Source organism: Delphinapterus leucas, chromosome 10 (assembly GCF_059928025.1).
Source record: "Delphinapterus leucas isolate spDelLeu-1000000601 "Yukka" chromosome 10, BTC_Dleu_Yukka2, whole genome shotgun sequence".
NCBI lineage: Eukaryota > Metazoa > Chordata > Mammalia > Artiodactyla > Monodontidae > Delphinapterus > Delphinapterus leucas.
In genome coordinates this window covers 15,379,588-15,451,676 of record NC_143138.1, presented here as the reverse complement: position 1 = coordinate 15,451,676, position 72,089 = coordinate 15,379,588, and the positions used below count along the sequence as shown (strand labels likewise).

Here is a 72,089-nt window from a genome sequence, read left to right as displayed (position 1 = left end):
TCTAGCTAAGAGAACTGCTGCAGGTACAAGGCAAAGCTCATGTCATTCCACCCCCCAAATAAACCAAAATGTTTCTCAACCCACCATTTCAGGAGGAAATAGGGTGCCTCAGAACTAGGCTGTGCAGGACCAGATATGCAATTGGTAGGGCCAAAAGAAAATGCCGGCCCCATGCTCAAAAATTCTGAAGAATTTCAAGACAGTGATAGCAAAGCATTAAACTAAGTGTAGGCTCTTCTAAGGGCAGAACCCTGAACAACCCCACAGGCTACACACCCAGGAAGCCAGCCCTGGTGCAGAGGGACGTTTGCTCAATGTTTTGTGAGGGCTTCTGAATGTTTGGTGCACTTTACTGTTCTAGTGGCCCGATTGGGCCATCAGACAAATTGAGGATTTCTTCTGGCTGGGGGAATATACTATCATCCATTCCTTTTCCCACCTGGAGCTACAGTAGGGTCACTTCTCCCATCTCCATGGTCAGAGGGCAGCCATTCTCAATATGAGACTGCCATGGTAAAGAGGTCGAAGGGGAAAGATGTTTTATGATCAAATCTGAAAAGGCTATGGGGGTGGAGGGGAGCTCAAAAAAGCATGAGAGAGACAGAGACAGAGACAGAGAGATTGCCATAGAAGAGCAGACAGAAATCAACTTCCTGATAGAACATTTATCCTTAGACATAGTTTCTCATGATTTTTCTGAGCACTACATTGTTGCCATCTCCTTGCTCTCCAAAGAACTCCTGTGATTTTGAAGGAAAAGATGGCAATCATTTCTTTTGTTTTATTTTCAGTGAGCATATTCTCACCTATTCCTTCATATTTAGTTTGGTACAAGGAAGCAGGAGAGATGACCAAGAGACATGAGGACAGAGTGGTGACATGCTAACAGGGAGGATTGGGGGAAGAAACCATTATACAAATGGCTTGAGGGAATGATGTAATCACAGCGGAGAGCAGCTGGTGGACAGGCAGGAGGGGGACAGGATGAAGGTGGTATTAATGAGCTGTACCCAGCCCAGCAGGTCTAACTTCCTGCAAGACCTTCTGATTTCTCTGTGACCCTGTCCCTTTGTGAGGACGTCAACCTGGCTATTGTCCTAGAAGGACAGACGTGTTCAGCTGGACAGGCATATGGAATGTATTCAGGCATATGTCTTCCTTTCAGTATCCTTATAGCCAGAATTGTATGTGAGTACTTTAGGGGAATAAATAGATCAGCCCCGAGGGACACTGGTCCAGGTGATAAATTCAGTTAAGATAAGAAAAGAAAACCAAACAGAGCAATAGCATATCTTATTCATTTGCTGCTTTTGTTGTAGAAAATGGTTTTTGCTGTCGCCACAGAAGAAAACCAGCCGAAGTGGTTAAAGTACTATTCTAGCCGCACTGGAACAGCCCTTGCTGGTCATCGGAAAACTAAGCCAGAAGGTTGCACCTTCCCCTAGACAGGCAGAAGAGGTTCCTGCAGGCGATAGGCCCTATTTATGAGTGTAGTGTGCCTTAAAATTCAAAAGAGGGCAGCAGATAACTGACACTGCCTGTAGGACCAGGAAAGTGTGTAACCTGAGGAATGTCAGCAGGAAAATCTGCTGGTTTATCAAAACTCACGTCCTACAAGGGTTAGCTGAGCCAGAAATTTGTGTTTCTGGAACTGTGTGCTTAAAGTCGAAGCAAATATTTGATTCATGGGATCTAATGAGCTTTGGTGATGTTGAGGGCAAGTGTGGGCCTATTGCCCACCACGGCAGTCTCATACCACGTTATTTAGTGGTTTAAAAGCTGTGATGCCGATGTCAGCAAAGTCAATGCCGAAGTACAGGAGAAATGGCCATGAGGGTGAGGTGGAGAGACTGCCTGTATGCTTTTGCTGCCTTGTAAGTACTTTTGCTGATATTCTGAAATGAGTAGGACAGAGTGTACACAGTCTCTCCCTACCTGGTAAATTCCACAGGGACTGAGATTCCCAGAGTATGGAAGAAAGTGATTCTCTTATTCTCTTTGAGATTTTCCAGTGCTTCCAGAAGAAAGTGTATGATGGGAAGGACAGGCCCCAGCTCCCGGGAGATTGGGGTTTCAGGGAGGCTGGGGGCAGGTGGGGTGGAGAAGGAGAAAACATTGCAGAAGGGGAAGAGGCCGGAAGCACTTGGGTTAAAAGCAAAGCACAGTCCTCAACCCAATCCTGCAGAGTTAAAGTGTTAGGATTTCATCCCTAGGATCATTTCTTTGTGATCCTGTTTCCTAAAAAGAGTGATAATCAGGTGTTGATTCCAAACACAGCCTCGCAGAGAAATTCTTCTGTGTCATTTGGCAGGGACAAACAGTGAACAGAAAGGAATCTTCTTTTTAAAATCAACCGTGAAATGATATTGCAAGGCTCATAATAGCCTTTTAAAAACATTTGACCTGGCTTTAAGTAATTATTTTCATTCTTGATCTTTTTTTTTACAAAAAGCATTTTAAAATCATGTCATCTACCAAGAAAGCATCAAATACGTAAAGAATCTAGAAGATGTTGCCTTTTAAAAGTTGAACCTTCTTTATTTTGAGCACATTTTTGATTTCTAGAAAGAATGAAAGGTTTTTTACTCCATCAGCAAGTTAGATTACACTGTGAAGAATGTCCATTGAGACTTGGGAAAATGCACATTATTTTTTTTTTTCCATAACCTAAAATTAACAGCTGCTATACTGTCTAGGTACACAACTGATGCTAGACAAAGGGTTTCTGAAACACATGCCCTAAAATTGTGGACTGATTTAATATTAAACAATTACTATGGAGCTGAGGAAATCAGCCCCTTTACAGATGTTGGCAAACAGAGGATTCTCTTCATATGTATTATAATAAAAACCAGACTTGGCAAGTGCTAACTGGTCTACAGTGATTGTGTATTTCTTTGTATTCTTTAAAATATTGAGGCAGGAGACCATTTTTTACTAGTGTTTCACATGTCATGGAATTAGAGCTGCAAATTGATAAACAAATTGATAGGGTCTCTAGTGCCCCATAGGGTCATTAAGGACTTCTGGGGCTTTTGTAGGTATCCTTGGAGTCTACTTGTAGAATAATATAATCCAGAGTAATCATGAGATCTTTCACCTCAAAATAACTCTAGGCAAAATGATACATTTCTCTTTTCCAGAGAAGTCATCTCTAGAATTTAAAAAAATAGTTTTGTTCTCCTGAACATAGCTCTCTCAGGAATGACTCCAGTCAATCCTCAAATTATAAATGCAAAAGAAACCCAACAACAACAACTGATGGGAACATACTGTATAGCACAGGGAACTCTACTTAATGCACTGTGCTGTCCTAAATGGGAGGGAAATCCAAAAGGGAGGGGATATATGTATATGTATAGCTGATTCATTTTGCTGTTCAGTAGAAGCTAACGCAACATTGTAAAGCAACTATACTCCAGTAAAAATTAATTAATAAAAAATGCAAAAAGAAAAAAAGAAAAAGAAAATGGCTGTATTTACAAAATTTTCATAGGAAGAAAATGATCCACAAGAAAAAAGAAATACACGTATCACAACAAATAAGAACCTGATAATATAAATAACCATAAATCTATTGAACTTAATAAAGTTAAGGAGACTGCAGTTTGGAAGTCCTGAATTTTGCTGGCAGCTCTGACCTTCCACTAGGTCATCTTACAAAAGGCACATTTTTACATTTCAGAGCCTCAGTTTCCTTTTTGGTAAAGTAAGGACATTTGAATTTACTTAAACATTCTTATCTTATGATTCACTGAAGTATTGCAACTGACCCTGATTTCTTTCCCTGTTGAATTAATCTTGGCTTTAGTTTATAACAAAGCATAGCTACCAGAAATTATGTTAAGCATACATTATAAAGATAGACTTTTCTAAGCTATGAACAAATAGACAAAGTTTAATGCTGCTTTTAACTTTTGTTTCTCTCTTAAATACCACCTGGAATCCCGTGTACCACTCCAGTGTTATGTCTTTGGTTTTCAAAGGTGATTCTCTACCAGGAGAATATTATTAGGGTGCCAGATTATTGAGCCCTGAGCATGGGAGTTTATGTGTGGAGTTCCAGCCTCTGCCCCCATCCTCAGCATCTCTCTCAGTCCTGTAGCACTTAGCTATCTATCAGAAAATAGATCAAAAAGCAAACAAGCCTTCCGCCTGACCATGTTAACAGCAAAATCAACAGCTATAAGGCCACCATTTTAATTTCCTGTAAACCATCATCTATCTTTTTTACTATCTGCAGTGCCTTCTCACCACTGCAGTTCCTTCTTGCTTTTCAGACTCCCACTTTTTCTCAAATCCTTCTTCATCCATCCACATTTATGACATTTATGTCTTCTATATGCAGAGTACCCCTGGGTTATTCTGGAGAAAGCGAAATGACAAAGAAAGCAGTTTCTGCACTTAAAAGTTTTAAAATCTTGGTCTCCCTGAAAGGTTTGTGCGTTGTTGAAATCTTTGTCCTCCCTACTGAGGACCCAAGTGCGCACACCTCCCTTGCTCCTGCATGCTTGATAACCCCATTTTCATACTGGAAGAGGGCAAGTACATTTTTAAGCCTTAGAATATGAATAGAGGCAAGAATGATTAGAAGAAAGGAACTAACATATACTGAAGAGTTCATATGGCTGACACTATGTTAGGGGCTTTGCACACATGATCCTCATAAAAACTCTTACTGCTAACTATTGTAACCCCATTATAAAAGAAAGCTTTAATAAGGCTCAGAGAGGTTAAGTACCTTGCCTAAGGCCACACAGTAAGTGGCAGAGTTCAGAATCTATTTCCACAGACTTGCTAGTGTTTCCTTTTATAAAGTTCTTATTCACAATTTTGAAAAAAGGGAAGCCAGTGTCTCTATGCTTTTAAATTCATAAAAATCGTATATAATTTTAGCAAGAAGAAATCTATTGCATGAAATGAAGGTACAATTGTATCGTATCCCAATTTTACACGCATATGGTATTTTAACATTTGCTAGCCATGAATTAGGACAGTTCTAAGGCAAACACAACAGATTGGGGCAAGTCCAATTAGGCTGTTTTTCTGCATCATGTTAAAGGCAGTCCCTTAGGATGATATAATATACTAGGAGAAACGAAATATTTTTTTCTAAATTTGTTTATCCAGAAGAATCTCTTTACCATTAAAGTAATACTGCTCATTGTTGCCTGTGCAGGCACACCTTCTCCAAACATTTTTTGGGTCATCACATAGATATAATGACAGAATGTAATGATTTGGAATGATGTATAAGAGGGGGGTAGAAACTTTCTTTTATGTCTTTCCTTAGAAATTTTAAGAGTTAATGGAATGGGTAAAGCAAAGTAGGTTATTATGAGTGCCTTGAGTCATGGACAGACTGGAATGAGAACCAAGGTGAAGGAGGACTCAGCATCTTGCCTGTAGTCTTGTCCCAGCAGCCGCAATCCACAGTCGCACTTTTGAAGCCCTCTCTCCTATGCATCCCCTGCTAGTAAGAACTTCCCTTCTCCCACTAGATAGTATTCCCATGACCTTTTGTTGATATTGTTTTGCCCCGTCCTCTTTACTTGATCTTTTCCAGAGCTCCTGGAAAATTGGAAAGTGGTGAAAAAGAAGGAGAAACACACCATGCGTGTCATGACAACAATAGCCGAAACCTACATAACATTTTACAGCTTACAAAATACTATTTCTCAAAATGGGGTTCCTGGGGGACTTGTCTTAGATTCCCAGGGAAAAGCTAAAATGCAGATTCCTTGTTCCCCCCCTATACCTGATGAATCAGAATCTCAGTGGAGGGGAGGGAGGGATGGGTGGAACTCAGGAATCTAAAACTTAAAACTCTCTTCCGATGATTTTTTAATATATACCAAAATTATAACCATTGTCTTATAAAATATTTTCATATATGTTACTGTTTTGTATTGTTCAAGAGCCCTCTGTGCTAGGTAATTATTAATATATACCCATTTTACAGATGAGGTGATTGGAACGTGCAAAAGTTACTTGCCTGAGGAGACACAGCTAATTAGCTGTAGAGCTCTGAGTAGCACCCAAGTCTTTTGCCTTGGCCACATAGTCTGTGACCCCGCCCCACACCATGAGGCCTCTGTTGAATGGATTTAACAGAGGATATAACAGTGGAGGATAATACAGGGTTCAAATTCTTTCATGCTTTTGGTTTTGGACTTAAAAATTCATCACCAAACCCGAAGTCACATAGATTGCCTCCTATGTTTTCTTCCAGAAATTTTACAGTTTTCCATGTTACATTTAGGTCTATGATCCATTTTGAGTTAATCTTTGTGAAAAGTGTAAGCTCTGAGTCCAAGTTCATTTTTTGGTACATGGACGTCCAATTGTCTCAGTGTCATCTGTGGAAAAGACTATCCCTTCTTCACAGAATTGCCTTTGCTCCTTTGTCAAAGAGCTTTGATCCTTGTTGTAAAAGTACTTTACTTCTATTCTCCTTTTTAAAAGGCAGCCAGGGCCTTCCCTGGTGGCGCAGTGGTTGAGAGTCCGCCTGCCGATGCAGGGGACATGGGTTTGTGCCCCGGTCCGGGAGGATCCCACATGCCGCGGAGCGGCTGGGCCCGTGAGCCATGGCCGCTGAGCCTGCGCGTCCGGAGCCTGTGCCCCGCAACGGGAGAGGCCACAACAGTGAGAGGCCCGCGTATCGCAAAAAAAGGCAGCCAGGTCAGTCTTAAATGTAATGACTATTTGTTTAGGATTAGGACCCCATCCTTTTAGGAAGGAACATGAGGTAATTTGTAGATGAGAATATGACCTAAACCCCCTAAGAGTGAATTGGAACAGAATCCATCCATACTGAGGTTTGTGGCCCTGGATTAGAGATAGAAAAACCAGGTTCTAGACCTGACTCCACCATTCACATTTTGGGCTTGTCTCCTTCACTGGAAAACTGGGGGGATATTACAAGACATATGCTTACTTATCGTATGACTAGTAAGGTAATCACTAATAAGGTTACTGATCATAGGATTCCGCTTCTAGGGCCCCACATCATAATAAGGGTAGTGAAACTTCCGTCTGGAAAAGGGTTTCCCATTCTGGCAGCAAGCTTGTTCTTTCAGAACTGACTCATGAGGATTCACTGCATTTCTTGCGGCTGATCTATGATACCCACGTCACTTCACCAGTCCCAGAGAGCAGAGGCCTAAGACACATGCAGAGACCTGATCATGCAATCTTCCTGAATACCCCCTGCCTGCGGCTTACATCCCAGACCCATCACATCCTGAGCCTGTGTAGCCATCCCTCCTAGCCCCATGTTTTCATTTCTGACACTGAGGTGTCTTTGTTTACTTATCCCAGCTGGGATCAGGAATGTTTCTTTCTTTCTTGGAGATACTGGATCCGTTCAGCCTCTCTTCTCTCCTTCTCAATCTCTCCTTCCAACTCCCTCTGCCCAAGGCTGACCACACTCCCTCACTCTCAAGAACACACAGCTTATCTATTTTCCATGTTTAAGGCAGCCAAAGGCTTTAAAAGATAATGAAAATCTCTCAACTGCACTGTTGAGTTGCAAAGAATTTGCTAGATTTGCTGGCACAGAGGGTTACAGGAATGTTCTTCTAGTACTTTGTGGTCTGGAATCCCTGGAGGGTCAGGAAGCTACAGGAAACACAGACATGTGAAAATAATTATACTATAGCAAGGGGTGTGTTGGCTCTTTGGGGAATGAGGGGGAGAGGCATCATATACTTCTTGCAGAAGAGGGGACAGTTGGGTCTCACAGGATGGTGAGGAGGTCAACAACAGCCTAGACTGGGAGTGGGGGTGAAGGGATCCAGGCAGGGGTAGCACCAGGTACAGAGGAAGGGAAGCATAAAAAAGCGTGCCATTTTGGATGTGGATAGATCAGCCCTACCCGCAGATGGGCAAGTTGACTTAGCTGGTTTGGCTGGCTGGGCAGGTGCCCCTTCCCCCACCACCACCATGTTCCACGTGTGTCCTTCCTGAGCCTGCTCTTTTCTTAACACTCAGGAAATCAATCATACTCTGTCAAGACTAGAGAGATAAGCATGCTTTGCCGTCTAGCACCAGCAGGACGAGACCTTCAGTGCAGCTGAAGCATAGACTGTGCTTAAGGGCAGCCAGAAGTAAGGGAGAGAAAGGACTGGTGGGAAATGAAAGTTGAAGGATCCTTCCACCCAGGTCATGGGGGCAGGAAGAGGACCTTGCCTAGCCCTGGGTTCTTCTTCTATCTTACGGTGCAGCTCCAAGGAGGAAGCCACGCACCCTGTGTGCTGTGGGGATCTGAAGGAAGCACGTGGATTGCTACGCTCATCCAGCAATGGCAGTGACTTTTAGGAACCGAATTGGCTGGCACCCTGATCTTGGATTTCCCAGCCTCCAGAACTGGGAGAAATCAGTGTTTGTCGTTTAAGCCACCCAGTCTATGGTACTTTGCTATGGCAGCCCCAATTTACTAAGACAATAAGGAATTTGGAAAGAGTGACATGTTTGCAGAAACCATAAAATGCTGTTTCAAATCTACCGCACTTGAGAGGCAGAGAGGACAAGAAGGCAGTTGGATATATTGGGCTGAAGCTCAGCTGTGAGTCAGTGTAGATGAAGGGGCAAATGAGTCACTGAGCGCTCTGGGAAGATAGATACACTGTTAAGGGGATATTCTTAATGCAGAGCAACAAATATTTTACCATGCCCTGGTTAAGCACTGTAGGGCATGCAAAGATGAATTCTGCATAGCCTTCTATCTTAAGGAGGCTACTTTGTTTTAATTATGGCCATGGACTTAGGTCCAATATGTACAAAAAGTATTTCTAAGAAGTATTGCTGAAGTAAGGTGTAAAATTAATGTCTACAAGTTTAGGTCTGTTTCCCTGGCTTTCTCTCAGGTTTGACATATAAGTACGTACCCCTTTTGTTTTCATTCTTTTTTTTTCTTCGGATTACTTATGAGATTAAACCAAATTCTAGGATATGATAAACATGAGAATTGATTTACTTGCTCTTTATTTTCTATCTTACTTTATGCTTAAACATAACATGGCTAACTCATAGCTGTCCAAAAAATGAAGGGTGCATCTTTACGAAAATCTCCAATCTTAGGAATTAAAGTGGAGAGAGAATGGAGGAAGGTTAACACAGTTGACTTACTTTTTAGAGCAAAACACCTTTTAAAAAGATATTTTCCTGTATGTTGGTTAACTATTTTTAGGTAAACACACACACACAGAGACACACACGCAGCTACAGCCTCTCAATTGACTGCTAAAGCTTATGAAATGTGCAGTAAATATTTAAGAAAATGCTTAAAATATTTAAGAAAATATTTAAACATTTAAGTAAATATTTAAGAAATATTCTAAAATATATGAATTTGCATGAAGGACAACTGCAGGACTGCCGTACGCTCCTTTAGAAATTAAACTTTGGAATAAAAGATAAAATTTTAGAATTTGAATTTAATAGGCATGCTAAAAGTGCTGATATGCACTTTATAGCATCACAAATTGAGAAACGGTAATTTAAAGCAAGTAATGGTATCTTGTTTCACCAGAAATTTGTATATTTTGCCAATACTTTTATAATATCTTAGAAAATCTCTTTCTAAAGTATGAGATTTCTTATTGAAAAAAATTCAGATACGGTGGATTCATATAGAAAATTTGTCTTCGGTCTCTTTATTTAAACATTTTAAGTTTAATTCCTCTTTAATTACATTTTAGCCTGTGGCATACACGTAACACATTTTGTTCTTCCCCCAGAAACTGATGTGTTTACTCTTTTATGGACTCAAAGGGGCTTTTCAAATTAACTTCAATTTTTATGGCCCCTTTTTCATACCCCATGTGTGAATTTACTGTGCAGACTTATGAATGATGGAACCACCTTCGGCAGCTGACTATCGAAATGCTTTGCTTGGGTGAGTATAGAAAACCTTTGGCAATGTGGTTCAGACCCGAGTTTAGCACTTAAGCGAAACTTTTTAGAACTGGCCAGGATATAAATCAATATGAAGGAGGCACCTGAACGCAAAAACACATTTTTAAAAATTCATTAAAAATTTGAAATTATTTTCAATTAAGTTTCTACGACTGAAGTTCATCTCTCTCGAACAAATTAGTTCCCTTTTTAAGAGTTTTCTTTATCTTTTCAAGTACCTATTGTGTCAGTGCTCAAGGTAGAACTCTAAGTAAAATTACAGTTTTAAAACCTTTTGGGCAATGATTCCAATTAATATAATTAATATTTTAGCAAAATGTCATGGGCTGTAATTGAAAGAAATCATCTGGGTCTGAAGAGTACCTACTGAGGGCAGCCCTATTAAGATTAATTCTGAGGTGGGTAAATTAATTTCCTGGACTTGCAAAGCAGCAAAGGGAAGCTTTTCCCTCTTCAGAAACCTGGAGGGGTTGGTCTTTGGCCCTGTTGAGGCCCAAGGACTATCTGGGCTGATTAACATACATATAATTAAAGTGCATCAGCTAGAAAGGCAGAGCCAGTTCTATTTGGCTCCGAACTACCGTGAAATAATTTTTCTGTCTACATTATTTACCGTGTGTGTGTGTGTGTGTGTGTGTGTGTGTGTGTGTGGCGGAGGGGAGTCTAGTTTCCCTGAATATCATTCCGCTGCCTTCTTGGGATTCGTGCTTCCTCTCTTAGCAGACACCAAAGAGTAGACAAGATTTCCCTAGCATTCAAATTAGATTTTCTTTCCGTTCATATCACCATTTTCAAGACATTTTTCATCACCTGGTAAGAAACACTGTAAATAATTGAGGTGATCCATCAAGAGACCCATTCTTGATAATGAAAAATTGCATAACTCAGTAGAAGTCAATTAAAAACCACGAACTTCAGAACCCTTTGCTCAGTGAAGATTTATTATTATAGAGGCATTTAATACAATCGATTATGGGGTCAAAATTTTTTAAAGTTCTAAAAAGTCAGTTAAATCTTGACAATAAACTTAAGATTTACACAATATCAAAGTATATTAGTTCTTCAAAATGAAAAGTTTTTTCTTTTCCCTCCTTTAACACAAAATGTCTGAGATGTTCAGGATTTTAAAACCACACGAGAAACAACAATCCACGGTGAGATTTTTTTTTTTCCTTTGCAGGTTTTAAATGATTCTTACTCTTTGGTTGTGCCTATACAATGAAAAGTAGACAACAAATTAAATGAGGTAAGTCAGGATATTTTTCTCTGTTAAACCAAATATCTGAATAATTAGAACTACCTACAAAATGACTCAAAATGTTTTTGTTACCTGGTTACTTGGTTAGGACACAGCCAAAATTTAATAGAATGAACTATCTTATACAACTGCATATAATTAAGAAAAAATAAACAGTGACTTTGTTTCTTTAGAGACATCCAATGCTGTGTGAGTGGCCAAGGGGAAAATGCCAAGTCTCTCAAATGTAACATGCATAATACTTTTCTTGCCTTTTAGTGGTTTTCCATGGCCCACATATGAAATTAATTAAGGAGCAACACCTATCTTCAAAAATCAAAAATGTTTATTTTGAGGTACCTAGTCTCCCAGCATAAGTTTAAAGTGTGCTTAGATTTAGGTGGGATATGGTACTCAGGCCTGACAGATGCCTAACTCCAGCCAACAGAGCACATGTGACTTGCTTCCTACTGAAATTAAACTGCCAAATAAAAAGGAGGGATTGTCCCCTTTCTTAATAACAACGAATGCAATCGTTAGAATTCTTCAGGTTTGGAATTCGAGCACAGCTCTTGTGTTTTCCTCTTGATGTGTGACAAGAATGAGTAATATCAAAAATAAAAATAAACCTCATTTAAACAAGCAGTCCTCTGACTTTATAAGCCTCAACATCAAATACATCAAATTCTAAAACTACCTAAGACCCGTGAAATGTCAAAGCTGAGGGGATGACACGCTGGAGACAGGGGACAGACTTTTTAAATCTTTCAATTTTTTTGAAACTATTAGCATTAACTTTGTTCATTTCTGTTGAGATATTGCCACTTCAACTGACTACGAGAAGCCACATTTCATATTCATATAAATATTTGACTTTGACCTCATAAAAAGTCCCTTGGGTCTATAATACTTTTATTCTTGTATAACCTAAAACAAATCCTTTCCTTTTAAAAATCAAACAGACCACGTTACACACACAGTTGACTATTTACAAAGCACCCAATTAAATCCTACTTAATTCTCTCTCACTCTAAAAATTCCATCTAACTGATGGGTAGAGTACTGATCACATTAAATGCATAATGCTCACAAGCCCTGAAAGTCCTATCTAACCTAGAAAACACTACCTTCCTTAAAGAGAAAAGAAAGTCTTAAAAATAAGTGTAAGGTTTTGAAGAAATGAGACCAGAAATCACAGTACAAGACAGATAAATCTACTTTAATATTCACATGTAAAAGTTACACATCACAAGAGACTGGACAGTAGTTTAGCAGTTAACTAACATAGCTATAGTGAAAATCATTTTTATAAAAAAATAATCTAGATGCGGTCATCAGAATTTTTGGTCTACTTAAAGTTAATGTTTGAAGATCGACTTTTACCCCTGCTTGAAGGATTTGCCATTATGCCTTTCAGATTTTTTTCTCCCACTGTTGCCTATTAATATTCTTTGGAGGAAGGAAAGCAGAAAGTGTTCATTTCCAAGAGTTTGTCCTTTGGTAGCAAGCAGAGAACATTTTTCATTTCTATGATTTAAATAGTCTGTACAGACATGAAACTTAGTGACATTAAGCTTTAGTGTAAAATGAAGAATGATAAGTATTTTTTCACTTTGATTAAAACAGTAGATTTCCTAAACTCGTAAGGATCCAAGCATTTCCCCATCCTGTAAGCAAAATCATTCAGAATCCATTTTGACCTCAGTTAAAAAACACACACTTACTCTTTATATATTACACTATCAAACCCTGTACTTAAAAACTGATAAAGCATATTATCAACATGTATGCTTCAAATACAAAGATTTCAATCTAGGTTAAAGAAAACACATTTGAATGGACTCAGAACAAGTTTATTTTGTGATTAAACATCTCATGCAGTCATGCAGGACCACTAGCTATAACTGTTACTTCCGAGTCTACAGGACACTGGGCAAAACAAAAACAAATTAAAAGCCAGGCCAAACAGAAAAGACATTCAAGATACCAAGAGCTCTTCAACTGAGCTGGAAAATAATTTTCCAAAAGAAATATTCCCATAGATTAAAAAAAACACACACATAATATTTACAAAAAAATATTTAATTAAAAATATCTTATAATTACAGTAATCTATTAAAGCATATACTTTCTCACACTTATAGAACATCTCTATATATACACGGTATGAAATGTCACTCAGTTATCTATACAATATGTAACATTCCTGCAGGGAATAGAAAGTTCCCTGCCCCCTTATAATCATCTATTTTAAACAATAGATGTAAAAAAAAATATCTACAATGCTCTCGTATATTAGTAAAGCTTCAAAACAAAAATTGAGCTCCTTGGTCACAAAGTAGGTTTCTAAAAGTCGGATTTGCTCTTGATCTTTTATCAGTCCTGTCACACTTAAGCTTAAAAGTTTAACTGCACCTCCAAAAAACACAGAAATGTACAATTCACAGCGGTTATAAATGAGACGAAAGAGAATACGTATGTAGAATGTTTATGAACGTGCAAAAAAAAAAAAAGGATGAAAGTTTTATTTTTCTTCCCTCTCTCTCTTGGAATGACGAGTGAAACGTTTCTAGGATTTGCTGATGTTTTTTTTCCTTTCCTCCGGTGGCTTTTTCTCTAACTTCTGCTCTTCCCCCTCCCTTTCTTGTGCTCCTGGCTCGGGCTCAGGCGGCCGCACACCTGTGGAAGAGGAATGAATAGAGGGGGTGTGTGAACCTTCCCGCTGCAGACTAACTGGCGCCACCGACCAAACTCAAGACATGCTTGATCAACAACCCAAAACAAACCACCGGGTCAGACTACACTCGCAGTCCGCCGCCCGGCCAGGCGCCGAGCAGGCAGCTGCGGGCCCCCGGGAAGCCCGAAGAGGGGATCCGAACTCCCGGGCCCTCCCTGCGTCCTCCTTCGCGGGTGTCAGAGTGCGCGGGGGGGGGGGGGGGGGCGGGGCGGGCATCGGGCACCACGCCCACGAGGGTACCCTCCCTCGGCGGGGAGAGGGCAGTAAGAGCCCGCCGGTCGCTGGGGGCGGCACGGGGGGTGGCGGGAGCGTGAGCTGATCCGTCTCCATTTAGAGTGAACCCCCAGCTGCTGAAGCTAAGCTTCACTTACTAACTGGGTGGCAGGGAGAGAGGGGGGGGTGTCCACCTCCTTGGGAATTTGCCCTCAGAAATGCTGGAGGCAAAGAACGCCGCTGTGGAAGGCGCCGGGGACGGGCGTCTCTGGCGACCGGCCACACGAGAAGGGAAACGCGCGCTCACCTGGACAGCTAAGCTCAGCGGCACAAAATGCTGTCGCCCTGCTTGTTCACCGCGCCGGCCTGGAACAGCAACGAACACCAAGGGAAAGGTGAGCAGGCGCGAACAACGCACTCGCCACGGTCTTCCTCGATTCGTTCCCGGAACCCAGGCTGGCCCGCCGACGCCCCCATCCCAGCCTACAGCCCTGGGGACAACCCCCTTCCCCGAGCACAGGCTGGACCTGACAGCCCACGGTGCGCACAGCACTAGTCCCGCCCCGCGCATTCACCCGGCCTGTGCTCGCTGCACCCAGCCCGCCGCCGGCGGCCCCCGGCGCCGGAGGAGCAGGAGGGTGCAATTGTCATTCTCGCCCCTGCCCCGAGGAAACGGGAGCGCCCGCGTCCCACCACCCCGCCACCGCCCTCCTGGACTCCCACGGGGTCCGCCCCGGGCCGGCAGCCGGCCTCTCACCGGGTCGGTGTTGAGCGCCGTGAGCGGGGTCCGCGGCGGCGCGGCCGGACAGGTCCCGGCCGGGTGGTGCGGCGGCGCCGGCGGCGGCGGCTGCCTCAGCAGAGCCGGGTGCGTCTCCAGCGCCAGCTGCAGGTCCAGGATGTAGTCGATAACGTGCTGCAGGATCTCCACTTTGCTCACTTTCTTGTTGGGCGGGATGGTGGGCACCAGCCTCCGCAGGCGGCTGTAGCAGTCGTTCATATCGCACTGCAGGCAGAGCGCCGGCTCGTCGGCCGCCGCCTCGGCCGCCTTGCAGCGCGCTGCCGCCGCCGCGGCCGCCGCCGCCGCGGAGCCGCCCAGGCTGTGGCCGTGCTCGGCCAGGCAGCGCAGCGCCAGCTCCCCGCCGCCGCAGCCCGACGGCGCCTTACGGCCCGAGGGGCGCACCGGGCTCACCGCCTTCATCGCGCGCGCCCTGCGCGAGCGGACCCGGTGGAGCGAGCGAGGGAGGCAGGCAAGCTCCAGGCCCCCGCCCGCGACCGGCTCCGCTCCCCTTGCCTTTGCGCCCCGCGCGCTCGGTCCGCGCTCGGGGCACCGCGAAGCTCCCGGCGATCCCGCGCCCAACAATTGACAGGAGGGTCGCTCCGGGTTTTGCGAGGGGATCTCTGCTCAATGGGCGACACTCGGCCGAGACCAAAAGGCAATAAAAATCAAAAGCACCGGGAGGAAAGCAGCCCACCGAGTTCCCTAGTCACTCCCTTCGGACCGCCAACCCGACCGCCGCCGCTCCGCTCCCCCTAGCCCAAGGTTTCCCCGCTCCAGGATCCGACTCACAACCGTACCTCCGCTACGCTCTCGCACGGCCCGCCGCGCAGCTGTATTTATAAGCCGCGCGCCCCGGGGGCGGGGCCAACGCGTTGGCCGTGTCGCCAGGCGAGGGAGCAGAGCTGGGCTGGGCTCGCGGGCGGGTGAGCGGAGGGAGGCGACGAAGGCTGGGGCTCCGGGAGATGCTGGGGGGCGGGAGCTGGGCAACCCGAGAGGAGGGGTGGGCGGGGTTCTGGAGTGGCCAGCCAATCAGGCGGACGGTGCCACCTCAGGGAATGGCGCTCGGGCCAATGGGAAGGGCACTCCATTCCGTCAACGCCGTGGGTGGGGGCTCTGAGAAAAGAGAGCTGGGTGGGAGTCGGGCCAAGCTGGTGAGTGCCTTAGGGAGGGGAAAAGAGAGGGAGAAGTTCCTGCGAAGAACTGCGGGAATGTGCGGCTGGAATTTACTCTACCCCCGGCTTAGGCGGCTGAGGGAGCGCTGGGCCCTGCTCGAGGCTCTCCTGTCACTCCGAACAGCGCGGCACCCAGGGACCCTCCGCCACCCGTCACTCCATCCCTGGGATTCCAGCGCCTTAAGAAGGACGCTGTTCAAGAAGGCACGTTCGTTCTCCTCTCTATTTCCCCCCTCCATTTCTTTATTCGCCTTTTCACAATTGCCGAAACCATAATGATGGAATGGAATGCGGAGGCTTTCCGTTCCTGTTTCTAAAACGTTAAAGCTTAGGGGGAAAGAAAAAGAAAAAAGAAAAAGAAGGCCAAATGCAGATTTTTGGCGAAGGGACGTGTAAGTGAAACCAAAACGTTGTAGGGTTTTTCTTTTACCCATCTAGATGCAAAAGTGGGCTCAAGAAATGCAATTGCCTTCAGCATTAAATTAGGGCACGTAAATATTAAAAATGCATGGGCACGGAGTATTTAAAATTTCACCATGACATATAATATTAATCTGTTTTATGTAAAATTCATACCTGTAACTTAATGTAGGCCATTAATGCACTGCTTCACGTACCCCGCTTTAAATAAGATACTGAGAATGTCCAGAATCTCCTCCTTTTGCAACGAAGCATTAAAATTCACACTTCCAGTCCCTGGAGTCCTGCTTGGGCCCCACCCTGCAGAAAAGTCTGCTAATTAAAGACGCTTCTGTGTTAGATTTCTAATGGGAAAGCTGTCCTTCAATGGCTCAAAACAAAATTGCACAATGAACTTTGATAGGGCCTTGTGTGTACTCTGCAAGAAAAACTTGAGCCCTTCAGATAAGAAATGAGCATAAAAACTCTGTCAGTGGGGACATGAATTTTGTGTGCCTTTACCCTGCAAACCTCCCACCTTTAGACAAGCTAGGAGATGAATTAACTCAAGAATTTTCTTACTTTATGTACATGATATGGATTGATGCTTTCATTTTTATAGATAATTGAAAGAAAGAGATATGGACCTCATTTCTTCTTGTCTACCCTCTGTAAGGAAACCCTCCCTTCCTTCCCAGAACAGAAATACCTGAATCAGGCAGGAATTTTGTTTAACCACGTGGGTACTTTATGACTATTGCATTGCTATTTCCCCAGAGCACATTCCTTTTTCCTGATGAAGTGAGGAGTGACCTTTTAATGCTGGTTTCACAGGTAGATGCAACAACCCTCCTCTCCCCTAATTCTTATGCATTAAGGCCTCCGATAATTGTTGGGAAGCGAGTGACAGTCTCATTTACTCATGAGCATACCTAGATGGTCTACATACACATTTATCAAGAAACGCAGAATTAGAAAACCCAAAAGAAGGCTCTCTTCTAAATACAGGCATAGTTTTATATAGGCTTAAATTGATATAAATACACACAGAGTGAATATTGTCAATTTTGATAGAAAGCTGGGCAAGGGAGCCCTGCTGGGTGTAAGCTATTCCCCTGGAGCCAATCACATCAGCATAGGTGATAATAATAAAAGGGTATATGTACAGATGTTTTGTTCCATTGATTTTTTTTCCCCTCCTTCCTAGAGTTTAAAAACTGCTCCAAAATTTAAAACCTAAGATTATTTTCTGCTTGGCAAAATGTAAGTATGCTAATATGCCTAGGGCACACTCACACTTCAGAACTTTACATGTCCTAGGTTGCTTAAAATTTAAGTTTGAAATAGGTGACACAAAGGGACAGTCTTATCCATCTTTTTGGACTTGGTGAAACCTCAGAGAGCCATGCCCTGGGTGTGGCCAGTGCCAGATACCAAAGTTTCAAGTTTTTGGGGGGTTGCTCTGTGTGTGACTGGCTTAAAGTCAGAAAGACTGAGTGACTTTGGGACTCTGGGGGGTAAGTTAAAGGAATGTACTCTGGCCACATGATCAAGAACACCCAGGAAAAATGTGATCTCCAAATCCTGCCAGCAGAGGAGGTAGAATCAGTTATTGTATCCCTCTTTGTGAAGGTGGGAAGGCAGGAAGATATTAAAAAAAAAAAAAATCAAAGTTCTACATAAAACACGATACAGTGGAAAGAAGGTATACATCCTGTGCTTTTTGGCCCAGGAAACGAGAGTCCTAGGAGCTACACAGCGTTATGTTTTTGATTTTTAGACACAGTCACTTACATGACGTCCAAGCTAAAGTCACGAAAGACTCCAGGCACTGATAGTTCAAAACAAGAGGTTACTCAGCACTTGCCAGCTTTTGGAAAAACCTTACAAGCGACATTATTTCTGCCGTGTAGAAAAAGAAATTCAGTTTCCCACGACTCTTCCTTTTACTTCAAACTGCTTCCCTCGCGCTTGTAAAAGTAAGGCAGACCAGCCAAAAGCCCTTTGCCATGAAAGTGCTAGACTCCCAAAATATACCTCAATGGGAAACGGGGGTGAAATATTCATAGGAGAATTGCTAGGGAGTCCTGGTGACCAGAGTCATGTGTACACCCCTCCTCCAGACAAAGGGGTCTGCAGTCCTTTCTGGGGTTGCTTTCTAGATGCTAATCAGACCCTCGCTGAACTGCAACACCCAGGCTCTTAGAATTCACAATCGCCCTGTGTTTACATGAAGCAAGGGTATCCAAGCATATTGTGCTATTCAGCCCAAATGCCTTTTTAGGACTTGATACTTCTTTCTCCATGGCCTGCAGTGAAACAGTGGGTGGGCTCAGGCACACAGATAAACATGAGCGTTCCCATGCCTTGGTCCCTCTCTGGATGTAAGTGGTCACTGCACAAGGCACATGCATTCTTTCCGGGCATAAGAAACCCCTAGGTACTCTGCTGCAGAAAAGCCCCTTGCTCCAAAAGAGTAAATTGGGCAATGAGGCAATTCAAACTCAAGGCTGCTTTATCTGGTACTAAGCATTACAGACTTACTTGTGCTACCCTTGGACTGCTGATACCAGTCCCGGAAACGCTGATGACCTCTTGGTTTGCCCGGTCTTGGAAAAGGCTTATAGGAAGAGAACTTTATATACTGAACATAGCTGGGCAGTTGTGGCCATCAAAAATGCCTACTACAGGAGTTTTGAAAGGTAGTCTGTTGAAATAAGATGTAGGTGATTTTTTTAAAAGCTCTCCTTGGGCTTCCCTGGTGGTGCAGTGGTTGAGAATCTGCCTGCCAATGCAGGGGACACGGGTTCGAGCCCTGGTCTGGGAAGATCCCACATGCCGCAGAGCACCTAGGCCTGTGAGCCACAACTACTGAGCCTGTGCGTCTGGAGCCTGTGCTCCGCAACAAGAGAGGTAAGCGACAATGAAAGGCCCGCGCACCGCGATGAAGAGTGGCCCCCGCTTGCCACAACTAGAGAAAGCCCTCGCATAGAAACGAAAACCCAACACAGCCAAAAAAAACAAAAAACAAAAAAAACCACCTCTCCTTAGACAGATTAAGGACAGAAAATGAGAAGACAGAGGTGTCATTTCTTTTTACCTTAAGAGACATCAAGAACATGGGCTCAAAATCAGCCTGGGCTCCAGTTTTGGCTCCTTGATTTACTAGTTTTGTATCATTAAGCTGGATTCTTAAATTCTTGTACCTTTATATATGAAATGAAGATAAAACTATGTACTTCATAAGGTATTTATAATATATATGCAAACTTATATAAAGTTTTTAGAGCAGTGTCTGGCATATAATGTGTGCAAAAAATGTTAACATTTATTATTATTTTTGGTAAATAGTTCTTCCCAGTTTGTGGCTTGTCTTTTCATTCACTCAATCTTTTGAGAGCAGAAGTTTTTAATTTTGATGATGTTCAGTTAATCAATTTTTTCTTTTAAGGATCATGCTTTTGGTATTGATCTATCTAAGAAATCTTTGCATAACCCAAGGTAACAAAGGTTTTCTCCTATGTTTTCTTCTAGAAGTTTTATAATTTTTAGGTAGGGTTGGTTTCACAGTCCTGCAACTTATTCACTCACACAGGGTCCTGCTCATAGAAGGGCCCCATGCTTGGTTTAATGCTCTGCTATTAGCATTTTGAAATTCTCAGTAATTTCTGAACAAGGGGACCTGCATTTTCATTTTGCATTGGGCCCACGTGATATGTAGCCAGTGTTGGTTTTATGTTTAGGTCTATGATCTATTTTGAGGTTACTTTGGTATGTGGTTCAAGATATGGACTGAAGTTAATATTTTTGCATATGCATATCCAATTGTTCCATTGGACTGCCTTTGCACCTTTGTCAAAAGTTGGTTGTATATATGTATGGGTCTATTTCTGGCCTCTGAATTCTGTTCTGTTGGTCTATTTGTCTATTTTTACACTCTGACCACACTGTCTTGATTACACAGCTTTATAATGTCTTGAAATCAGGTAGTGCTGATTGGCGGGTCTTCCAGCTTTGTTCTTTCTCCAAGTTGTTCGGCTAACCTGGAGATGCTGCATTTCCGTATGAATGTTAGAATCAGTTTGTGAATTTCTTCAAAAAGGGACTTGTACCCAAAATATATAAAGAACGTCTACCCAGAATATATAAAGAACTCTTAAAACTCAATAATAAGAAAACAACCCAGTTAAAAAGTGGACACAAGACTCGATCGGACAATTCAGTTAAGTAAGATATGCAAATGACGAATGAGCACATGAAAAGATGCTCAGCGTCACTGATCATTTGGGTCGCGCTTCAAAACTACAATGAGATACCACTTACACACTTGTCAGAACTGCTAAAATTAAAAAGCCTGACCATAATAAATACGGGTGAAGATGTGGAACAACTGGAGCTCTCTACACTGCTGGTGGGAATGTAAACGGAGAAAAATCACTTTGGAAAACAGTTTAGCAGTTTATTAAAAAGTTAAACGTACACATATCATATGACCCATCCATTCCACTGCTAGGCATTTATCCAAGAGAGATAAAATCATATATCCAGGGGCCACGAAGGGACATGAGAATGATGGATGTGTTTATTATCTTGATTGTGGTAATGGTTTCACCGATATATAATACGTTGAAACTTATCAAGTTGTACATCATATCTATATCTATACCTATTGTATGCCAATTATATCTCCATAGAACTATTTAAAAGTATTAATTTTAAAAATTAACGTTAGGATCTCAGAAGAGTCCCTTCCATGAATCCACCAGGGTTTGTTTTCTATCTTCCATAACTGGGCATTTTATAGTCTCACTCTTTCTCTTTCTTTTAAACTCTGTATCAAATTGCTCTCAAGCAGGCATTTTAGGATTAACTGAATTCTGGTGAGATGCCCTCCAAAGCAGGCATGAGACATATACTGCTTCAATGTATCAGCTGTCATGGTTATGCATTAACATATTCAATCACTTGCCAGAAGTGGATTCTGCTAAAACCACATCCACTCCTCCCTGTTTTGTATTGTTCTGATGTGACAGGGATTTGAGGTTCTGAGGAGGAGTCAGCCTGATTATTTGAAATACTTTTCCCTTTTGCAAAAACTAAAGCTATGTTCTGGACTCTCATCTCCATGCTTCACCCCGGTTGTGACCTCTTCTGTCTCAATTACCCCAAATTAGCAGCTGCCGTGGGACAAATGCACACTGAGTGGAGAAGATAAGCAGCCTCATCATTCTGTTTTCAGGATGGCCTAGGATTTTTTCCTCTTCACCATTTCCTTCCCAAGAAAATAAACAATCTAACAGGATTAAATGCATTCATTTCCAGAGCAGGGAGCAAAAATTCCCAATAGGCACCATATTTTTGCCTTTAAAATCCTATGGCTCAATCTGTAGCCTTAGCTTCTCCATCTGGCAAGGGATGGAGTGAGGATTAGCTGCTTTGAAAGCCCCAGAGGAAAAGCAGTAAGTAAACAATAGGGGGCAGTATACTTGCGCATAATAGATACTCCATGTCCATTAATGTCTGTGCCATTATTGAAAGGGGCTTGTAATAGGTAAAATGGTTATGAAGATGCCAAAGAGACCAAGTTCCTGCTTTAGCTTATCGTTATGCTTTAGCCTTTTGAGAAATTCAAAACAAAATTTATTTATTCGTTTGTTTGCTTATTTATTTATTACTTAAAAATTCGTGCCAATAAATTTTTTTTTTTTTTTTTTTTTGCGGTACGCGGGCCTCTCACTGTTGTGGCCTCTCCCGTTGCAAAGCACAGGCTCTGGACGTGCATGCTCAGCGGCCATGGCTCACGGGCCCAGCCACTCCGCGGCATGTGGGACCTTCCTGGACCGGGGCATGAACCCGCATCTCCTGCATCGGCAGGCGGACTCTCAACAACTGCACCACCAGGGAAGCCCTAAATATTGATATATATATTCCTCTGCTGCATTCTTTCTTGGAGCAGGTAATAATGTGAGGCTTTGCCAAGAAATGTTCTGCTCATAGCACAAATCATTGCTAGACTTAAGTGATGGAGGGGTTTCGTTATATTTCCCTTTCTTTTAAAGTGAACACAGAATAATCTCAGAATATAGAAAGAGCACAATTAAATGTGTTTTAACTACTTAGAGGAAAGATACCAAATAAACAGTAATTTGCTTCACATCTTGGAACTGAATGTTGAATAGGAATCCATCACAGTAAATCTGCCTTTGCTGAGAAAAAACCTTCCCATTTTCTTGATATCTAGGTCAAGGTTCCTAAGAACAGATACAATGTTCAAGAAACAGTTGAATTGGGGCTTCCATAGTGGCGCAGTGGTTAAGAATCCGCCTGTCAATGCAAGGGACACGGGTTCGAGCCCTGGTCTGGGAAGATCGCACATGCCGCGGAGTAACTAAGTCCGTGTGCCACAACTACTGTCTCTGAGCTCTAGAGCCTGCAAGCCACAACTACTGAGCCCATGTACCACAACTACTGAAGCCCGTGCGCCTAGAGCCCGTGCTCTGCATCAGGAGAAGCCACTTCAATGAGAAGCCTGTGCACTGCAACAAAGAGTAGCCCCTGCTTGCTGCAACTAGAAAAAGCCTGCGTGCAGCAATGAAGACCCAACGCAGCAAAAAATAAATATAAATAAATAAATTTATAAAAAGAAACAGTTGCATTATTTTTACCCTGAAGAGGAATTTTGGAGACATTTTTGTAGAACTCACGCAGTTGTCATTGGTTATTGGATGGCTCACAGTGTCAGCGAACTGTGTACCTGCGGTGGAAAATGAGTGTGTGGAAAGTAGATGAACAGCATGAAAACTCACTTGTATGTAGAATAATTAAACGAGTACATTTTTCTCCTAGTGCAACAAAGCACCAAAGGAATTAAAGACGCAGAATTAAAGGAAAGAGACTGAGTTAACTTTGAACTTTATCAACGTTGGTAGTTGTATATAAAAATAGTTCACTTTGAACAAACCATCCCTTTGGGAGGGATTACAGGTAGAACTATTTTCTCTGGAATAAAATTAAATGATATTATAATCTTAAATGAAATATTTTTTCTTTTTTAAAAAATTTTTAAATTTAATTTTATTTATTTTTTTATATAGCAGGTTCTTATTAGTCATCAATTTTATACACATCAGTGTATACATGTCAATCCCAATCGCCCAATTCATCACACCACCACCACCACCGCCCCGCTGCTTTGCCCCCTTGGTGTCCATACGTTTGTTCTCTACATCTGTGTCTCAATTTCTGCCCTACAAACCGGTTCATCTGTACCATTTTTCTAGGTTCCACATATATGCGTTAATATACGATATTTGTTTTTCTCTTTCTGACTTACTTCACTCGGTATGACAGACTCTAGATCCATCCACATCTCTACAAATGACCCAATTTCGTTCCTTTTTATGGCTGAGTAATATTCCATTGTATATATGTACCACATCTTCTTCATCCATTCGTCTGTCGATGGGCATTTAGGTTGCTTCCATGTCCTGGCTATTGTAAATAGTGCTGCAATGAACATTGGGGTGCATGTGTCTTTTTGAATTACGGTTTTCTCTGGGTATATGCCCAGTAGTGGGATTGCTGGGTCATATGGTAATTCTATTTTTAGTTTTCTAAGGAACCTCCATACTGTTCTCCATAGTGGCTGTATCAATTTACATTCCCACCAAAAGTGCAAGAGGGTTCCCTTTTCTCCACACCCTCTCTAGCATTTGTTGTTTGTAGATTTTCTGATGATGCCCATTCTAACTGGTGTGAGGTGATACCTCATTGTAGTTTTGATTTGCATTTCTCAAATAATTAGTGATGTTGAGCATCTTTTCATGTGCTTCTTGGCCATCTGTATGTCTTCTTTGGAGAAATGTCTATTTAGGTCTTCTGCCCATTTCTGGATTGGGTTGTTTGTTTTTTTAATATTGAGCTGCATGAGCTGTTTATATATTTTGGAGATTAATCCTGTGTCTGTTGATTCATTTGCAAATATTTTCTCCCATTCTGAGGGTTGTCTTTTCGTCTTGTTTGTGGTTTCCTTTGCTGTGCAAAAGCCTTGAAGTTTCATTAGGTCCCATTTGTTTATTTTTTTTTTTATTTCCATTACTCTAGGAGGTGGATCAAAAAAGATCTTGCTGTGCTTTATGTCAAAGAGTGTTCTTCCTATGTTTTCCTCTAAGAGTTTTACAGTGTCCAATCTTACATTTAGGTCTCGAATCCATTTTGAGTTTATTTCTGTGTATGGTGTTAGGGAGTGTTCTAATTTCGTTCTTTTACGTGTAGCTGTCCAGTTTTCCCAGCACCACTTATTGAAGAGACTGTCTTTTCTCCGTTTTATATCCTTGCCTCCTTTGTCATAGATTAGTTGACCATAGGTGCGTGGGTTTATCTCTGGGCTTTCTATCTTGTTCCATTGATCTATGTTTCTGTTTTTGTGTCAGTAAAATATTGTCTTGATTAGTGTAGCTTTGTAGTATAGTCTGAAGTCAGGGAGTCTGATTCCTCCAGCTCCGTTTCTTTCCCTCAAGACTGCTTTGGCTATTCGGGGTCTTTTGTGTCTCCATACAAATTTTAAGATTTTTTGTTCTAGTTCCGTAAAAAATGCCATTGGTAATTTGATAGCAATTACATTGAATCTGTAGATTGCTTTGGGTAGTATAGTCATTTTCACAATATTGATTCTTCCAATCCAAGAACATGGTATGGTATATCTCTCCATCTATTGGTATCATCTTTAATTTCTTTCATCAGTGTCTTAAAGTTTTCTGCATACAGGTCTTTTGTCTCCCTAGGTAGGTTTATTCCTAGGTATTTTATTCTTTTTGTTGCAATGGTAAATGGGAGTGCTCCCTTAATTTCTCTTTCAGATTTTTCATCATTAGTGTATAGGAATGCAAGAGATTTATGTGCGTTAATTTTGTATCCTGCTACTTTACCAAATTCATTGATTAGCTCTAGTCGTTTTCTGGTAGCATCTTTAGGATTCTCTATGTATAGTATAATGTCGTCTGGCAACAGTGACAGTTTTACTTCTTCTTTTCCAACTTGTATTCCTTTTATTTCTTTTTCTTCTCTGATTGTCATAGCTAGGACTTCCAAAACTATGTTGAATAATAGTGGTGAGGGTGGATATCCTTGTCTTTTTCCTGATCTTAGAGGAAATGCTTTCAGTTATTCAGCATTGAGAATGATGTTTGCTGTGGGTTTGTCATATATGGCCTTTATTATGTTGAGGTAGGTTCGCTCTATGCCCACTTTCTGGAGAGTTTTTATCATATATGGGTGTTGAATTTTGTCAAAAGCTTTTTCTGCACCTATTGAGATGATCATATGGCTTTTCTCCTTCAATTTGTTAATATGGTGTATCACATTGATTGATTTGCGTATATTGAAGAATCATTGCACCCCTGGTATAAATCCCACTTGATCATGGTGTATGATCCTTTTAATGTGTTGTTGGATTCTGTTTGCTGGTATTTTGTTGAGGATTTTTGCATCTATGTTCATCCATGAATTGGCCTGTAGTTTGCTTTTTCTGTGAAATCTTTGTCTGGTTTTGGTATCAGGGAGACGGTGGCCTCATAGAATGAGTTTGGGAATGTTCCTTCCTCTGCAAATTTTTGGAAGAGTTTGAGAAGGATGGGTGTTAGCTCTTCTCTAAATGTTTGATAGAATTCACCTGTGAAGCCATCTGGTCCTGGACTTTTGTTTGTTGGAAGATTTTTTTTTTTTTTTTTTTGGTGGTACGCTGGCCTCTCACTGTAGTGGCCTTCTCCCGTTGCAGAGCACAGACTCCGGACATGCAGGCTCAACGGCCAGGGCTCACAGGCTCAGCCGCTGTGGGGCATGTGGGATCTTCCCGGACCGGGGCATGAACCCGTATCCCCTGCATCGGCAGGCGGACTCTCAACCACTGCGCCACCAGGGAAGCCCTGTTGGAAGATTTTTAATCACAGTTTCAATTTCATTACTTGTGATTGGTCTGTTCATATTTTCTATTTCTTCCTGGTTCAGTCTTGGAAGGTTATACCTTTCTAAGAATTTGTTCATTTCTTCCAGGTTGTCCATTTTATTGGCATAGTTGCTTGTAGTAGTCTCTTAGGATGCTTTGTATTTCTGTGGTGTCTGTTGTAACTTCTCCTTTTTCATTTCTAGTTTTATTGATTTGAGTCCTCTCCCTCTTTTTCTTGATGAGTCTGGCTAATGGTTTATCAATTTTGTTTATCTTCTCAAAGAACCAGCTTTTAGTTTTATTGATCTTTGCTATTCTTTTCTTTGTTTCTATTTCATTTATTTCTGCTCTGATCTTTATGATTGCTTTCCTTCTGCTAACTTTGGGTTTTGTTTGTTCTTCTTTCTCCAGTTCCTTTAGGTGTAAGGTTAGATTGTTTATTTGAGATTTTTCTTGTTTCTTGAGGTAGGCTTGTATAGCTATAAACTTCCCTCTTAGAACTGCTTTTGCTGCATCCCATAGGTTTTGGATCATCGTGTTTTCATTGTCATTTGTCTCTCGGTATTTTTTGATTTCCTCTTTGATTTCTTCAGTGATCTCTTGGTTATTTAGTAACGTATTGTTTAGCCTCCATGTGTTTGTGTTTTTTACGTTTTCTTCCCTGTAATTCATTTCTAATCTCATAGCATTGTGGTCAGAAAAAGATGCTTGATATGATTTCAATTTTCTTAAATTTACTGTGGCTTGATTTGTGACCCAAGATGTGATCTATCCTGGAGAATGTTCCATGCGCACTTGAGAAGAAAGTGTAATCTGCTGTTTTTGGATGGAATGTCCTATAAATATCAATTAAATCTATCTGGTCTATTGTGTCATTTAAAGCTTCTGTTTCTTTATTTCTTTCATTTTGGATTATCTGTCCATTGGTGTAAGTGAGGTGTTAAAGTCCCCCACTATTATTGTGTTACTCTCAATTTCCTCTTTTATAGCTGTTAGCAGTTGCCTTATGTATTGAGGTGCTCCTGTGCTGGGTGCACATATATTTATAATTGTTATATCTTCTTCTTGGATTGATCCGTTGATCATTATGTAGTGTCCTTCCTTGTCTCTTGTAACTTTCTTTATTTTAAAGTCTATTTTATCTGAGTATTGCTACTCCAGCTTTCTTTTGATTTCCTTTTGCATGGAATATCTTTTTCCATCCCCTCACTTTCAGTCTGTATGTGTCCCTAGGTCTGAAGTGGGTCTCTTGTAGACAGCATATATATAGGTCTTGTTTTTGTATCCATGCAGCAAGCCTGTGTCTTTTGGTTGGAGCATTTATTCCTTTCACGTTTAAGGTAATTATCAATATGTATGTTCCTATGACCATTTTCTTAATTGTTTTGGGTTTGTTTTTGTAGGTCCTTTTCTTCTCTTGTGTTTCCCACTTAGAGAAGTTCCTTTAGCATTTGTTGTAAAGCTGGTTTGGTGGTGCTGAATTCTCTTAGCTTTTGCTTGTCTGTAAAGCTTTTGATTTCTCCATCAAATCTGAATGAGATCCTTGCCGGGTAGAGTAATCAGAGTAATCTTGGTTGTATGTTCTTCCCTTTCATCACTTTAAGTATATCATGCCACTCCCTTCTGGCTTGTAAAGTTTCTGATGAGAAATCAGCTGTTAACCTTATGGGAGTTCCCTTGTATGTTATTTGTCGTTTTTCCCTTGCTGCTTTCAATAATTTTTCTTTCTCCTTAATTTTTGCCAGTTTGATTACTATGTGTCTTGGCGTGTTGCTCCTTGCGTTTATCCTGTATGGGACTCTCTGCGGTTCCTGGACTTGAGTGGCTATTTCCTTTCCCATGTGAGGGAAGTTTTCGACTATAATCTCTTCAAATATTTTCTCGGGTCCTTTCTCTCTCTCTTCTCCTTCTGGGACCCCTATAATGCAAATGTTGTTGTGTTTAATGTTGTCCCAGAGGTCTCTTAGGTCTCATTTCTTTTCATTCTTTTTTCTTTATTCTTTTCCACAGCAGTGAATTCCACCATTCTGTCTTCCAGGGCACTCATCCGTTCTTCTGCCTCAGTTATTCTGCTATCGATTCCTTCTATTGTAGTTTTCATTTCAGTTATTGTATTGTTCATCTCTGTTTGTTTGTTCTTTAATTCTTCTAGGTCCTTGTTAAACACTTCTTGCATTTTCTCGACCTTTGCCTCCATTCTTTTTCCGAGGTCCTGGATCATCTTCACTATCATTATTCTGAATTCTTTTTCTGGAAGGTTGCCTATCTTCATTTCATTTAGTTGTTTTTCTGGGGTTTTATCTTGTTTCTTCATCTGGTACATAGCCCTTTGCCTTTTCATCTTGTCTGTCTTTCTGTGAATGTGGTTTTCCTTCCACAGGCTGCAGGATTGTAGTTCTTCTTGCTTCTGCTGTGTGCCCTCTGGTGGGTGAGGCTATCTAAGAGGCTTGTGCAGGTTTCCTGATGGGAGGGACTGGTGGTGGGTAGAGCTGGCTGTTGCTCTGGTGGGCAGAGCTCAGTAAAACTTTAATCCTCTTGACTGCTTGTGGGTGGGGCTGGGTTCCCTCCCTGTTGGTTGTTTGGCCTGAGGCAACCCAACACTGGAGCCTACCTGGGCTCTTTGGTGGGGCTAATGGCAGGCTCAGGGAGGGCCAAAGGAGTACTTCCCAGAACTTCTGCTGCCAGTGTCCTTGTCCCCACGGTGAGCCACAGCCACCCCCACCTCTGCAGGAGACCCTCCAACACTAGCAGGTAGGTCTGGTTCAGTCTCCTATGGGGTCACTGCTCCTTCCCCTGGGTCTTGATGCACACACTACTTTGTGTGTGCCCTCCAAGAGTGGAGTCTCTGTTTCCCCCAGTCCTGTCGAAATCCTGCAATCAAATCCCACTAGCCTTCAAAGTCGGATTCTCTAGGAATTCCTCCTCCTGTTGCTGGACCCCCAGGTTGGGAACCTGACGTGGGGCTCAGAACCTTCACTCCAGTGGGTGTACTTCTGTGGTATAAGTGTTCTCCAGTCTGTGAGTCACCCACCCAGCAGTTATGAAAATTGATTTTACTGTGATTGCACCCCTCCTACCGTCTCATTGTGACTTCTCCGTTGTCTTTGGATGTGGGGTATCTTTTCTGGTGAGTTCCAGTGTCTTCCTGTCGATGATTGTCCAGCAGCTAGTTGTGATTCTGGTGTTTTCACAGGAGGGAGTGAGAGCACGTCCTTCTACTCTGCCATCTTGGTTCCAGGACCCAGACAGTTTCTATATCACAGCAAGGCACCAGACTCGCTGCTCTCTGGCTTCCTGGATTCTTGCTAAAGGCAGGCCAGGATGATCAGATATCAAGGGTGGCATAGTGGGGGATAAAGAATGTGAAATATTTTTTCTTAAGACAACTGTTTGACCAAATAATCTAAAAATTTGATAAAGCCCTAGATAATACTTGGTCTGATTGAACCATATTTACCATTTTAAAAACACCTTGTTCATTAGGTCAACATTAAGGTATAATTCTCTTTGCATTATGATCTAAAAAATGAGTAAAACACATATTATCAGGAAAAATAAGACAATTACTGTGACAGCATTGTAAAAATGCTACATATATTGTCATTGAGGCTTCTGGGCATAAGACTGGAGTTATATGAGATCAAAGAAACTTCTTGAAAATACTTTAACATTGGTCATCCACCCATTGTTCTGTCTTTATCAGGAATCTACAACCTGTACTACATAAAATGATTTTGCCCCTTGGTGGATTATTAAATGGCCATTGTCCATCAACAGACTTCTCAACAGTGCCAACTCTAACTTCTGGTGAACATGGTTGGAAGAATGGTAATGCTTTCTTTTTATCCATCTGCTAGAAGCATCCTCATGTACCAAAGAGATATATGCTTAAAACCTCTATATTAGAATTATATCAAACCCAACTCTCAGCCTTACTTTTTTTTTTTTTTTGCGGTACGCGGGCCTCTCACTGTTGTGGCCTCTCCCGCTGCGCAGAGTACAGGCTCCGGATGTGCAGGCTCAGTGGCCACGGCTCACAGGCCCAGCCGCTCTGCGTCATGTGGGATCTTCCCGGACCGGGGCACGAACCCGTGTCCCCTGCATCGACAGGCGGACTCTCAACCAGTGCGCCACCAGGGAAGCCCAGCCTTACTTTTAAGGCTCTCTGTTAACTTATCCTTCTCCAAAACTGTTTCAATTCAATTCAGTTCTATTCAAGTCAATCCTGCACACATATGTCTTTTACAGCTATTGTATGACAAGGCTGTGTTCAAGAAAAATAAGCCCCTTATGTACCTCATGGAGCTTGCTATTTAATGGAAATGGTTTAAACAAATTAAAAATTAATTAGTGCAATACAGTGCATTCTGTGCAATAGTACAGGCATGGATGGGGCACAGTGGGAGCAAAAACCAAAGCCTGAGTCAAAAAGGAAACTTCAAAGAGGAAGAGTTACTCAAGCTGGATCAAGAGTTACCCAAGTTACTCAAGCTTGAAAAATGACTTCGTCAGTGGAAGAAGGCTTTTCAGGTAGTGGGAAGGCTAGTGCAGAAGCTTGGAGGAGTGAAGCTCCAAGGGTGTCCCTTGTTCTCTCTGCTTCAGTCCAAACACTCAACTTTCATTTCCTTACAGTCAGCTAGTACTTTTCTTCCTCATCTCATGATGGTCTTCCCATCTAAACCAATTTCCACTCTTCTTTCTTCCAATCCACAGCCACCAACTCTTTCAAAAACCACTGTAGGTCTTAGTGCAACATGATTTCTTCATCTGGGAAGCCATCTGTTATTCATTCCCTCACTATAATTTTTTTAGAGTAACTTTATTCATTTTCCATTTTATAATAAATGTATATACAAATTGCAAAGAAATTCCAAACATAAAGAAAAACATAAAGATGAAAAATAAAGGTCATGCACAAACCCACACCTAGAAATAACCACTGTTTATATTTTATTGTGCATATTTCCCATGAATATAAATATTATTTCTTGAACAGAGACTTTAGTGTGCAATGCATACTTCTTGGAAATCTAATTTTTCACTTCATATGGCATGGATATATTTCCATGTCAATAGTTACTTGTCTTTGTCATAATTTTTATGGTTGCATAGTGTTCTATTATATGGACATGCCATGACTTATTTAACAAACTATTATAGATATTTTATTATTTCCAATTTTTTGCTGTGTCCTCTTATCACATCAATAGTACACGACAGTTTGCCTTTGTTGGCACGCTATGGTGCAATTCTCCTTAAGCTATGTCAGGATTGTGTGTTTTATTTTATTTTATTATTTATTTTATTTTTTGCCACGCCTCATGGCTTGTGGGATCTTAGTTCCCCAACCAGGGACTGAACCCGGGGCCCTGGCAGTGAAAGCCCCAAGTCCTAACCACTGGACTGTCAGAGAATTCCCAGGATTGTGTGTTTTAGATTTTCAACTGTCAAAAGCATCTTAGAGGAAAAGCCAGTTCTTCCTTCTCTTTTGCTACTTTTTATAGGTGGTAAAGAGTTATTCATATAGTAAGTGCTCACAGGGCTGCTCAGGGGCATTGGCAAAATCTACCAGGATGACATCCTGGTGAAGGGCTGGTCAGAGGTGACCTTCAGATATTGCACATATTGAGAGTGTGGCTAGCCTGTTGAAATGAGAGAGAGGAAGGGTTGGAGCAGAGTAGTGGTAGATCCACCAGGTCGGCTGACATCCCAGGAAGGTTCTTGTCTACTTAGCAAAAAGCTTTAGGCAGGCTGCTAAAACTTACGAATTTGCTGGGGATTTCTCAAGTGACGGAAGTGGTGGGAAAGAGAGGTCATAGGGGTAGAAAAACCTCTCATTCCTTTCTTTCAACTCTTTATTTTCTTGCTCAATTATATCCTACAGCCAGAATTTAAGTACAGTTACAAACAACTTTGACAATGAAGTTTATGTCCCCTCTGCACAGCAACTAATCACTATATTCACCCACATTGACCCAAACCTTTTTATTCCCCTAGGGCTACACTACCAGCCTTCTGTAGTGACCACCATAATGTACTCCAATGGCAAAAGGTAAACCACCCATTCTATTGATAAAAATGTAAATCTGGGATAAGTAAATAGAAAAGGCATTTTTAAAATGAAGGGTTTTTTTTTGGACATTCAGGTGCTCATTCATTTTATTGAACAACCAAACACAGAACTATGTAACTTAAGTAGGTATAAGGTCCCATTCAACAATAAGAGTTTAGAAAGGATTGCTATAATAATGTATAACATTATACATTATAACTTTTTTAATTTGGCAAAATCCATCTTGGAATACAAACGTCCTTAGTATAAAAATGATTCTTCATTTTCTCAATTGGAATATGATAAGTGTTTTAACTTGTTGTTGATGAAACAACACTTTTGTAACCCAGGAGGTCAGAAATCCGTTATTTAATTTCTGAAGGGACAGGAAAGAACAAGAGTGGAGAACTCTTCCATCATCCTGCCGTAACATGTTTGCTGAGCCATCAGGCTCCTGGGGCACCTTTATATCTGCCCTGCTGAAATGAAGAAGAGTGGTTAGCATCTTATTGAAATGGTGGTTCTAAGATATTTATGGCAGGTGTTATAAGGGGCTTCTTCCTTCCTTTGGTCTTGGATAACCTAAAAAAAGCGTCATCTGTCTTATGCCTTGATAAAGTTTAGAATTGTTTCCAAAAATGGGAAGAAGTAGTAGTCACAGTTCTATCTCTGTTCTCATTACTAAATACCTAGACAATTCCAGACTTTCGGGGTGAGTAGACAGGTGCAGCCTGCAGTGTGGTAGCCAGCTCCAAAGACCATTTCTCAATAGTCCATCACCTTGCTAGTGGGATGGTACATGGCAGAGGAGGTAAACTGGCTGAAGATCTCCCTGTTAGTTCTTGTTCCCTTGTCATGAGTAAAAATCACATGTCTAGAACAGTATGGCTTCTTCTCTAGGCCATTTCATTCTTATAATTCTACCGTGGTTGGAATACACGCTGAATAAAGGCTATTTTGTAGCCAGCAGAATTTGGATTAGTGATTGGGAAGTCTGTGGGTGCTAACAGAACAAATAAATATCTCTGAACCAATGTTTCAGTGACAACACAGAAAAGAAAATACAAAGGTTGGGGGCAGGAATCCAGGTCTGACATCTAGGAAAGTAAATACAAGGAGGCAAAACATATGAGAGAAGGTATTTTGAACCAATTATCTATTTTAACGAGAGTCTCTGGAACGTGATATAAATATTTACTAGATAAACACTTAGAATTTCCCCTGTATTCACGTACTTAAAGCAGAATATAATGATCTGGGTGGGAGGTTGGACTGGAAATTATCTAGGTCCCTTCCAAATGTAAATTTCTATGATTCCATGGCATTCTTACATCACTGTGCGTGCTATTCCCACTTAATTTGCAATCTCCAATTAGCTTTGCAATTATAGTTTTAGTAAAATGCTTCACTGGTCTTCACTTCTAAATGACTAATACCACTTTACTACAGGCAACAAAGAGATAAACAGGCACCTTGGTGATAAAGGTACTTGGCCTATATCAATACTAATATTTCATCTTGCAAGAGATTCAGCACTTGTTTTAAAGCATGCCGTTTGCTTTGTGCCTCTACCTTGTACATTACCATCTAGCACAATAGTCTCATCTACAACTTGGAAGATATTTATATTCATGTAGTGGCTATGTTTTTGAAATACACAGTATGGCTTTGTATTATCAATTCTGATTTCTGTAAGTCATCCAAGAAAACTCGTCTATCCTATCACAAAGATGAATTCTGGTTATCTTCCACATTTTTATTGACTTTTTTCTAGGAAGTAGAGTCTATGTAATTCTAAAAAGGATTTGCAACATATACAACAGTGCATTGTCAAACTCAGTCTTCTACTTAAAGCAGGGAAATAAATAGCCATTCCCCTGTAACTATATGACTTGGAGTTCACAATTTAGGGAAGTGCATGCATTCACTCTCTTATCTCTTCAAATGCCTAAGGTACCTAAACCTGAGGAGGCTTGAATCTATTGTATTATCATTCATTCATTGTCTGTCACTTTGTACTTGGTCCTTCTGTATGTCCCCTGGAGATTTAAACTTTTATAATAATAATAATAGTAGTAGTATAATAGTTATTGTATGTATATTTATTCTGATCAATAGGTTCTAGAGAATTATACTCTGCAAATATGGGTTACTTTAAGGATGTCATGAGATAAATCTCTTTTACCGTCTTAAAAATCACTGGCAAAGTGAGGGCATTGATAAAATGCTAGGGATTGAAAGTAGACTAACACAGGTTCCCAAATGTTGGTGTGCAAAACAATCTTCTGTGTACTCGCCTAAAATACAGATATCTGGGAACCACCCCTAGTTTTTCTGCTTCAGGTGATTCGAATGCAGTGATTTAAGGACCACATTTTGAAAAATACTGGTATCCTCAATAGTAAGTATAATAATAAATTTAAAAAAGCAAACACTGTATACATAAAACGTCATCAAGTCTATAGGTAAAGGTAGATAATTCAAGACATGATTTTTTGAGTGCTATTTGTGCAGACATCACAGGAGGTGACACACCATGAATGGAACTGAACTGCGGAGGGAATAAAGTGGAGATGCGTGTTGATGATGATGTGATAGCATATAATACCTACCATTTATTGAATTGTGACTATATTCTAGGCACTATGAAATGGCTTCACTTATAGGTATGTCATTTAATTCTTACGATCCTGAGAGGTAGCACCTCAAAATGAAGGACTGAGTGAAATTATTTAGTAGTTGCAATCAACAGAGTAAATGTAAAATAAGAAAGTTAAAAAAGCAAAAAGTCAATCAGAGGCAAAGAGATTAATAATCTCTATCTATAACTATATAAATATCTATAAATATACATATATACTCACTTTCAGAAGTCTAATCACTAATCATTCATGTGCATGCTATATTTTTAAGCTTAGAATTAAGCCAGGGATGGTTAAGGGAAGAAAATGTCAAAAAGTAAATACAAAAAGAACCAGAGCAGGGTAAACTAGTTTTCCAAATATAGACTCTTAGGAGTGAAAGGAGGAGTGGAGTTTCCCCAGCCAAGTTTCACTTTGGAGAACTCCCAATACAGTGTAACCACCAGCTTTGGCAGCTTTGGCAGGGCTGTTTATCATAGCCAGCAAAGGGGAGGGTGGAGCCCTTTTTCTGACAATGAAAACTCTTCCCAGAGTTCAGTGAGAACAACGTGAGCTCATTCCCTAAAAGATCTCAAGATTCAACAGAATTGTAAGTCATGAAAAACATAGTATTAACTGTAGTACTTTATTTTAAGACTGAAGTTACATATAATGTATTCTTTTTTTTTTTTTTTTTTTTTTTTTTTTGCGGTACGCAGGCCTCTCACTGTTGTGGCCTCTCCATTGCGGAGCACAGGCTCCGGACGCGCAGGCTCAGCGGCCATAGCTCACGGGCCCAGCCGCTCCGCGGCATGTTGGATCTTCCCGGACCGGGGCACGAACCCGTGTCCCGTGCATCGGCAGGCGGGCTCCCAACCACTGCGCCACAAGGGAAGCCCTAACGTATCTTTTTATGAAGCTGAACTATTTAACTTCTGTAATGTTATCTGAAGATAAATCGAAAGGTACAGTTTCAGTTATGCAAGGTGAATAAATTCTAGAGATTTACAGATAGAAGACAGCGTGTTGCCTGTAGTTAACAATACTGTATTACATACTTAAGAATTTGCTAAGAGGGTAGATCTTAAGTGTTCTTATCACACACAAGAATAACAACAACAACAATAATAATAATAGTAAAAAAGAAAGCAGGAGGAAACTTTTGAAGGTGATGAATATGTTTATGGCATAGATTGTAGTGACAGTTTCATGGACATATACTTATCACCAAACTCATCAAGTTGTAGACATTAAATATTTACAACAAAAAATAAAAATTAGCCTTGGAGAAGTGATCAGACTTGCAGCCTAATCTGGCTGCAGTCCTAACTCTACCACTGACTGGGTGAGACTCAGGTAATCTTCTCCCCTATAGCTTCCCCCCATCTGTCAATGCAATAAGAGGCTAGAACTGCTTGATCTACAGGGTTCTGCCCAACTCCAATAGTGTATGCTTGTGTTTAATTAATTAGTTCATTTGGGGTCTTGTTTTCAAAAAGAGTTATGTTGTAAGCCGCCGTGATTTACCTTCTCCAAGAATAATAGCAATGCCCTCAAGCTATTTTAAGCAAGGGTCAATGGGATATTGAGAGACATAGGGGGAGAGCCGCTGGCTGCTGTGTTGACACCATTCTATACACAAGCACAGAGGTACGCAGGTTACTGTAATAATCCAGGCTTTGACTGGGCTGACTCAGCAGACGTGGTGAGAAGTAAATGGATATATTTTGGAACTATGGCCTGTGGGTTGTTAGAGGAAAGAGGAGTCAAAATTTTCTGTAGTTTTTGGTCTTAAACGACGGAAAGGACAGAGTTGGCATTTACTGATGGTCGGGCTGGGGGAATGACAGTTTAGTTCTGCCCATATTAAATTGAAATGCCTACTAAGGATCCAAATTGGACCCAAATTGGATATCTGAATCTAGAGTTCGGGGGAGATGTTTGCACTCGAACTATAAATTTGGGAGTGATTGTCTCCACGTGAATGGTATGTAAAACCACAAGACTGGATAATGCATTCTAGGGAGAAAGGATAGCTAGAGAAGGAGGTCCAAGGATCAAGTTCTGTATCACTTCAATGTTCAGAGGTTGGGGAGATGAGGAAGAAACAGAAACGAATGTGAGAAGAGTGACTAGTGAAAAGGGGAAGTGAAGGGAAGAAATAGTTTCAAAGAGCAGGGGGTGCCTTAGACAGGTCAAACGCTCTTAATATGGTACAGGCTGGAATAAACCTTGCCTGCAAGGGAAAAATCCAATAGCAATGGAAATTACTTTATCGGCCTCATCTTCCAGGTAATTCTTTGTACCTTGGCACAGCAAGCATAGGAAAGAAGGAAGACTTTTTAATTAGATATATTTAAAATACGGATAGGAACATATCAATCTGGGTTAAATATATATATATGTATATAATCACCTGTTTCCAAATTCAGTCTGCTAGGGCATCATGTAGTAATTTCTTCCAAGAAGAAATTTTATTTTTCTGTGTTTTCAATGATGCAAACTATCCAAAGAGCCTACTTTCCAATGGGAATAATGCACTGTAAAAGGATTTTTTCAAAAATCTCTAAGTGAAAAGAAATTTTTTCCTTCTTTTTTTGTACTCATCATACGAATGTATTCCTGGATTTCCTTGTAAATAAGATACATGAAATGAATGAATGAGCTTTAACGTAATGTCTGTTGATTAAGGGACACATTCTAGGCTCAGTTTCTCACAGTGATTTGCCCATAGCTTTCTGAGCAGTCCCTTCAGCCAGCACCTTTGACACTAAGATCTGTCATTTAGAACACCTCTTATTTGCTACCCTCCTTTCAGCTCTGACTACCCCAGATCAGGTGTTTTCCAGGTGGTCTGTGAGGGCACTGTATGTTTTCACTTCCTCAACTGTGGGCAGGAAACAGCTCTGACAGCTACCCAGAAATTCTGGTTATGAGTCTAATCTCCTCACTTGTCCAGTTGCTTTGTAGGAATCAAATACAATTTTTCATGATTACATCATTCCCACTAGCCCCTCCTCTATTTGATCCTTTTTGCCTGTGGCTTTCATGATCACATTTATGAGGATAATATTTCCTCACATGCTCAGAGAGAATGCTCTTCTTAGTGGCTTTGGGGAGAAGAGGCCCCTTTCCTGGCCTGTGGTCTTGGAGAAGAGTGACTCAATAACATCACCATTAAACTTACATTCTCTACAGTGTAGATTCGCTAGTTTTACTAATTATCTGGTATTTCAAGTCAATGGATGTTTAAAGGTTTTGGTTTTCAATTATTCAGATTGTATTTGTATAGGTACGCACCATGGGAGTTACCCAGTGAAACATGCTGCCTGCTATGTTAAGTTGTGCACTGTTTACTTGACATTACCTAGAAGCATCTGCTTATCATCACATAATTTAGCATTTTATTGTTTCCACAGTCACCTTAAATGCCATGTAATGGCAGTACATTGAATGTTTCCTTTTCCCCTTATTTATCACAATAAAGTATTATGTATACCAATAAAAACAAAATAATTTTCTGTCTTTATTTCCTAGATGTTCTACAACAGACATGAATTATTGGAACAACGAATAAAAAGAAAAAGAAATACACCACCAAAGAATTTCTACTGTAAAATTTTTTTTTGCTGTTCTTTGTTTAGTGTTATTACTAAAGGATTATGGATTAATTCCCAGTGACTTTTCTAGCTTAATGAGGGATCCTGGGAATATCAGTTCTGGGTGAAGACTATAAGCATAAAAAACAAGATACATATGCCTTTGCCCTAAAATACAAATATAAAATCCAACTGGTCTGGAAGGCAAAATCAGCACAGAAATATATTTATAAAGGAAGCCATAAATATCCTGCATTTTGGGGTGCCTGAGTCATATCAGGTTGTAGTGTTACATCATGAGGCAATCTTTAAGTGAATCTGATTTCTCTGTGGGTGATATATATGAACATAATTCTTACCACTCCAACTTTTTTAAAAAATAAACTTTCATTTGGAATAATTTTAGATGTACAGAAAAGTTTCAAAAATAGAACAGAGAGTTCCCATGTACCTTTTACTCAGTTTCCCCAGATGTTAACATCTTTCATAACTATGGTACATTTGTGATGATTAAGAATTTAACCTTGTTATATTACTATTAACTAAATTACAGACTTGACTTGAATTTAACCCATTTTTCCACTAACGTTCTTTTTCTTTTCCAGGATCCAATCCAGGATACCAAACTGCATCTAGGACTCCAACCTTTGAGGAAAATTAGGACCAGTGTTAGAGCTATAAAGACCTCAGATCTAAAGGATAGAGACTTAGGTTTGGAATCAGGAAGAATAAATAGAAATAGCACAGATATAAGCCTTGGAAAAACCTTAACTTCAAAGATGTAGCCATCATTATGTTTTACTTCAGGCAATTTATATATCTGATGGAAATCTCAGGTCATCTGGTATTCCCCTTTATTGTCAGAATTTAGCAAGGGCTCTTTTAAGTCAAAACATTGAAAACCCTATTGACTGTGATACACTCCTGGACTTAAGCAAAGGGCAGTATCTCAGAGATTTAGCAGTATCATCTAGATGAAAATGTGTATATAATATTCTGAGATATAGTTATCTTCATACGTAGTTACTATCTTATGTATGTCATCTCCTTCCAGTTTATCTCTTATCCCTTGACCTGTAGCTACAGTAAGCATCACAATGTTTCTTTAGTTTGTTCATTCACCCAAAACAGGTATTGAGAACTACTTTGTGCTAAGCCCTGAGCTGAGCTCTGTGGACCCATTAGTCTTTTGGATGAACCCAGACAGGATAGCCAGGCTTTATTGTACAGTGGATAAGTGCTAATAGAGGTATTCCCAGAGTGCTGGGGAAAGAAGCATAGAAGACATGCACGGAGAAGAGGAAACTCATGCAAAAGACATGGAAGCATGAGGTAGCATGGCCTTTTGAGTGTTCATGCCTTGCCTGGGAAACATGGCAGGGACTGGAACTGGATGTGTGGGTGGGGGCTTGGGATGACAAAGACCTTGGATGCCAACTGAGGGGTCTGAATTAATCATGCAGAGGATGGGGAACCAACGATCAAATTTTGCTTTGGAAAGATCAGTGTAGAGAATGGATTGCTGGAGGAAAGAATTTGAAGCAGGGAAAGCAGAGGGAACTTATGGGGTAGTGTGGTTTATGCAAGAAACTACAAAGCCCTCCTTTCTCTTCTTTGCTTGACCAACATCTAAATCATCCATATAGGAATAGGTTGAAATGCTACTTCCTCTGAGAAGCCTTTTTTCCCAACTCCTCAGGACATACATAGTCACTCATTCCTATAGCTCTTTGCTCATAATTTAATTATAGTATTTATCACTGAGTGTTGTATGGATTGCTTGTCGTGTCTATCTCCCCACTACAGTGAGTTTTATAGGTCAGGGCCCCTGTCTTATTCATCTTGGCATCTTTAGCATTTAGGACAGTGCCTTGCACAGGGTGTCTGCTCAAATATTTGATGAGTGAGAGACAGAATGAACATTTGCCAATCGCGGATAGAATGCATGAGAAAGTTGATCTTTCCCCCCAAACTGAATATTCACTATTACCCAAATTAATTTTTGCAAAATTCCATGCACGATCATTTAATTAGTCCAACTGAGGAAACAAGGAAATGAGACTCAAAGAAGAAACTGTAAGTCTTTAAGCAATTCATATAGATTAGAATTGCTTGGTCATGATTAGATAATCAAAATTTGTGAGTTAGCAAGTAAAAACGAGAAATGTTTATGGATGCAAACTCCTTGTGGAATATATTATAAAAATGAAGTTGTGTGATTTACCTCAACTGTATTATGTGGACAGAAATATCTTTAGTTCTGAGGGTTATCAGTGGGGGTAAGCAAAATCTCTGTTGCTGCTGGGTGCTCATTTTCTGGGAAAAGAACTCGATTTAGCCTATTTGGGTCTCTGTTGCCTAACTTATAAATAGTCACTTGAACCTGGGGTCACAAAAGCAAATGCCTAGAGGGGCCAGGTAAGTAGCAGAAATGAACAAAGGCAGCTGGTGCAATAAACTAGGGTGTTGGAAACACTTGTGAACTAGAATCATGCCTGACCCATCGCAAAGTGACAGCCCTTACGCCGATTCAACAGATAGCTGACATGCAGGAACTTAGGGTCAGTTTGCTGTAATTTTTTTTTTTTGAGAAGCCAAATATCTCAATTTTTTAATAGAAACTGTAGTTTTACACTGACAATAAATTGTAAAATGATTGATACTGTATGGGTGAATTCTCTTCCAGCAACCACAGCATAGATTGTTTTGGACCAACCTTTCCACTGAGAGCAGCTAGAGAAGCTGGACTAAATATTAAAACAAAAAAAAAAAAGTATAAAATCAGTGCAAAGCCAGCAAGACTGTAAAGAATTGTGAAGTCAAGATGTGGGAGAGGATTGGAGGTCCATAGAGGTGAACCTGGTATTTGGGTCCACTTTTCTCTCAAATGTGATTGCTGATTCTGAAAGCTCTGGCTGAGACGGTGAGGACTGAGAGCTTTGGACACAGACACATGGAGGTAGGGCCCCCAGAATTGGATGTAGTGTTAGCCAAGGAGTAGAGATCTTGATAAATGTCTCAGGCAGTCAGTTTGGACCCAGAAGGGCTATACCCAGGAATAACAGTGAACTAGAAATAGACCAATTCTCACTGAAACCCAACTTCAGATAGCCTCCATTTGCTGATTAGATTAAGGAGGTTAGGGGTTATTAGTGCCGCTAACCTAGCTGTCTGCCTATAGCATACGCACCTTCTCTCTGGAGGCATATAGCGTCATACAAAGTCTCTTGACGATTATCATATACAGCGTCTGATGATCAATAATAACCAGGTAAACAAGGAGACAGGATGTGACCAAAATCCAAAAGAAAAATGGACAAGACAAACAGAACCACATGGGATCCAGATAATGGAGTTTTCAGACACAGACCACCATTCCTATTTTGAGAAATTAAAAGACAAGATGAAAAGTGTCTGCAGAGAACTAGAAACAATAACAATGAACCAAAAGAAATGTACAGAATTAAAACACTATCTGAGCCATAAAAAACAACCAGAATATTAGATTTTGAGCACTGCTCTAAACATTGCGAGTGCAGATGTAGCATGAATGGTACCAGTGCAATAAATTGAAGATTGTCCTGATTTATATAGTATAGCATAAAGCATTTGGCAGAAGTAATGAAATCTTTCTTTGTAGACCACAAAGCATAGCAAAGATTATAGATATCAAAAAAAATTGAGAGAACTGATGAAGTTCCATTAGCTTCAACAATGACTTGGACCTCCAGTAGCTCTGATACATGGGAATTAACCTATCAAAACCTCCAACCCCAAATCATACCTGAAAAGTTTTGACAGGAAAATGCGGAGAGATAGTATGGTAGGTTCCATAGTCTATAGAATCAAGTAGATCTAGGTTTGATACATGGGTCTGCTTCTTACTGGGTGAATGACCTTGGACCAGTTACTAAACTCTCCGAACATCTCATGTCTAAACTATGGATAAGAATTGATCTGAAAAAAAAAAAAGAATTGATCTGTTGAAATTGTTAAGAAAATTAGAAAATGCATGTGAAATTCCCAAGCACAGTAGAACCATAGAGTTATTGGCCCAGAGATATCTCCACCCAATCTTCTTTCCTCTCTAAACCACCTAGAGCCCTTTCCACCCTGTTGCCTCCCATCACATGTATTTCTTCATTCTCTCCTCTTCTCATTCCTCTTATTTTATTTTGGGAGAGAAATAGAATCTACTTCATGTAATTAATCATCATCTGGAATTAATATATTATCTTGAATATGTTTTAATATATATCTGGCAGTGAGTGTATTTTAAAACATCACTGATTTAAATATATTCTGAAAGTACAAAAAAAAATGACCTTTTTACCTTTCTCACAATATGTCCAGAATAAAATATGAGTGGGAGTTGCCTGTTCAAACTAAAAATCTATTAGGCTTTTTTCCTCCTTGCCAAGGAGAGAGGGTTACAGCCTTATATCTGTGTGGTTGATAGCCTCCCTTGTGATAAGCAAGACAGCTTAGCAGGGTCCTGAGTCATCAGCAAGACCCCCAGTTGCTTCAGTCACTGCACGGAATGCTGGCAGAGGAAAAGCTTTTGAATTCATTATCTGAAACCTTTATTTTTTGGCCATCTCTTCTTCCACACCTTCTTCCTTTAAGTGTACATTTCTACTATAACTTACCATATTGATATTGACAAATATCATGAGCTACGCAAAAAAAATTTTTTAAGTCTATATTCCAAATTATTTTGAAATACCCCTCATGGATAAAATGCTATTTGATAAGTATCATTTGCCAAGAGACCTGCACTAAACTAAAAAACATACTAGACAACAATTTTTATATAAAAAATATATAAGCACATTCTATTTTCAGTCTATGTACTTCTAATATTAGTACTTAGGAGAATTGTAACATGTTTGCTTCCTTTCATATGAAAAACAAATTTAACCTTTGTTCTTTACTTAAAACTACTTGGATGTTTTGTACCTGATCTCTGTTTATGTATTTTCTGCCTCAATTTTAACATCTCACTATGAAAAGTATGGTTTTCTTCCAGGTTAAAATCAGAAAAATGGCAATATTCTTAAAGAATGGAATTTGTTTTATTTTCTGTGCTAAGATACTAGGTAGTCTTACAATACTCCTTCTGTCAGGACAAACATTGTTGAACTGGATAGTCCTACAAAATTTTTTTTTCAACTTAAGCAAACAATACATTTTGCAGTTTTATTTATCATCACAAGAAAAACATTCTCTCTTGCTACTCTCTTATTGGAAAGAAATATTAATTTAATAATTGTTATGCATTGATCGCTTATTAAAACCAGGCACTGGGGATATCAGTTAGCATGACCTGACCAGTCCCTGCACTCAAGGCACTCATGGGTCCAGGTGCCCTGGGCATGTCCAGCTTTCCAAAGGTTTTGGAGGAGACATTCTCACAGGTTAGTTTGTTTGTGTTTTTCTTCTCTTCCTCTTCCTCCTATTCCTTCTTTTTAAAATAAACTTTAGTCTTTAGAACAGTTTTAGATTTACAAAGTCATTGGAAAGGTAGAACAGAGAGATTCCATATACCCCACACTAGCTTCCCCTATTATTAACATTTTACCTTGATATTATATATATAAATGTAATTCCCAAACCAATCCTGATACATTGTGATTAACTAAAGTCTACACTTTATCACATTTCTTTAGTTTTCATTTAATGTCCTTCTTCTGTTCCACGATCCCATCCAGAACACCACTTTTTATTTAGTTGCTATGTCTCCTTAAGATTCCTCTTGGCTGTGATGATTTCTCAGACACTCCTTGTTTTTAATGATTGTTAAAAGTTTTTTAATTGAAGTATAATTGACTTACAATATTATTAGTTTCAGGTGTACAACATAGTGACTTGATATTCTTATACATTACAAAGTGATCACCATGACAAGTGATCTTTGATAGTTTTTAGGAGTAGTTTGTTTTGGTCTGAAAAATAAAAAGACAAAAATACTTGATCATAGGCTGAGAATCACATCTTGTGATTATTTTTCTAGTTGAAGCAGGACTCCCACTCAACTAGACAGTTCTTTGGTGAGGGCTGTGCAGGGTTTATTCAGCACCACTCCTGAGCACTTCATCATTGCCCGTCATGGGGCTCTTTGCTAAGCTCACTCACTGGGCACCTCCAGGCAGCAGCTGTATTTCAGATCATTTTTCCTAACTCTGGACAATGATGTTCAGCCTCTTTGAACCTTTTCTGGTCTACCTCAGCCTCTCCAGATTCCAAATACTTCTTTATGCTTAAAGTCCTAATTGCTTCTTTTAACTAGCAACAGAATCCAAATTTTTATCAGCAGAAATCTTGCACCTCCTTACTCAAGGGCAGAGAGAACCCAGTCTTCAAAAACCACAATTGCCTGGTGTCTGCTTCCTGGAGAGGAGGGGAGTTGTTTGCATTCCATCTTTCTTCTAGAACTCCTAACAACTTCTAATGCAGCGAAGAAAAGACAAAACAGGTGAGTTTACATTTCAAAGTAGATTGAACATTCATATTCTGCTAGACATAATCACAGTAGCGGAGTTAGCATTGTTAACAGAGGTGTGTACAAGATGCCTCTGTACACACGGAGGAGCTAACGGGAGGGAGAAACGAAATCCACTGCTTAGAAAAAGGAAGAAGGGTGAGCAGGGGATCAGCGGAGACTATAAAGCTTCTCATAACGTCTGAGCTGAGTCTTCAATAATGTGTGGTGGGCAGTGCCAGCATCTCAGATAGAAGCCCAAGCAAAGACACAAGGGCATGAACAAGGGCATGTTTAAGGAACTGTGAGCAATTCTGAACTGGTGCAGTGCGAGTGGTAGGATATGAGACGGGAAAGGTAAGCAGAGATCAATCAGACTGGAGAGTGCATTTTTTGCCACTCTAAGGTCTAAGATTGCTGTTGAGTGCTGTGAGGTTAGGTTACCTTATTGGCGGAGCAGTGTGGTTTAAGATCTAGACGGGAAAGGGTTAGGATAAGAAGGCTGGAAGGGAAGAGATCAGGGAAGAGATCTATCATCCCAAAGGGGACCATTTGGTAAAATGGTAAAAGAGCACATTTAAATCTCGACTTTTAAACTTCTTACCTTGCGGAGCCTGTGGGTTGACTAAGAGTTAGCAATGTAAGATTTAAGACTAGGTTATATGAGAAACTGAAAACTTTGGCTGCCTGGACTGAGAAGCTCTTTGGTCAAAGAGGAGTCCAGGAGGCTATTTGCCCTCTAGTGGCAACCACAAAGTATTTTCTACTTTGCTAGAAAGAGGACTAGAATACACAGTACAGAACAGATCATTGGGAAGCTAGCGCTTAACTGTGCTTCATGAAGCTCTCTGAATTACTACCTAGACTTGAATATCTAGCTTAATACACAAGCCTAACATGAATTAGTTGAAACAGAGAAAAAAGATGTTTAATAATAAAAATCTATCATACATACCACTAGGTTATATCACTGTCATTGAAATTATTTATTGCCATGTTCTAATATTATGCTTAATAGATAGGAGTGAAGATTTTTAAGTGTAGAGATTTTATTCTTTTAAATGTACAATGTAAGAAAATATTTGGAGGTACAGAGATGTGTCCTTGCATATCCAAGAATCTATTTTAGGTTCTCTGACTGCTCACTTATACTCCCTTTTTTTTTTTTTTCTTTTGGCCCCGCCAGTGGCTTGTGGGATCTTAGTTCCCCGACCAGGGGCCTGGCAGTAAGAGCACCGAGTCCTAACCACTGGACCGCCAGGGAATTCCTGATTGTTCACTTAGATTCTACACTTGCCATCTAGAGAACTTTGGCTACTCAGTCGAGCATTATAGAGTTTCCAGTTCATGTCTTTCTTTTTCTTTCTTTCTTTCTTTTCATATAAGTGGTTTATATTCTCTTGAGGAACTTTGGGTGTTTTAAAGTTTTTAATCTTTAAAATGTTTAGTCTTTTGAGAAGTAATGCTTTCTCCTGCCTTTGCTAAAGGCATTTCACAGAAACATTTCATTATTTATTTATAAGGGTAAGTCTCCAGAATAAGGTAACATTACCATTGGCCTACTATAGCCTCTGCACACATGAATACATTCATAATTGATGGAAGGGTCTATGCTACTGCTGCAGTTAGAACAAACCTAAGGTCAGATCTCTGGGAGAGCAAATCCTGTCGTTACTTTCGTTACGAAATGAATAAGGGGCATAAGTTTAAAATTATCTAAAAGGAGACATGCATGTCAAGTGGGTAGGGGAAAGAGAAGGAAGTGTGGGAAAGAGGAGAGAAAGCAAACTGAAGAAAACAAGTCTAGAGAACTATTTTGAGCCATGCCTTGCTAAGAAAGGATTTTCCTTTTCTTTCTGAGCTGTCTCTCTCGTTGGGGTAGGTTAATGATTGACCACTATGTTAGCCATTTTTGCTGGCAGTTAGGCCCTCAGTGAAACTGAAAGTCTTTGAGAAACAATAGAATTAAATTGCCTTAGGAAACTCTGATCAGATGAACATCCAACAGGCAGGTGAGGTTTCTCCTGGAATGCTTCTGCCCAGGTTGCCTTCCGGATTATCTCATTAGAGAGTTCTCCTCCATACGATGGATGACTGATAATGAGGATGTGGAGCTATTGACATAGGAAGATATTCACCTGTGTGTAGCTAAGGGGGGTGGGGGAAGTGAGTTACAAAATATATGCCTAGTGTACTGCCATTTTTGTAAAACACATGTGTGTATATATGTATTTATATACATATATTTATACATAGATATCTGTGTATAGAAAACCATCTGGATTTACTCTGAATGTTAATAAGGATTGTCTCAGGTTGGTGAGATTGTGGATAATCTGAGTCCCCCCCCCCTTTTTTAGTTATCTGTATTTTGTTAAATAATTTTTTAAAAAAGGATATAAATGTTTTATTTAAACAGAAAAGATAGTTACATTGCAGGTAGATAACTGAAAATACTGTTTATGTGTGTATGTATGATCTGGGTTTAAAAAAATTATTCAAAATCCTTCAGGGATTTGAAAAAATAAAGATGAAGGCTAATCTGATTTTCGAATGGCATAGACTTTTTATGTGTTAAAGGAAAGTGACAAAAAACATAAAATATTAATTTATCACATAATTTTTAAAGCCTCTGTAAGTTTTTAGGTGGAAATACTATTGGAATAAGGATTAAAGACACGTACCAAACTCAGATAAAATATTTACAATATACAGGACCAGTTAAAAACGCACAGCACACCTGGAACAAGGTAGAGGTTTAATAAACAGGAGCCATTATTATTATTACTTATATTAATAAATACAAGCCATTTATTGAAAATCAGTAAGAAAAATAAAAATTCTTCAAAACTGGACAAGTGAAATGAACAAACAAGTCCCTGATCATGCAGTGGCAAATGGAATCAAATTTTAATTATCTAAGAGTTATAGAAATACATGTTAAAATTATATATATATATATATATATATAAAACCATTCTTTACCTAGTAAATGAACAAAGATTTATAAAAAAAGAAAAAAATTCACTTCCAGTGCTGGCAAGGTTTCAGAGAAATGGGTACTTACTTACTATGCAAGTGAGAATATGAATCAACACAAACTTTTCAGATGGCAATTTGTCAGTAAATATCAAAACCTTAAAAATATTTACGCCTTCCAATTCAGCAATCCCATGCCCAGGAATTTAGCTTAAAGAAAGAGTCAGGAATGTTAAATACACTCTTTAGAGACCGAGTAATTTCACTTGCAGGAGTTTATCCTACAAATAAACTCACACGTGTAAAATGTCACAGATACAGGGTTATTTATGCAGCTTTGTAATAAAAGATTGTAAACAACGTAGGTCACCATCAATAGGAGTAAGATAAATAAGTTATGGTACTTCTAGACGATAGAATATTATGGAGGTATAACAAAATGAAAAAGAATGTGGCCGATATAGAAAAAAAACCTTGCAATATTTTAAAATTAAAGTTACAAAACAATGTAAAAATGTGGAAAATAAGAATCTATTTCTCTTTGCTTGTATATTCATAGAAATACTCTGGAACGGTACACAAGAAATTAACAATAGCACCTTCTGTGGGGTGTGAGTGGGAAATTAGGCAGATGTAGGACAAGAATGAAGGGGAAAATTCTCTTTCATCTGGTTTTTGAACACATAGATGCATTAGATTTTTTTTTTAACTGAATGAATTGAATTTTTAAAAATACAGAAAGCAGCTGTAAGATGGTGTGGAAAAGTCAAGTACCTTTTAAATGTCCAGACTGAGTAAATAAAATACCTTAAATTAATTGTGCTCATCCTTTCCTCTTTGAAGACAGAAAAATTGCTTTTCTTTTCTTGGCATCCTCATACCTGAAAAAATACCTGCACATAGTAGGTACTCAATTATTTTTAGGGAAATGAATGAATCCATGCAAGTTTAAAAGTTCAGTTAGTCACCAAAGAAAAAGCCACAAGGACTTTTCACTTTCTGGATTACTTTTTCAGCAAAAACTAAAACTTTTTCGAGAGAAGTCTGAAAATAAAAGTTCCACGGGTCCCAGTAGGTTTTTTTTTTTTTTTTTTTCTTTGCGGTACGCGGGCCTCGGGCCTCTCACTGCTGCGGCCTCTCCCGTTGCGGAGCACAGGCTCCTGACGCGCAGGTTCCCGACGCGCAGGCTCCCGACGCGCAGGCTCAGCGTCCATGGCTGGCTCACGGGTCCAGCCGCTCCGCGGCACGAACCCGTGTACCCCGCATCGGCAGGCGGACTCTCAACCACTGCGCCACCAGGGAAGCCCCCCAAGTAGGTATTTTACGTACTTACCTCTTTCATCAGCTGTAATCCTAAAGAGGCTATTAATGTAGATTGTTAAAGCTAAGATAAAATAACTATAAGGCAACACACTGCCACACTATGGTACCATATAGTTTCATAGACTGAGTTTATCATTTCCATCCAGTAATGTGCCAAATCACTTTTCCTTTTGTTGCCAATGAGAGATATCAGGATATGTTCACAACTAAGCCATGACAGTAATGAGGGATAGAAGACATTGAGCATAGAGAATGTGCTATAAACCATCAAAATCCACCACAAAATCTACCAAGTATTAAAAATGATATTGTAACTACCGTATAATAGTTAGCACTAGGGGAAATGTTCAGGAGCAGAAATGAAGTCTCTGAAATGAGCTGCTGACTATATATTAGGATTAGGGATTCTCAACATGGGCTGCACATTATAATCACCTGGGGAGCTTTTTAAAATTCTGATGCCAGGACTCTACTCCCAGAGAGTCTGATTAAATTCATGTGGGGTGGAGCCCAGGCATTCTTTTTTTTTTTTTTTTAAGTTACTGGGGTGATGCCTATGTGGAGTCAGGTTTGAAAAACATTGGATTGGAATATGAGAAGGATGGAGGGAATTCTCTTACAGGAAAAAAGATGACTTAATCAGCTGGTTTCAGGCATTATAACTTATATAAAACCAAAATTTTTCAGATTAAATCTTTCCCTTTATTTCCTCATCTCCCAGACCTTATCTGAAACTCCATGCTTCGACTATTAAATTATTTCCTATAGGTCTGTCTCTCTTGCTTTCATTCTTCCTTCATATTTCCACTTAGCCCAACAATAACAAATGGTTTTCCTTCCATCAAGAGCTCTGCTATCTACAGAATGTATGCAATCTACAATTTTCAGGTTGGCTTCCACTCCAAGCTCTGCCATTACCTAATGGAATCATTTTGCTACTCAGTTTCCTCATCTGTAGCAAATTAGTTGGGACTAATAATGTCTAAGGTTCTTTTCAGCTCTAAAATTGTAAATTCCCTATTTCATTATCATGCTAACCATCCCCCAGCAGCAAATATCCAATCTCATCTTTTGTAGCTCTCCAAAATATTTCTTAATTGAAGTCAAACAAAATCCTCTCCACTGTCCTACTTATTTCTTGCTCCTTTCCCTCTAGTGTCTGTCGTTATTTATGCTGTTTCTTCTCCTGAAAGTGTTTTCATTCCCCTCAGCCTGTCACATCCTCAGACACTTGGCTCAAACTCACCTCCTCCAGAGGCTTTCAGGAAATAACACCACCTTACACCCATCATATACTTACCTAAGACATGATTACTACTTTGTAGTGTAGACGCTCTTTACTCAAATTGTGGTGCATGGGCCAGCAACACTTGGACGCCTGTAATACATCTGGAATTGCAACCTGCACCTGAGTCTGCATTTCAACCAGATGCCAGGTGACTTGAATGCACATCAAACTTTGAGATGCACTGGTCTGTAACAGCTTATTAGCGTCTTCTCTTGGTTTCTAGTTTCTTTTTTTTGTTCTGTTTTTTTTGCAGTATGCGGGCCTCTCACTGCTGTGGCCTCTCCCGTTGCGGAGCACAGGCTCCGGACGCACGGGCTCAGCAGCCATGGCTCACGGGCCCAGCCGCTCCGCGGCATGTGGGATCTTCCCGGACCGGGGCACGAACCTGTGTCCCCTGCATCGGCAGGTGGACTCTCAACCACTGCGCCACCAGGAAAGTCCTCTAGTTTATTTCTTACTTGCATATCTTTAAAGATTTTCAGGTCAGAGATCCTATCTTCTAACTTAAAAAAAAATTCAACCAAAACTTCTAGTACTCACATACTGAGTTCAGGCACCCTGAACTGTTCGTTGAATGATCATTGTGTTTACCACAATGGAATAGGAATAGTAAACTCAAAATTTAGTTTTAATGGTTGATAAATACAATGATGGGCTTATAGAACTTTAGGAGTCTTAAGAGAACATCTCACCATGTCTACTCCTTTTACAGATGAAGAAACCCAGAGAGGGGAATGACTGCAGCAGATTGAACATCTTCTCTAACGTTCAGGCCATACTCTTTAGTTTTCCAGTTTCAGTAACGATGCATCACCACTCTTGACACCACCAAAAGCCAACAAGTAAGCACCCAAAATAGATGTTTAGGAATTCAGGGGTATTCATTTGACACAAGCCTTTACTCAAAGATTATTTGCTCTTGCATTGTAGATTATCCATCACAATTTAGATTGCTTACCCTGTCTGAGAGAGTGCTAAACGCTGGGGCTACTAAAATAACCATGACCCAGTACTTGGCTTTCTGGAGGTCACTGTCTAATGGATAGCAAGACAGGGCAGAGGAAAAACAAAACAAAAGCACTGAAAAATTGGAGCCTTCACCTTCTAGACCCTTAAAGACACTGTATAGTACAGCACAATGCAATAATGGAAGAAAACGCAGTCGGCTCCAGGCCTGAATCATGAATTTGTTACATTTCGTTCTTCCCTGTACAATCTTAAACTCTTCTGAGCCCTCTGATTTTTTCTTTTTTTTTTTTTTTTTTGTGATTCCAGCACAATGCAGAGCACACAGTAAGGCCGCAGTGAAGCAATTCAACACTTTCAAAGTCCACTTTATCTACCAGGACAAGTTTTATTTTGTTTTCCCTTTTTTAATGAGTAAATGGCATAGTCACAATAGCTGGAAAACAAGTCCTCTCTAACCGTACCAGGCCCAGCTCCCGGGCCTCCCTGCAGAGCGCGCGCTGGTGGGGGAACTGGCACAAAGTTAGGGGTCCGAGCGGCAGCCCCGGCGCGAGGAAAAGGGAGCGCCAGCCCAGCTTCCCCAGGAACGCGCCAATCGCCCCGGGACCGGCGGGGCGGGACGGAGCGGAGCGCCTCCCTGCGCCCGAGCCGCGCGGCTCCCGGCGCATTCCAACACCCTCCTCCCGCGCGCCGCGCTCTCTCCCCCGACAGCTGATTCATTGGCTCGGCCGCCCAGACTGCCTGGCGCCGGCCGCGTGACGTCACCCATTCACCGAGCCCGCCTCCCCCCTCCGCTGGCGCCGGCAGGGCGGTCGCCGTGACAACGCCGACGCCACCCGGCGCAATGACTTCCAGCTGGAGCAGCCCCGGCAGCCCGCGCGCTCTCTCGCTCGCGCTGAGCCCAAGAGCGCGGGGGTGGGTTTCTTTCATTCTTTCTCTCTCTCTGTCTGTCTCTTTCTCTTTTTCCAGGCTCCTGCGGGTTCCCCCTGCCGGGAAATGCACTCTCTTTAGTTTTCTAGGGCTCTAGTCCCAATCTCTTCTGAAGCGTGCTCGCAGCCTCCCTTCTCCGTCGCGGTCTCCCTGGGCTCTGTGTTTTGCTGGGCAGCATCCCATGCTAGGCTCGGCAGCCCTATTGGCGGTTGGGTTCAGCCCTTGCAGCGCTAACACCTGCAGAGTCAAGGATCCTGCCAAAAGGCGTAGAGCAAAAGGAGGAAATATTTATTGCCGGAATAGCGAAAATGGTAAACCTCAGCTGTCTTAGAGAATGCCAGGGTAGGTGTTGATTATCTCCCACAACCACAAAACAACTTTTTAATAAGAATTTGCACTATCCCCTCTTAAAACGTAGTGCTTCTTATTTTGCTTTTAAATCAGACTTCACGACAGTTAGGAACTGAACGCTTCCAAAAGGATAAATCCTTCCAGAAGAGAAAACAGATCTGGGAAGTTGTAGTGCTGTAAATTAGAATGGAGGGTGCGTGAGGGTCGTATTTGGAGGGAGCGAGGTTAGGAGAAAAGGAGAGAGGGAGGGAGAGAGAGAGAGAAAGGAGGAGAGATGGAAGAGGCCGGTGGTTTTCGAAGTAAGGCAAATAGTTCAGTATGCAACCCACTTCCACCCTCCCCCCCCATACAAAAATCTTTAAGCCCTGAAGGTGGCGGAGGTGGGTGTGGGAGGGCGGAAGGGAGGGAAGTAGTTAGCTATTGACCAGGATTGGATGGAAGGTAATACCTTATGCCGTATTTCACTTTTTTTGGACAAACCTCTTGCTTCAGAACAGCTGCATTTTTGGAAGTAAGTCCACAGCTGAGAACTAAGCGAAACCCTCCCACGGATAGCATAAATTTGCATTGCCGAAGCTGCTCATCTGCGGGATTCTTGAGCCCAGAGGATACAAATTCCCTTTCTAGCTCTTGCAAAAATACCTCCAGTAAAAACAAGCACTTTGGCCCCTTTATGAGTCCAGATTTCAGCATATCCATCTTTGCTTTATTTATTGTTTATATATTTGGTTCTGTCTTCAAACGGATTTTAAACCCTTCGAAGGCAGAGAAGGACTCTTTCCTAAACTTTCAATCTCCTGACCCAATTGAATAGATACACGGTGAGTATCTTTTCATGATGGTGCTAAGGAATGATTACTAACCACACTAGGCACAGTTCTGAGACTACTACGTGGTAGTTAATGATCGTTAGTAAAAATAACTAATGTATTAGAATTCACGTGCAAGATTGGAATATTTACTTTTCACGTTTCCCAGGAAACTGCTGGTAGCAGTCAGCAGTTTGTTAAATTATTTTTTTTAAACCCTCGAACTCATTTTGTTACCCATCAAAAATGAGGAGTTAGTGAAACATTAATTTTCTAAAATTGCTGCATATTTAAATGTGATTGTAATTGCTCCTTAGCGTTTGAAAATTGTAACATCGATACCAAATGCTTTAGAATCAAAAGAACAGTCTATTGGGGTTGGCATTTTTGTATAAAATGGTCTATAACATAATAGATGACTGATTATCCCATCCACATTATTTGGATTCTCTTAAATGCCAGGTTTCAACATTGTGGGGGGAGACCCTCAAGAGACCTAAAATAGATTTGCATATTTATTTTCTTCCTTCCTATCTTCAGCTAGACTTAATCACAGGTGTTTCAGTCCCTGTAGTTTCAGTAATAGCATGAGCTGCCAGTGGTTCCAAACCTTAGCCATAATTTAGAATTACCCCATGAACTTTTAAAAAATACAGCTGGCTAGGTTCCTTACCTAGAGATTTTTGTTTACTTGTCCTGCAGTATGGCCTGGACATCTTTTTTTTTTTTTTTTAACTTTATTTCGAATTATAGATTAACAGGAATTTGCAAAGATAGTACAAAGAGGTTCCATATATCCTTTACTTTGTTTCCACCATTGTTTACATTTTACATAACTATAGAACAGTTGTACAATCAGGAAATTGACATTGGTATAAAGTGTTCCTATAATTCTATGTCTTCTCATCGCTCGCAGATTCTTATAACCACTAGCACAATCAAGACATGGAACTATTCCAACACAACAAAGATCTTCCTGGTGTAATCCCTTTTTAGTCTCCTGCCATACACACACACCATCCCTAACCCTTGGCAACCATTTGTCTGTTCTCCATCTCTATTATTTTGTCCTTTTGAGAAGGTTATATAAATTGATTCATACAAGCTTGTGACCTTCTGAGATTGGCTTTTTTCATTCAGCGTAATGCCCTTGAGATCCCTACAAGTTGTTGCATGTAACAATAGTTTATTCCTTTCTGTTACTGAGATGTTTTTCATCATATGGATGTATCACAGTTTAATTATTCACCTATTGTAGGCCATTGTGGTTGTTTCCTTTCTTGGGGGCTGTTCTAAATAAAGCTGCTATGAACATTCATGTATAGGTTTTTCTGTGGATATGAGTTTTCATTTCTCTGGGATAAATGCCCAGGAGTGTGATTGCTGGCTCATATGGTAAGTATATGTTTAGTTTTTTAAGAAACTACCAAACTATTTTCCAGAAATGCGGTACTATTTTACTGTCCCAACGGTAATGCATGAGACAGCCAGTTTCTCCCATCCTTGCCAGCATTTTTTATTTTAACTGTTCTGATATGTGTCCAGTGATATCTCACCATGATGTTATTAATTTGCATTTTCCTAATACTAGTGATGTTGAACATCTTTTTATGTCTTTATTTGCCATCCACATATTCTTTTCAGTGAAATTTCTCTTCATGTTTTTTGCCCATTTTCTTATTAGATTGTTTTGTTTCTGTTGAGTTTTGAGAGTTGTTCATAAATTCTAGATATGAGTCCTTTATCAGACATGCAGTTTGCAAGCAGTTTGTCCCAGTCGTTTTATACTCTTAAAAGACTCTTTTGGAGAGCAAAGTTTTTAATTTTGAGGAAGTCCAATATTTTGATTTTTAAAAATGTGTCATGCTTTGGGTGTCGTGTCTAAGAAATTTCCACCAAGTCCTAGATCTTGAAGATTTGCTCCTATGTTTTCCTTTAAAAGTTTTACAGTTTCACAGTTTACATTCAAGTCTATAATGCATTTTAAGTTAATTATTATATAAGGTGTGACATTTAAATCAAGGTGCATGTTTTGCCTGTGAATATCCAGTTTGTTGAAAAAGACTATCCTTTCTCCATTAACTTGCTTTTGTACCTTTGGAAAAATCAGTTGGTAGTATTCGTGGGGGTCTATTTCTGGCTTCCCTGTTTTGTTCTATTGATCTATATATCCATCTTTCCATATACACCACACTGTCTTGACAACTGTGGCTATGTAATAAGCCTTGAAATTGGGTAGCCTGATTCCTCCGATATCATTCACTTTGTACGTTTTTTAAAAGCTATTCTAGTCCCATTCCCTTTCCATACACATTTTGGAATAAACCTTGCTGGGATATTTGATAGGAATTGTGTTAAACTGTATATCAATTTGGGAAGAATTGACAACTTTACTCTATGGGGTCTCCCAATCTAGGAACACAGTATGTCTCTCCACTTATTTAGACTTTGTTTGATTCCTTTCCTTAGCATTTTGTAGTTTCCCTACTGGTTTGCCTACTTCTTTTCACCTTGTCTTCAGTCATTTTATGCTTATTTTTCACAATGTGTTTTTAGTTGTACTTAGGAGAAAGACTAGGGAAAAGTACTTCTGGTGCATCTTTCTGGAAAGACCCAATGTTTTCTAAAACCACCATTGGTGATTCTAAAAAAGTACAGCCAGAGTTGAGAACCATTGAGCTATACCTCTTTGTTGCACATTGTAGATTATGAAGGGGTCTCAGTATCCATTTCTGTTAGGTTTGTACCATTTTCAAATTATTTTAGTATAAGTGGATTTTCATCTTTCCCAACAGAGAAAATACTTTGACGGAGGGAATAATACCTTCTTATTCTTTGGAAGGCAGCTGAGACTGGTGGTATGGACAAGACTTCTGGAAGCAGAATATCTGTATTTTAATGAGATTTGGGGTAAGGTTCTTAGCTTTTTAAAAGCCAGTAAAATTAATTCATGGTTTTTAAGAGTAAATATACGTAAAAGATGTATCAGAGAGCAAGACTAACAAATGATATATGTTTAAATATTAGTATTTCTTCCCATTGTCATACTCAATATAGCACTTATACAGTGATTATGCAAGCTAAATACTTGGGCTGGGTGTTTGAGCCAGAGGGCGTACCTTGGAAGTCTCTTATTCTTAGGCTCAGTAACAGCCAGAAAGGTAGTTATAGGGAAGATATCGTTGTAAATATATTATAAAAATGTGGATTTTTAAAAATTGATCCAAAGCAGAAAGTATGGTAGGGTAGTGGCTTAAGTCAATAAGAAAGACTATTGACAGTGCAAAGGAGAGGTAAAAGTGATTGTAATGGGATTGAATAGGGAAGGCAGTAGAGCACAAACAGTAAGTGAAAGGCTGGAAGAAAGTTAGAGGTTAAGGGCCTGGAAATTTCATTAAGTAAAATTCTTCCTACTTCTCTTTACTTTCTCATTTTCTTTTGAGAGTTTCTTCTTTTCTTTCTTCTCTTCCTCCCACCTCCCCCTCCCTCCCTTCTTCCTTTCTTTCTTTTCCTCTCTCTCTCTCTTCCTTTCTTTCTTTCTTCTCTTTCTTTCTTTCTTTCTTCCTTCCTTCCTTCCTTCCTTCCTTCCTTCCTTTCTCTCTCTCTCTCTCTCTCTCTCTCTCTCTCTTTTTCTTTCTCTCTTTCTTTCTTTCTACCTAGTCCTTAAATGTTCGTGTGATGTGAGGTTCTGCACTCTTCTTCCTTTATGTACTGACCCTGGATAATGTTGTCCAATTCGAAGCGGTATGAAAAAACTAAAAGATTCCAAATGTATGTCTTTAGCTCAGATCTCTCTCTTAAATCCAGATTCATGGATTGGGTCTCTAATTATCACTGGATATCTCCAATTAGATGTGTCGCTGGCTGTTCAATTTCAACAGGCCTAAATTCTCCCTCTCATCTGTGTTCTCTGTCTCATTAAACAGCCTCTCCATTAATTCAGATACTCAAGCCAGAAACTCAGGCATCATTTTTTCAAGCAACAACCAGCCACTGATTTTTCCTTTAGGAATCTCTGAAAAATTGTACTGAGTACTGAGGAGAGCAATGTTGGAAGAACTCTGCCAAAATATGAGAAGAAACTGAGAACCTAACCAGTTTCAAAACTAATATTCCCTAAGACTATCTTTATAACTCATGAGGTACCTGATGGAGTTCTCTTAGCACCATCCTTAGTGTCTAGAGCAGTTATTGCCAGTATTTGAATTTTCAGTTTCATATTCTTTCTAGAACTTCATATCCTCTTATTATTATCCTTACACAGCAACGATTTACTGTATAACACTGGGAATTATACCCAATATCTTGTAATAACCTATAATGGAATATAATCTGTCAAAAAACAAAACAAAAATGAATCACTATCACTATGATGCACACCTGAAACTAACACAACATTGTAAATCCACTGTAACTTCAATTTAAAAAAAAAAAAAGAGAGAGAGAGAGACTTGCATTTTAGTAAATACCAAAAATGCACCTCTAGCACTTATCCCGTGGCTCTAGGGTGCTGATGTACACCATTATCAGTTGCATGAATCGTCTTGGCAATTGAATGTAAAAATTCAGTACGTGTATTTCCCTTGTAGTGTTTTAAAATGTTTGGTTCTGAAGAACACCTGTTCCTCTCTCTGCCTCATTCTGTCTCTCTCTCTGACTCTCTGTTTTTCTCTTAAGTCTAGGCAACAAGAAAGCATTCCCTCTTTTTTGTAACTTAAACGGTTTTTAGCAGATCTAATTTATTTGAAAAGTTCTGAATACTGACTCCTGGCAAAACGGAACTCCATAGTCTACTTATTATAGAGGCATTTATATCAAACCTAATTCCTTTATGTCTTCCTTATTAGTATGCTCACGCTCACTCACTCTAGGACTGCATCTCCTATAGTCAGATAGAGTATATCACAGCTGAAGGCTAGCTTTATACTGTAATGAGGAAGCCCTGTCTGTTAGATATGAACTGGGGCTAGCAATCTCATAACTGACCACTTGCTAACATTAAACCAATGCTAAGAGTAAAGCAGAGTGATAGAAAGGAAATCGAATTTATTGTACATGTTAATGAAAAAAAGATATATCTCTGTGTACATATATGTGTATATGTGTGTATTTTCTTCTTCTCCTCCACCTTGCTCCTTATCCACACGCCTCCCTGGAGTGTTCCATTCATTTGTCACCAGAACTAGGTCACATTTTTGTCCCTTAGACTTAGTGGGAGACTTCCAACCCATTGTGCTTGGACTAAGTAGAATGTTACCCTGTAACCATGTATGAAAAAAAAAAAAGAAAGAACTTTACAATCATTTGAAACAATGCCAGTTATTACTTTTAAAAAGCTACCTGCTTTCAATTAAGCAGGAAATTATCTAAGAAGCCACTTAATTTGCTTTGGTCTGTAGTCCCACAACTGCTTTACGCCGAGTGGAGCATGAAATGAAATATGTAACAACTATCCTAATGGTTATGTCTCAGAATCCAGCATTTTAGCATCTTAGGTACTCGGAGTGGTGATAGATACAAAAACATACAAATCAAAGAACAGGACTGCACTGAGTTTGAGAAAAAATACAAGATAGTATTAATGTCCTCTCTGTGTTTTATATATTTATATATGTTACATATATATATATATATTTTTAAACTAAGTTTTAAAAAAGTCTTCTATTAATTTATACATACAGGAAGGGTAGCAGTGCCTGTATGGAAAAATCTCTCTGACTTACAATAAAATGCCACCTTTCTCCCCATGGAAATTCTTATACTAGTTTCTTGGGTCTAAATATAATATAGATTATACAACGATATATTAGAGGAAAAGGTCATAATGAATTTTCACCATTTGATGAAGAAATGCTAATACTAATCCCTTGTTCGAGGTATCCATCTTTGTTAAGAGCCAAGACTACATACTGTTTGCAATGGAGAAAGTGTTTATGTCGACATATAAGGGCACTAGTTCATGCAAGAAATGTTAGGAGCTTTACTAAAATGACACTTCAATCAGTACTTAACAATGTTGTAAATGCTAGATGGTTCTCAGAGCCTCTTATTTATTTAAAACATTTTTTACAACTTTAAAACTATTTTTATACTAGATAAATCTTTTCAAACACTAATCATATTACAAGTAAACATTTAAAAAATCTCTGTATAAATGAGGATAAAAGCATCCTTGTTCTTTTGTAGGTTGTATCCCAAACCAACCCTTTTCTTTCTTTCTCTTTTTTTAAACTAAGTTAGGCATTCTGGCAGTTTTACCAGGAAATTTTGACAAATAGAAAATTTGACTGGTTATCTTTATCCCCCATGTGTGAAGCAGGGCAAGTTTGAGCTGAGATGGCTGGCAAGGTAACAGAGTTACTCTGAAACTCATTTATTCAATGCTAAAGATGCCAAATATTCTAGTTTCTATCATTGAATCTCTCCATACTTGATGATATTGTTAAAAACATTTTCCTGGGCTTCCCTGGTGGTGCAGTGGTTGAGAGTCCGCCTGCCGATGCAGGGGACACGGGTTAGTGCCCCGGTCCGGGAGAATCCCACATGCCGCGGAAGGGCTGGGCCCGTGAGCCATGGCCGCTGAGCCCGCGTCCGGAGCCTGTGCTCCGCAACGGGAGAGGCCACAACAGTGAGAGGCCCCCGTACAGAAAAAAAAAAAAAAAAATTCCTGTTTTATTAAACTAAATATTATCTATAAAAATTCTCTGAGAAAAAACCATTTATGGGGCTTTGGCATTTTTCTAGCACAAAACGTTCTCCTGCATTTGTTCTTCAGCTTTTTTTTTTTTTTATCAGAGAAAGTGCATAGACCTTAATCCCAGAATCCTTGCATCAGAATCTGTGCAACCTGGAGAGAACTGCTGAAACTCTGAACCAGGTTCCTATAAACTGCAACATTGTTTTATGTGTACAATGGGAATAGTAACTGTCTAACAGAATTGTGAGGATTGCTTGGGATGATGTAAGAAAAGCACCCGTTAAAGTGATTGACACACAGTAGGGGCTCATTATCAAGATTTAAGTGGCTCCAATTAATTGGTGGATCATCTCAGCTTTTTTTTTTCTAGCTTCTGTTCTGCTCTGGCAGGTCTTGTGACAAATACTTCATGTCTGTTATTTCATTTACTCCCCCCAACAGCCTAATGAGCTCAGTCTTATTATTATCCCATTTTACAGCTGAGGAAGTCAGAACACAGAGACTGATGATAGCTTATGCACTATTTCAGACAGACAGAAGCAGGTAAGGGTGACATTTGGAGTTCAAGAGGCCATTTTGCCTGAGACTCAGCCAAAAGTTTTCCCTCCTAGTAGGACCTATGTGCCTGCAAAACGTTCCTCCACTTTGATCATGCGTCTTTTGACGTGGAATATTAGTGACCGAGTAAAGGATAATGATGGTTCTAACACTACTCTGTTGGGCTTGAAATGGACAGAGTTCAGTATATGGAACTTGTTCCCAGCAAAGCCAAATCTTTGCTGCAATGAAAGATATTATAGAACTGTCCAATTGCATTTATTAGACAGCACTGAAATGCAAATGTAAAGATAAAAATAAGTGCCTTTCTATAGCTAGGGGTGTGATTTATTTATACACAAGGGGGTTTAATTTTCCAATTAATGAGTGGGGTCTCATGCACATGCTAATGAATGATGTGTGTGTGGTGTAAGAGATTGTTGTGCTAAACTCAAGGTGCTCCCTGCCAGGAAGTAGATCTGTATATTATAATTTGTACGTGTGATATCACACCTATGAAGTCAAGAAAATGAATTAATTAAATTCACAAATGTTTGGTAGAGCGACAATTTTAAGAGTTAGCCAATTCTTTAAGAAATACTTAGGGGATAATGCTTTACTAGGAAATACTTGGGCAATATTTTAAAATTCTCAATGTGGAGGAAAGATATTTAATTGAAAGGAGTGAATCTAAAGAGAGGACCTAAAATAATATTCAGAACCCTGCAATTCACAAGTCAAAACTGGTCTAATTTAGGTTAGAGTAGAGATGTCATTTGGTCTTAAGGATGTGGGACTAGCCTTTACCTATCCAAATAATCACTCCTGAGAGCCTGATATTTCTTTTCATGGGAAGTTGCATGGAAAATAGAGCTAGAAAATGAAAATGTATTTGGTTTCAGGGAGCAGTAACCAATGCTCAGCTGGTAAAATGTACCAGATTTTCAAAATAAATGACCCACATCTTAGGGTTTTGTCCATCTATATGACATGCCTTCTGACTGAGGGTCACAGGGAACCAAAAACTTTTCTCTCTAGCCATTCCTAGCGTCCTGTGGCTGCCATGCCACAAAGAAAAGAGAAAAAAAGAGAAACAAATGAGAACAGCAACACCAAGCTATGTTCTTGTGTGATTTCTGTATAAGTTTTCTTTCTCTCTTTACTTCCTATTGGACACACACACACACACACACACACACACTCACTCACATACTCCTTTTCTCCAACTTAGCAGGTACGAAGGGTAATCAGCATGTGTGTATGCTTGTTGAACACATATCAAAAAGCAAACTCAACTTGAAGGGAAGGAAAGGAGAAAATACAACTACTTAAGCTCTGCATTTCTAGAAGAAAATTAAAATTACAATTCTGGGGCCAGCTTCTCAATTTTATTTGAATTTACTCCCTGCCTGTGTTTGAATGCTGGCCTTTTCATACTTAGCAAAGTCTAAGCATGCAGTGAATGAGCAGAAAAAGATCATGAAAGGGACTTCTCTTGGGAAGTCACAAAAACAAAAACATTATTGTAGAAATACTAGAATGATCATCAGCACGTTTTTCTTATCTAACATTCTGTGGTTAGAGAAACCCAGATTCAGCTCTCTGGTTTGGTACATTGTGCTCTATTATGACTCAGTTTCTTATTTGTCAAATGGGTATAGGAATATGTCTTTGCAATTAACAGGAATGTTATATAAGGTGAATGAGATATCATAATGTTTAAAACACAATACATTTTTTTAAACAAAGAGAAGCGTTATGAAATATCATTAATCAACACTGTTAAAATGATGGTACAAACCATAAAAAGAATATCTTGTTTAGAACGCCCTGTGAGGTAATGTTCTAGAGCACTTAGCTAATTCTCTAATCATACTGGCTCTTAGGAGCCTAGTGTAGTCAGTGCTCAAAAGTATATCTTGAATGAGTGGAAGAACTAATGAATAAAAGAGTGACTATTTCAATTTTCACTTAGGGATTAAATAATTAAAGGCCGTGGAAAAGGGGTGGCAAATATGTAGTATGTGTACCACTTGTCCAATCTCCTTTACTAATTTTATTGCTGCTACCGAAGGTAACTTGAGAATCTTTCTCAGTACAGGACCCCAATATATCCCTATCAATCAACTGGAGTTCATGTGAAAGAAAGTGTATTTGCAATTCTGAAATATTTAGAGAGATTAATAAGCAAAAGGGCAGGGTTAATAATGGGCATGACACTTACCTGGGGCCTATTAACCCTGGATGATCATGAGTATTTATGTTCAAACATACCAGGGCACAGAAGAGTCAAAAGAAACAAATTTTTCCCAAAAGAGATGTCACTTTTGTGATGGAATATGATCATGTGTAATCTAGTGTGTGACAAGTAGAGAAAGTATGTTGATATGAAGATGATTAAACATAGAAATTGTCTATAATTTACTAAGCAATATTATTGGTGTTGTTATTGTTGTTAGTAGAAAGGGTGGGAATGAGGAAAGAAGGAAAAGAAATTTCTCACTTTTTCTGGCAGTGTGTGAGTTCAAAGCAAGGATAGGCTTAAAATGAAGCTTTTTTGATTTCAAAGTATTCAGTTAGGTTTATTTATTTATCTACCAAAAATCTGGGTTTATATATAATTTGTGAGTACTGTGTGTACACCCAAAGTAAAGATGTGCAATTGGTATGGAACATACAAAGATGGATAAGATTGGGTCCCTGAACCCGACCATGCGAGCACCCTGATCTTGGACTTCCAGCTTCCAGAACAGTGAGAAATCAATTTCTGTTGTTTATAAACCACGCAGCCTGTGGCATTTTTGTTATAGCAGCCCAAATGTCTACGACACAAATAAATACTACTAAAGTTAAAGGTAGGGGTGATTTCTTCCTTGTGGAACTAGGGTGTGGATTAGAGATAGTTTATAATAATAGCACATAGGTTAGGGCTTTAAGTAAAGTATATACAATCCGTCTATTTATCCACACACACACACACACACAATATTTTTTTATAGAAGTGTAGTATACACGCAGAACTGTAGTGTATGGCTTGAAATATTTTCACAAAGCATACACAACCCTATAATCAGCATTCAGATCAGAAACTAGGCCATTATCATCTGGTGTATGGTACATCCTGAGGGTTTTTTCTTTTTTTTTTTTTTAAATAAAGCGTGAGGTAGGAGTTGATTTTTTTTTTCTTTGCATAGGGTGAGTCAATAATTTCAGTACCATTTGTTGAAAATATTTTCCTTTTCCCATTGAATTCTCTTGGCATATTTGCCAAAATCAATTGACTATATAGGTGTGGTTCTATTTCTACATTCTCTTCTGTTCTTAATGGTGCCCTTTGATGAATAGAAATTCTTAAATTTAATATATATATATATATATATATATATATACACAAATGTAAAAATATACATACTTTTACAGTTAGTGCTTATCGTGTCCTACTCCAAGGTCATGAAGATATTCTCATGTGTTTTCTTCTAAAAGGTTTATTGTTTTACCTTTCACGTTTAGATCTACAGTCCCTCTGGGACAGGTTTTTGTGTGTGTATAATATGAGGTAAGAATAAAGATTTACTTTTTTCCATGGCTATCCAATTGACCCAGAACCATTTGTAGAAAATTCTATCATTTCCCAAGTGCATTGCAGTGAGTGGCCCCTTTGTCCTAAATCAAGTGACCTCATATGTATGTTTCAGTTTCTGAATTCTATTCTGTTCTCTTGATATTTATGGCAATCTATACTGTCTTAATATATCTTTATAATAAGTCTTGATATCTAGAATGTAAATTATCCAGCTTTTTGTTGTGGTTCAGGATTGTTTTCGTGATTTTTGCCTCTTTGCCAAAATTCATTTGTGTATATATACATATATATATATATATATATATATATATATGGGTCTGCTAAGGATTTAAGTAGGATTGTGTTCACTTATCACTAAATTTGGGGAGTATTGTTAGCATTACAATATTGAGCCTTTCAATTTACGAACATGGTATAACTTTCCATTCATTTACATCTTTTAACATAGTTCTCCTAGTAATTCTGTAGTTTTCAATGCAGAGGTCTTGTAAATTTTGTGTTTTTTTAGTTTTATACCTAGGTATTGGATTTTTTTGGGGGGGGTATGCGGGCCTCTCACTGCTGTGGCCTCTCCCGTTGTGGAGCACAGGCTCTGGACGCGCAGGCTCAGCAGCCATGGCTCACGGGCCCAACCGCTCCGCGGCATGTGGGATCTTCCCAGACTGGGGCACGAACCCGCATCCCCTGCATTGGCAGGTGGACTCTCCACCACTGCGCCACCAGGGGAGCCCAAGGTATTGGAGTTTTTAAACATTTGTGATAATGTTTTCATGTGTCAACTTGACTAGAGTCCACTAGACTAGTCCTTCCTACACTGGACTAGTGATTCAATCAGACACCAATGCTGTGAAGGTATTTTGTGTATGTAATTAGTTATTGTAATCGCTGGACCTTGAGTGAGGGAGATTACGTGGATAATCTGGGTGGGCCCGACTGTATCAGTTGAAAGGACTTAAAGTCAGGACTGACTGAGGTTTCCCTTTCAGAGAGAAGAAATTCTGCTCCTGGATGACGGTGTTGGCTTGTGCCCACGGAGTTTCATTCTATTCATGATGCTTCCGTCCTGATGGCCTGGCCCATGGATTTCTGGCTTGCTGATTTAGCCCTCACAAATGTAAATCAATTTTCTGTAATAAATTATCTATCTATCTATCATCTATAATCTACTTATCTGCTTATCTATCATCTATCTCCCACTGGTTCTTCTTCTCTAATTGAACACTGACTGATAACAGATTTTGATACTAGAAGTGGTTCCAGAAGAACGGGAGCTTAAGGATGAGTTCTCTGAATTGGTACGAGGCAGTCCATGGAATGATATAGCAAAAGAATTACTCAAATTATTGCCATTGTATGTCCCTGATCATATGCCACTACCTCAGAAAGATTAAAATACTTTACTCAAGGTCACTAGATACTGGAGAGCAGAGGGGCTCTAAGACCAAGGTCTTAACAGCTATGCTATGCTGCCTCCCCATAAAACACTGGGATTTAATTAGATATAAATTAAAGCTTTAATATTCATACTCTGTGTGATGCTAAATGTCTAAGCATCTTTTAAATGACTTTCCCCCCATTTTTGTGTTGTTGGGAAGAATATACGGTTTGGGGGATGTTGGATATGAGGAAAAATAGAGTGGGATGGTCCAGCATTTTCTGATAAGGTTTGGAATATTTTGTTCTATTCAAATCCTCATCTACTCATTTCTCAGTGGCTCAATTTAATTCTTCTGATGTCAAAGACCATATTACTTTGCTCATATTCAGAAGCCAAAGAGATTTAAAAGCCAAAGAGAATGCATTAAAAAAACACATTTGCTTGTTGTTTACAGCTGCCTAGTATTTATGAGTCTTCTCCTCTTGGAAGTGAGGATGAGCACTGGTGGCTCTAATGGACTTGATTTCCTTGGTCAGCACGGGCAGAACATTTTTGCACAGAGGTTTGCAGGCATAATACCTGCTGCATTTTAATGTTTACGGAGATTGAAGGAATGTGTGAGCTGAATGCACCCTTGGCGAACCTTCAGTCCTAATCTCTAAGGGAACCAGGAACTGAATGAGGTCTCCGCCACCTCTGAGCAAACACATCCAGAGCAGACCAGGGAGGGATCAGGGCCAGACAAGCTGAGCACAGAGCTTGGTCCCCTGGAGAAATGTTTGGTCTTTCTAATCCTAAAGTATGGGGTTTAATGGAGTATGGAGAATCCGTTAGGAAAAGAACAGCCTAAAGAAAAAAGAGGGAGCAAGGAATGGCAAAACTGGGTTCCACACTCCAACCAAATTTAAAGAAAAAAAATGTATGCGAGTAGAGAAAACACAAACCCAAAGATGCAGCCAGGAGGGACCAGGGAGAGAGACAGCAGTGCCCATTCTGCTTTTTGATATTGCAACAGAAACATTTCTGGCTCTTTCTGTATGCCTCAGATATAATAAACTTGAGGTATTCTCTTGGGAGAAACATTTAATTAATTAAGGTGCATTTTTTGCTGATCTAGGAATTTGCAGAACACTATGAGAGTATTTGTATTTTCATATCTCCCACAAATCTAGCAAGATGGAGTTGTCTTTCCCATTTTCCAGACAAGCTGAGTCCAGTGACTTGTCTAAGAGCCTCAAGTAGCCTGAGAGAAACATCTCTTGACTATTTCTCAAGTAGGCACTTGAGGAAATCATGAGCACTTATATTTCCAAAATACAGTTTTGTGTGTCTTTTCGTTTTTCTGATTATCAAATAGTATTTTGAGGTAGGCAAGGCAAGGGTTGTGATGGAAAATGTGCCTGGCTGAAGAAACCAAGGCTCAGAGAGTTGGAAGACACCAATTTTCAACCTTGGAAGCCAGAGATCTTGGGCCACATCCATCCCACTCTCCACGCAGCACAGTACTACTTAAACGCTGGGACTTTCACCTCTTTGCCTTTACCAGCCCCTCTCCCTGAAATATCCACCTTTAACTCTAACTCCTGAGCTAGATGTGGCTTCACCAGGAGCCTGGAGGGGATCCTCCACCCTATAACCATCGGGCTTTTGGGAGAAGGCTCAAGGCTCAAGGTCACGGCAGCTGGAGCTGAACCTGGGCTGGTGCCTGTGTGGCTCACATCCACCTGGAGCTGCTGGAAGAGGAGCCTGCAGGACGCCCACCAACTCAGAAAAAGTGACTCTCCTTCCAGGGGGCAGGGAAAAAAAAACTATTTTGTTAATAGTAATGTAAGAACAAATCTGACTCCATATTGGATCTATTCCTTTTCCTTTAACCCTTGTGGTTTGTTGCTCAGGCTTGGGCATGTTGGCTCTGCCCCTTTTGTAAAAGAATGTTGCCTATAGCCTGAAATATATGGGATAGCCTATTCTCAGGGCTCTGACCTTTAAAGAGTCCGTTCATACAGAGATAAAAAGCACCAGAACAGAGAATAACATTTGTCTTGTTGGAGGTTTACAGGAACATCGTGACCTGACCTACTTGGACAGCTGCAAGATCAAAGGATTCTGACACCAAGAAACTTGCAACAACTAACCACGCCCTCCCTCACCTTGCCTTTAAAAATGCTTTGCTGAAATCCTTTAGAGAGTTGGGGTGTTTTGGGCAGGAGCCGCTTTTCTCCTTTGCATGGCCCTGCGGTAAACCTTTCTCTGCTGTTTGGCCTCACTGTGCGTCATGGGGCACATGAACTTCCGTTCAGTAACAGTCAGCCCTTGATAGGCTTACCGTGTCCTACAGGTTCACCAGGTGAAAGTAATCCAGCCGTACTTGCCTTTGAGAGGTCCTCTGTTTTCTTCCTTAACAGAACCATCTGCTGACCAGTCTGCAGTTAAATGAAACATCGGCTTTGCTTTCTTCTACCAATGGGCTACAGAGAGGTAATAATAATAGTTGTCATTGATTGAGTGCTTCCTAGGTTAGGAAGTGATTTACTTATATTGCTTCATTAAGACCTTTGAGGTTATTTCAAAATTACAGAAGGGGAAAACGAGACTAGGCAAGGTAAATGGAGGTGCCTGAAGTTATCTACTTAGTAATGAGCCAGAGCAGGGCCTGGGCATGCCACGTAGAAGTCTGATGCTTCTTAATTCCACCTACTTTGAGCCAGGGCAGGAAGGAAGGTCATTTAATACGGTACTTGGAAACTGGTTTTGCCCCACTAAAGACGCTGCGATTGAACTTTCTCAGGGAACAAGCCCAGTCCTGCTTGCCTTCTATTAATTACCTGTGCAGACAGCCTTGCGCTTTAACATTGCCTCACACCTGAGACTCTCTCAAGGTTATTAGACTGCATCCTAAGGTGAGGAAAATTCTTTCTGAGCATTAGTGCTTAACGGTCTTCAGCTCAAAGCAACTGAACCACTTACAGTGTTCTTTTCTGGGCCCCAGGAAAATAAAGATAAATTAGAACTGTCCCTTATTCTCCAGGAGCTTTTAGATTTGGAGGAACCATCACCTTCAAATGAAGCAAACAGACATCCTAGATAGACACTAATATGTGACAATAAATAGAATAAGTAATGCAAATAAAAGAGAATTGTAAATAATGGGACAAAATGTACTGTATAATGTAGAGCAACGATCAGTCGAAAAATATCAGGTAGGATTAGAATAGTACCAAGGAATATTTGGTAAGTGTACTTCCTCTGATATTAATGGTAACTTTGTCTGAAAGAGATAATTTGTTCCACAAGAGGCACATTAAAATAGTGTTCACATTGTCACTTAATTTAAATATTTTCCATAATGGATTTAGGAAGAGGTGGTCAAGAAAAGCCAATCATACAATTTAATGTTTCTGAGTAAAGTCAGATATAAAGTATTGTTTCTGAGTCTAAGTACTTAATAAATGAATACAAAACATTAATTCTTAGGATAGTTATTGGTATGTGCTAGGAATTCACCAAGTGTTCGATATTATTGCTATTATCTCTTCGATGAAGCAATGGCTTGTGTTTTAGTTGGTGGTTCAAATGAATGTTATATAATGTATAATGTTTGGTGATTGGGTTTGATTTCACACAGGCTGTTTTTAATTGCAAAAAATTTTTACCTTTTCCATTTTGTATTTTTGTCAGCAAAAGTAGAGTATTTTGGGAGAAATGCATAGCTTTGTAGCTCGGCTCAATAACTATACCCCCTCAGGTATTTACTGGTAGTTACTTCACAAATCCATACATTTTCAAAAGAACAGATATCCTTTTAAGTAATTCAAAAATGTTTTCTAGGTACTTGTTTACATTCAAAGTCTGTTATCTTGCATGAACATTCCCCAAAACATGCACCAGGCATTTTTCTCATATTTTGAGTTGTCAATATGAAATGTTCTTAAAATTTCCCACAGCATCAGTTTTCTTTGTAAGTTTTTTTTTTTTTTTTTTTTTTTTTTTGCAGTAACGCGGGCCTCTCACTGTTGTGGCCTCTCCCGTTGAGGAAGCATAGGCTCCGGACGCGCAGGCTCAGCGGCCATGGCTCACAGGCCCAGCCGCTCCGCGGCATGTGGGATCTTCGCGGACCGGGGCACGAACCCGCATCCCCTACATCGGCAGGCGGACTCTCAACCACTGCGCCACCAGGGAAGCCCTCTTTGTAAGTTTTTCAACACACTTCTTATGCTTTGATAACAGATAATGTCTTATTCTGCAATTGCTTTCAAGAAAATGACTTGTATAGTTTTGTACCTTTAACTCATATTAAAACTACGCTAGGGCTCTCCTGGTGGCGCAGTGGTTGAGAGTCCGCCTGCCGATGCAGGAGACACGGGTTCGTGCCCTGGTACGGGAAGATCCCACATGCCGCGGAGCGGCTGGGCCCGTGAGCCATGGCCGCTGAGCCTGCGCGTCCGGAGCCTGTGCTCCGCAACGGGAGAGGCCACAACAGGGAGAGGCCCGCGAACCGCAAGAAAAGAAAGAAAAAAAAACTACGCTAATAAGCTGATTGTCACAGGGAACTATCTTTGTGTCAAGCTGAATGTAGCATTTGAAGAAGCCAATTACAATGAGAAAGGTTCCGTACCTGAGCAATACTGATATTCAGTTGTGGAATTACCTGCCCAGGTAGTATTCCCAGCCATTGTTGTCTTGATGAAATGAATTGCATTTTGTGGAAGCTGAGCTATTCGGACCATTACTTCCACGGTGAGGAAACATTTTTGAAAAGTTCTTCAATAATAAGAAAAACATGAACTAAACAGGTAGATGTAATAGAGTGGAACAAATTACCTATCATGATAAATTTGCTAGCAGTCTCTTCCTTAGAAAGGTATTTGTATGTGTTATTTGCATTCCTTTCTGTATACTTAAAGGCCATATTATGAAAGTAGTACATTCCCATACAAATTTGGAAATTGTTGAAAATAATTAAGAAAAGAATCACCAACCTATTCATGGACAATCCCTGTCAACATTTTTTATGTATATCTTTTGATTTCCTGTGCATATTAAAAAATCATTGCAGTATGTATGTATTGCTTTTTATCCTTTTGTCTGGCTTTTCTAGAATTTCATCTAAAGGAAATATGTAGTCTTTTGTGTCTGGCTTCTCTCACTTAACATAAGACTCTTGGGAACATCCATGCTATTGCTGAACAATATTTCATTGTAAGGATATACCACTAATAGTTTATCCCTTCATCGGTTGATGGGTATTTGAGTTCTTTCCAGTTTTTGACAGTTATTAATATGAATAAAGCAGCTCTGAACTTGAGTACAACTCTTTGTATGGTCACATTTTCATTTCTCTTGGATAAGTACTTAGGAGTGGAATTGCTGGACCATATGTATGTGTGTATTTGAACTGATAAAAAAACTGCCAATTTATTTTCCAAAGTGGCAGTTCTATTCTGCATCCCCACAAGCCATGCATAAGAATCTAGTTGCTCGACATCTTCACCAACACTTGGCATCTTCTGTTTTTAGAAAATTTTCTTTCTTTTAGCCATTCTAGTGGGTATCTAGTGGTTTTAATGAACATTTTTCTAATGACTATTGATGTTGAAAATTTTCATATGCTTATTTGTCTTCCTTGTGTCTTCTTTAATATCTTTTGCCTTTTTTATTGGATTGTTTGCTTTTCTTATGGAGTTATAAGTATTTTTAATATAGTCTGAATATAAGTCCTTTATCAGATATATGTTCTGCAAATATTTTCTCACAATCTGTAGCCAACCTTTTCATTTTCTTAGCAGTACCTTTTGAACAACAAATTTAGCAAATATTTTCAGTTTTGATGAAGTCTATTCTATCAAGTTTTTCTTTTTGAGTCCCAGTTTAAAAATATTTGCCTAACCTAAAGTCAGTAAGATTTTCTTCTAGAAGTTGGATAATTTTAGGTTTTATATTTGAATGTATAATCCATTTTTGAAATAATTTTTAGATGTGACGTGAGTCAAGTTTTACCTTTTTACATATGGATATTCAATTTTTTTCTTACACCAGTATTGACAAACAAAAAAAACAAATGGCTAAAGATATGTGAGTCTCTCTGTGGATTCTTTATT

At 39.9% G+C, this 72,089-nt stretch overlaps 1 protein-coding gene and 1 long non-coding RNA gene across 8 annotated transcripts; one reads left to right on the top strand and one right to left on the bottom strand.

The window, feature by feature from the left end:
• Window positions 1–13,221: 13,221 nt before the first annotated feature.
• Window positions 13,222–15,759, bottom strand: ID4 (inhibitor of DNA binding 4). 2 transcript variants are annotated; one of them, XM_022586757.3, is made up of 3 exons: window positions 14,863–15,742; window positions 14,413–14,471; window positions 13,222–13,834 (listed from the first exon to the last, which is right to left on the bottom strand). In XM_022586757.3, exons 1-2 carry the CDS (start codon window positions 15,301–15,303, stop codon window positions 14,427–14,429), a joined length of 486 nt encoding a protein of 161 aa, XP_022442465.1. In that variant the 5' UTR covers window positions 15,304–15,742; the 3' UTR covers window positions 13,222–13,834; window positions 14,413–14,426. The 2 variants fall into 2 exon arrangements, with proteins under 2 accessions (XP_022442465.1, XP_089774531.1); XM_089918405.1 differs by lacking the exon at window positions 14,413–14,471 and having other exon boundaries at window positions 14,863–15,759.
• Window positions 15,760–31,599: 15,840 nt separating this feature from the next.
• LOC111181405 (uncharacterized) lies at window positions 31,600–70,199 on the top strand. 6 transcript variants are annotated; one of them, XR_016394556.1, is made up of 7 exons: window positions 32,471–35,680; window positions 35,790–36,035; window positions 38,608–38,683; window positions 39,275–51,582; window positions 52,016–65,727; window positions 68,397–68,469; window positions 69,986–70,199. It is a non-coding gene; the product is annotated as an uncharacterized LOC111181405 (long non-coding RNA). The 6 variants fall into 6 exon arrangements; XR_016394557.1 differs by having other exon boundaries at window positions 39,275–45,144; window positions 51,453–65,727; window positions 69,986–70,198; XR_016394555.1 differs by having other exon boundaries at window positions 39,275–56,706; window positions 65,600–65,727; window positions 69,986–70,197.
• The last annotated feature ends 1,890 nt before the right edge of the window (window positions 70,200–72,089 follow it).

Coding starts and splice junctions, on each gene's coding strand:
- ID4 (XM_089918405.1), bottom strand. CDS start 15,303: ATGAAGGCGGTGAGCCCGGTGCGCCCCTCGGGCCGTAAGGCGCCGTCG. Junction 13,835..14,862: donor CGGCGCTCAACACCGACCCG/GTGAGAGGCCGG, acceptor CCTCTTCCACAG/GTGTGCGGCCGCCTGAGCCC.